The 72,089-nt window shown below is 44.7% G+C and overlaps 1 protein-coding gene across 1 annotated transcript; it reads right to left on the reverse strand.

Annotated features, from left to right (window-relative positions):
* Positions 1–9,034: 9,034 nt before the first annotated feature.
* On the reverse strand, positions 9,035–49,985 carry SETD7 (SET domain containing 7, histone lysine methyltransferase). Its single transcript, XM_079153530.1, has 8 exons — positions 49,636–49,985; positions 40,936–41,065; positions 28,151–28,352; positions 23,732–23,921; positions 19,200–19,281; positions 16,371–16,488; positions 14,483–14,640; positions 9,035–9,731 (listed from the first exon to the last, which is right to left on the reverse strand). Exons 1-8 carry the CDS (start codon positions 49,673–49,675, stop codon positions 9,551–9,553), a joined length of 1,101 nt encoding a protein of 366 aa, XP_079009656.1. The 5' UTR covers positions 49,676–49,985; the 3' UTR covers positions 9,035–9,550.
* Positions 49,986–72,089: the final 22,104 nt, after the last annotated feature.

Genomic DNA, 72,089 nt, shown 5'->3' on the forward strand with positions numbered 1-72,089 from the left:
CATTTACTTTACTGCAGGCTCCAAACATGCTACTTAGCCCTTTTGAATTGGAACTTGTTTAAAAAGTCCTGGAAATGGTATCTTCGGTCAGCTATTCAAAGTTTACCCACCCTGATGGTAGGAAAGAGTATTATCCAAGAATTTTTTTTTTTTTTTTTTTGGGTACTGGGGATTGAACCCAACAGTACTTAAACACTGAGGCTCATCCTCAGCCCTTTTTGTATTTTATTTAGAGACAGGGTCTCACTGAGTTGCTTAGGGCCTCACTAAGTTGCTGAGGCTGGCCTCCAACTTGAGTTCCTCCTGCCTCAGCCTCCCAAGCTGCTGGGATGACAGGTGTGCACCACTGCACCAAGCTAGCCAAGAAATTTTTTGTTTTGGGTTTCTCATTCAGCAGCGCTGGGGACTGAATCTAGGACCTCACGCGTGCTATACCGCCAACCCCCTGGTCAAGTTTTCACATTTGCTTTTAAAGTGTATTAAATCATCCTCTCCCTATAGCTGTTTTCTATCTTCTTGTGAGAAACGGTATGATAAATTCTCACCACAAGAGGGAGCTGGACCATGAAGAAATTCATGGATTGTTTTGAAACAAAAACTGGACAGTGTGGGAGATTTAGGTTAGCAGGGGTGACCGTTATTTTCACTAATTGATCACTCCTTTTTTTAGTTGCTCAGACCTCAAACCATAGATCTTACATTGATTCCTTACTTCCTAGTGTAGGAGGCATGTCTTTTTTCTATGTTGGAGCCGGGGATCAAATCCAGGGCTTTGGGCAAGGCCAGGCAGGTGCTGTTCCACCATGGAGCCGCACCCCCAGCCCTGAGCCTTTCTTTTTTCTTTTTTTTTTTGTGGTACTGAGGATTGAAACAAAGGTTGCCCTACCACTGAGTTTTGTCCCCGTCCTTTTTATTTCGAGACAGAACCTTGCTAAACTAAGTTAGGCTTAGTTGCTGAGGCTGGCCTCAACCTTGAGATCTTCCTGCCTGACTTCCCAGTTGCTGGGATTACAGGAATGCACCACCCTGATCCCGAGCCATGTCTTCCTATCCAGGAAGCTTTGACATCTGGGGACGGGGTGACTTTGGAGGCACTGCCCCTCTCGTGGCTAAGTCCTAGCAACAGTAAACACCAGGCTGGTGTTTTTCATCTGCAAACTGGCCTTTGCAGAGTCCATAGCGGCAGCTGCCTCCTACGGTCCCCTTACACGGCCACCACTGTCACCCTGGAGCCAGGACTAAAACCTCTGAAGACAGCCCCACCACTTGCAGCCCGTGAGAAGGAAGTGCAGAAGCACCAGGCCCGTCGGGAGGCAGAGGAGCAAGAGCCTCGATTGCGGTTTCCGGGAAGAGTCACAAGGCGGGGTTGCAGACTGGGGTTGCAGACTGGGGTTGTCGGCTTGAGTGCTTTCCCCGCCCTGAGGAGCTTACATTTTAGTGGGTGCAACCAATAACAATCAAGTGACGACTGCAGGGTGCAGGATCAGTGGGACGGGATGAATAAAGGGGAATAAGGAGTGTGGGGAGAGAGGCGCTGTTTGAGGGGTCCAGGGCAGACCTCTTCCTGAGGAAGAGAGCAAGTCATGGGGATTCCGGAGGAAGATCCCAGGCTGGGGGCAGGTGGGAGGGGCCAGTAAGTAGACCAGACCTGGGGAGATGTGTGCATGGATGTCCAAGGAACCAGGGGAGGCCAGGGTGGCTGGTGAGAGGAAGTGGTGATGGGGTGAAGTGTCCAAAGGAGGAGAAGGGAGTGAGGTTCCACTGGACCCCAGAACCATTTTATAGAGGCTACCTCAGGGCAAAGGAAGCCACCTGACAAATGTGCAATGAGCCCCTGAGTTGGAGGGATGTGGGCACAAGAGTGACAGGCCTTCCTCACATGCCGAAGGATGCCCCGACAGTGCTGAGTGATGGAGTGGGGCAGAGGACCCAGGTGGAAGCAGGGCTGCAAGATGATGGCTGGCAGGACAAGGGCCATGGTGAGAAGTGGCTGAATTTGGGTGCTTCTTAAAGGCAGAGGCAGTAGAGTTTGCTGAGATGTGGGGTCAGGCTTTCTTAGACGTAGGTCTTATTAAGGTGTGTTGAGACCAAGATCGGGGAAGAGTGCGGACGGAAAGGACAGATAATCACAGCTCCCTTGTGGTGATTACGGAAGCCAACTGAGTTGGATTCTTCCTTTTCCCCCTCCCTCTCTTCCTCCCTCCCTCCCTTCCTCCCTTCCTTCCTTCCTTCTTTCCTTCCTTCCTTCCTTTGTTTTGCTTTTTAAGCAGGGATTGAACTTTAACACTGAGCCACATCCCCAGCTCTTTTTTTATTTTAAATTTTGAGACAGGGTCTTGCTAAGTTACTTTGGGCCTAGTTAAATTGCTGAGGCTGGCCTCAAACTGGCCATCCTCCTGCCTCAGCCTCCCAAGTCACTGGGATTACGGGAGTGTGCCACTGGGCCCAGCTTGGATTTTTATTTCTTGAAGCTGGAAGCATTCTCATACTTGTAGAAAAAAAATATGTAAAAATCTGGTAGCAATTGAGATGGCTCCATTAATTTCTTTTTCTATACTGTACACTATAAGAGGTGAAGGTCTGAATTCAAAAATTGGCTTTTTAAAATTTTTTCACAGCAAACAAAACATTAGGAAAAACACACTTACTGAACATATCAACATGTTTTAGGGGAGTTAGCTTTTTTTATATTAAAGAAAAAAGTTATTTTTCTGTAATATTTTGGGGTCAGAACCTTCTTATTGAGCAACCCAAATCAGTCAGATGCTGAGTTGAAACTAGGTGTTTATGCTATGGTTCAAATGTTGTGTTAGAGCTGGTCATGACAGTGTACAACTCTAATCCTAGTGAGTCAGGAGGCTGAGTAGGAGGTTCACAAGTTTAAGGCTAGCCTCAGCAACTTAGCAAGACTGTCTCAAAATAAGAAGATAAAAAGGGCTGGGATGTAGCTTAGTGAGAGAGAGAGAGAGAGAGAGAGAGAGAGAGAGAGAGAGGGGAAGGCAGGGAGGGGGAGAGGGAGAGAGAGAGACCCTCCACTCTCCAGATACAAAATATACACCCCATAGCCACACCTACCACGCCAGTTAATCCCATCAGGGATTAATTCATGGACTGGGTTAAGACTCTCACCTCCCAATCATTTCTCCTCTGAACCTTCCTGCAGTGTCTCACATGGCAGCTTTGGGGGACACCTCACATCCAAACCATAACACTGCCTGATTCACTTTCAAAAGTTTGGCTTCTTAGAATTACCTAGTTTGTATTAAGTTTTTAATTCTGCACCCCTCCTCCCCACGAGGAAGGCTGTCACCGTTGTGGTCTAAGCCATGAGTGTCGTGGGGACAGCCCTGCCTTAAGATCAAGCCTGGGAGTGTCCCTGTGCAAGCTGAGGAACTGTCCAGTTCAGACTCAGGTCACCCCCGTTTGCTTCCTCTCTTTGGTAGAAGAGTGATAAGATCAAGGACTAGTCAATGGGAGGAGATGGGACAGCAGGTCGTGTCCTGCTTCCTGGCCCAACTCCCTGGAGTTAAGTGCTTTGGGGTCCTGGTGACCCAGTAAGAGCGGAGCACTGTTTTGGCTCCCTGTGTGGCTGGCTTTTGTGTTTTGGGAATGGCGGAGGGGATGGTTTGAGGATGTGGGTTGTGACTGGGCAGGAATAAGTTCCGGGGTTCCTTGGCCCAGATGCCTCCTAAGATTGCCAAACTCCACCGCAGCGTCTAACCCATTTCCTATATTTTCCTTAAACCATAAGCTGAAGTTTTCTGTAGTTTCCTTAACACTTAGGCATTCACTTTTGGTGCTGTGGCTAACGGTTCAGGATTCATGGACGTTTGGCCTCAGCCAGTGCCTTCCTTCCTGGAAAGTGGGAAACACTAAAGAGCATTTTTAAACAATTTATAATGTAAAGGTTTTTTTTTTTTTTAGTAATTTAAATACGCGATAATAACAGTGCTGCTTTTTGCTCCAGAGACCACCAAAGAAAGACAAGGACAGATGATTGTATATTTTGTTTAATACTTGCATTGTTTATATAGCGCAATTATAGCAGTCTTTAAATTTACTTTTCATTACAAATATTTGTCAAGTTTTGTTTCAGAAACATTTTTCCTACTCTCTTGCACATGCACCCAGACACGCTACAAAAAATTCATTCATAACACAGTAAGGGCAAACATTACTCATGTAAACATCTTCCATTAATTTCCCATAATTTAAAAAAATCATAGAATTATAGATATTGAATAAGGCTCATAGATTTAGTTCAAATTCCACGAAAGACCAAAGATGCTCGTTGACTGCGATGGGGTTGACTTTTGGTGGCGGTAAATGCCGGAAGCATACCCCTGGCTGCCACTCCTTAAACATACCTCACGACCTAATGATGCATTTCAGGATAAAAAGAGAACACAGAGAACCCAGGAGGAAAAACTTTTAAAGTAGGGAGCTCAGAATCATGGACAGAACTTTTCTTCTATGGTCAGCAGGCATTTATGGATCCCTGTCACTTCTCCATCCATGAATCAAGATGAAGTAGAGCAACCCCCAAATGTAACCAAGTAGGTCTGTTAGGATACATTGGCAGGTGTGTTCATATTGCTAGTATACACAGTGAAAATCTGTCATCTTTATCATTTCATTCTATCCAGGACCAAAATGAACAGAACAAAACAACCCACTCAAGTCCAGTATCACTATAAAGGATTTTTTTTTTTTCCCCCAGGAACGCAAAGTCAGGGGAGCTGGGAGGTATGCTTAGGGATGTGAGTGACCTTGATATTTGGATGGTTCTAACAACTGTGAGCCAAGTCACAGACAGAGGAAGCAGGATTCCCGGGATCCGAGGCCGTCTCTCTCTCTGGTTGGAAGTTTGGTGCCGGGCTGCATAGTCTTCCAGAGCTGAGACAGAGGGAATGGGCTGTGCTGAGTAAAGGGCCCCAGCCGGCGGCTGCCTTCCCCTCCCTCTCTGGGAGTGGAGGTCGGAAGGCAGCGATCGCTGGCAAAACTGTGAAGTCCCACCCTGGGGTCTGAGCCCCAACTCCACTGAGGGCAGCCTCCCTGACATTGTGACTAGGCAGTAAGGGTGGCGGTTGGTGGCGGCCGAGCTTCACCCGGCCAAGTCTGGCTTCTGATTCTGCCGCCCTGCAAAGAAATTGTGCTCCGGATAACTGCACCGGTGTCTCTAATGCCTCTGCTTCACCCCGGGCCCGCGGCCCACGGAGAAGTCACTAAAAGGCGAACACACCTTCATTAGCACCAAACTAACCACCAGGAAGCGGCGGAGGCACTGGCGAAGCCTACGGCTCTCTCCGGACAGACCGACAGACGCAACGCCGCCAGGGGAGCTGCCTCGGGTCCGAGTCGTGCGTAGGCTTTTGATTTTTAAAAATCAAAATTGATCTGCATTATATCTCAATAGACTCAGATAATTCTCACCAAAAATTTTTGTCATGTGTTTAAATAGCACTGGAATAATTCAACTTCATTTAAATATATTCATTCTACCATGAAAATATTTCATACAAACATCTATTTACATACAAACACATTAAAATTTGTGAAAAGGGTTTCCACCCCTGTGGTTGTATGGCTTGAAATCGTTTCATTGCTTTGAATATGTATGCACACATTTGGCAAAAGAAAAAAAAATTAAATTTAGTATTTATAAAACAAAACAAACAAAACAAAACAAAAAAAACCTGACACCAAAGCTCCAAATTCCTCAAGGAAAAATCCAAGAAAAGAAACAATCTATTGAGGTACCTCAAGTACATGTAAATTTAATAGATTTTGCGAACCTTTGATCTGTGGCAAATTAACATTACAACTATCCATCTTGCAACATAGTTTTGCTTGTTTTTCTACAACAAAAGATGTCTGGATTCTAAATCACTACTCTTAAGACAGAACTTGAGGCAACTGTTCAAAAATAAAACAGAGAACTCTATCTTCTCGGAGGATTCTAAATGCATTTTGCACTGAGTGATTTAAGTTTTTACACATTAGTTGAAAATTACTAAAAGTGCCACATACTGTCTCACTAAGACAATCCTTTACTTCACTGTTCACAATTAATGCAATTTTATTTTTTGGCGGAGCTGGGGGATGAAACTCAGGGCCTCAGATTTGCTAGGCAAATGCTCTAAGACTCGGAGCTTGTCCCCAGCCCAGTGAAATCTTAATAGTTACAATTAAATGTTGCAAATGGTTATATTTGGCCTTCTTGGCTGTTTCAGGTTGTTCATGATTAGGAAATCGTTTTTCAAGTTTGATCAACCTAGAGGGCAAAGAGGTTGAACTCTATTCCCGGACAGGTCCAAAGAGATCTTGAAAAACGAGTTCCCTTCTCAGGTGCTTGGGGTGACCAGGGGTGAAGCTGGTTAAAATAAGAATAGGTACTACAAAACTCAAGTCCTCCTCAGCGGTTGCTTTTTAATTTTATCATTCCTTCGTGTCAGAAATTCAGTCCTTACAGTTGCTCTTGTTAGTCCTCACGGATGCCCATTTGGGGACATGCTCTTGCAGATTAGTTCCTATTCCTAACTCTAACACAAGATAATATTTCATCATAGAAAAGATGCTAAGGAAAGATCTAGTCATGCAGGGGTTGGCCTGAGGGCTCCAAGTGAATTCCCTTGACCCCACGCAGTCACGCACACACAGGCTCTGGCTGTCTTGGGAGAGTGTAACTTCTCATTCTGCACCACGTGTGGGAGAGTCCACGTGGGAGAGACCATGCTGAGGCGACCCGATTCAGCTGCTTCCTGGCTATTTTCTTCTGTAAAGGATGTAAAGTAGAAAAGTCCATTCTGAGGCTTTTCCCCTTTGGTTCAACCAAGGAACAAACCCTATTTCCTCAACTGTTAAATCTTCATGGAAACCCCACCCCACCAACTTCTTCACCTACCTACCAACACAGTGAATCTCCAGCCCCAAGTGCCAACTGTGATCTCAGTTTGGGAGTGTGTGTGTGTGTGTGTGTGTGTGTGTGTGTGTGTATGTGTGTGTGAAAGAGGGGGGGGGGAGAGGTTGGGGGGACTAGCAAAAGAGGAGGAACTCAGCATTCCACATAGATGCCCAGGCCGTTCTCACGCAAGGAGAGAGAATTGGAAGGAGACATGCAGAAGACACACGAGCCAGAAGACAGGGCGAATAGGAAAAGAGGGAGAAAGAGGGGCTCAGCTTAGTGTATTGTTTCCTCTGATTTGTTGCAAGGTCACAGACAACTGCTAGGTTTTGAACCCAGACTATGAGCATTCACTAATGTGAAGAATTGATTAGCTGATTAATCAATTAACTTACAACTCTCCAATCCCATTTATCCAAAAAAAAAAAAAAAAAAAAAAAATCCCATTTGAATGGGATAAGAATAGCCCTTTAGAACAGAAGCAATAGCCCACTGAAGCCACCCACAGGCCACCCATCCTCAGTCCTGAAGTCACTAAGCCAGCTGTGCGGAGGCCTGGCCTGCCTTCTCCCTTCTGGGCCCAGGTTCCACTGCCCAACTGGCAGGGGTGGATGAAAACCATCTTTCTCCCAAAGACAGTCACTCACTTTGGTACACATTTAAATTAAAGCACCAATCAAAATACAAATCCAGAGCCTTCGCCCACCTGTCACAGTTTACAGAATGGTCTCTTTCAACAGAATAGAAGCAATCCTATCTTGGTGCCTTTTCATCTAAAAACACTATTAGGTTCCTTTGGTGGGAGATCTTTCCGGAAGCCTGACAACTTCCTCTCCTGTGGGAACTGGCAGCTTAAGCTCACAAACAGGGATCCAACTGGATTTTCTGGAAACCACTGCCATCTAGCTGCAGAGGAGGCAGCTGGATGTTCCAAGAAGCCTGTCCTTGCAAAGACGGGAGAAGCAGCCAGGTCATTCATTGAACTGAGGGTTGAATCCTGTGCCCAGAGGCGGCCTTAAACCAGTCAGGAGCAGCCCTGAATCGAGCCCTTTTGTCAAAGGCTTGGTGAGAACAACGCGTCACTGACAAGAAACAGCAAACTTCTGCCTGGTTCCTCCCTCTTCTCCCACTCCACAAGCATCTCCCATCAGTCAGAGCTCTCCGCCACAACTAGGGAGGCATTAGCTTTCAAGACCAAACTGTCACAGGCGACAGGTGGACCGTTGACAGCTGCAGACCAGCACAACGGCTGCTCCCAGGACTTCCAGCCACCTCATCTGTCCAGGCGGCTAAAGAAGACAGAGCCATGGTGTGTGGCGAGAGGGCTTATGAAAAAGGACGCCTCTCAGAATTCACTCAGAGCAATCCCAGTTATGTTACAGATCTAATATGCTAAACTAAAAAACAGGGGGTTTCTCCTTATTTCTGTAGTTGTGATTATACATGGCTTGTGAAATAGATGAAATGCTATTGATGTTGCTTTTAAACTATGCAGGTGTGAACTCTTAGCTTACAATGCTTTGAAGCAGGAAAGTGCTTTGAAATTACAAAGAGGAAGAGTTTTAGTATTAAGGTTTCATTTGTACCTAGTGATCAGTATGTTTGCTTTCAGAGTACTGATTTAAAATAAAGTTTTGAATTCTGCATTAGAACTCAAGTTTTCTGTTTGACTTCTGAATTCAGTGCACCGTGCACCACAAGCCAGTCTGTGCTAGGTTATGTACATATAATGTGTACCCAGGGAGAAAAAAAATCACTAGCACTATTAAAGATATTGCAAAATTGCCACAGTTACTGCTTGGAAATAATTTTCCTCTCTTCTTTCTTAAGGTATATATTACAACTCTTCCCTAACTTAATGCAAACAAAGTAAATTCATTTCTTCTCACATCTGAAAGCAAAGATATCTTTGTTTACATGCGAGAATAATAATTCTATAATAATATCCTGGCCTTATGAGCCAGTACTTATATTAGGACATAATAATGAAATAATGATATAGAAAGAACCAGAGAGACGTACACATTGCTACTGATGCAAAATCCATTTGGAAGTTTTTCTTGTGAAGGGCATCTAAGATAGAGAATGAGAGGAGTAACTCAAGTAGGCTTCTGTTCACTAGGAAAAAAAAAAAAAAAAAAGCCATTCTATTGCAAGATACAGATCAAAGGTTAAAAGGCAAATTATACTACATCGAGAGAATAAAGATGTTGTGGTTCTCTACTCCCAATACAGCACAGATGCCAGCGCAATGTCACAATCTGCACTGGCCGTAGGAAAAACATTATGGAAAAACCACCGACGAAAAGAATGACCGGAAAAACCCCTTTCCCTTTTTCAGTCTAATCATTTGGCATCTCTGAACGTGGTACAGATTTAGACTTGAACCACCAAAGTACATGGTGCTGTCTGTGTCAGTGCTCGACAATACCTCTCAGTAAGATGTTGTTGCAAGGCTAGCTAATTTTAAATCTGGTATGAGTAATACAGTCAAACCTAGTTAGTATGCGAGAAAGTCGTTGCTAACGCGGGGTGAGAGGATGTGATGTCACAGCATGAGCAGTCCCTGGTTGTCCCATTGTCGGAAAACGTAGTGCATAGATCCAAGTTTCTATTCCAGGTCTCTGGACTCTGCAGCCAGGCCTTTCACTTTTGCTGGGTGGCCTGGAAGGCCTTCAGCTCCACCTGGTACCACTCGGGGGCTTCGGGCCCACTCTTCCCTGGAGGGGTGTGGTCATAGCCGTAGGCAACCGTGAGCTCCTCATCGGCCTCCACTGCTCGCAGGGTGCGGATGCATTTGATGGGCCCGAAGCGGGGGTGGACAAACCTAGACATCAAGATGCACATGGTCATTCCAGGGCCAGAGCTGGAAGGGAGAGGCAAAGGCCAGCGGGGGGCCAGTGCAGATGAGCCCATGTGCTCTTGCCTGGGCACCACTGGAAGTGCATGCACAGGTCAGCCAGCTTCAGCTGCACCTGGGCACTCATGAGCCTAGAGCACTTCGGCCATGCCTAGACCCAGGTGGGGATCTGCATTTAACAACACCCCAGAGATGCACTGGCATGTTCAAGTTTGAAAAGCATACTGGGCACTCTGATTTTTTTATTTTTATTTTTATTTTTTTTGGTACTAGGGATGGAACCCAGGCAGCTTAATTACTGAGCCACATCCCCCATCCTTTTTATTTTATTTTGAGACAGAGTCTTGCTAAGTTGCTTAGGACATTGCTAAGTTGCGCTGAGGTTGGCCTTGAACTTGTGAGCCACTGCACTGGGCTATGGTGCTCTGTATTTCTAAAGCAACAATCAGGGTCAACAACAAAAACCTGTCCTTAATGAGAAGTTAGATCCTGTGCAGTTTCCCACAGTTCAGCTCACCTGGCTGGTAGCACCAGGCTAGCTGGCTATTTCTCAAGGAGAAACAAGGCTTGACCAGAGTGCTTTTTGGAATTGCAAGGAGAGCTTTGCGGTTTTTCAAAAGCAAAAAAGCCATTTGTATTGCACCCTATCCATAGAGAAGAAGTACTACTTTCTAACATTAGATGAAGATTTCTTTCCCAGAGGGAAGTCTAGACCTTTCAGTCTACCCGCTTCTTCCGCATTTCCCTAGGTGGGAAGCATCCTAGGAAGGGACCAATATCTCCTAGTAAAATCCTCTCAGAACCAGAAGTGGGGTAACACTCTATATTCATTTGCTACAGGCTCCCAACACTGTTCACCTGCCCAGCACCCCAAACAACAAGTGCATAAATAAGTAATGGACTTAGCTTCCCTGACAGTCACTGAAAGGCATCTGAGTCAAACATGGCCAGGAAGCAATCTGCTTTGTTTTTATATGCATTTGGTCAAGTCACTCTCATTCACTTACTGTCACGTGTTAAACAAAGGGCAGTGAGACACCAGAGGGAAGGCTCCAGGCCCTGAGTGGGGGTGCACGTGATAGTTTGGCTGGCTCCCTCTGTTGGCAGTGGAGACAGGAGCATCTGAGGTTTTGGGCTGTCTTCCATGTGGTGTGAAAAGGAGCAACCTCTACCTCACACCAAAGGGGCCCTCAAAGTCCACCTGGGACTAATGCCAGAGTCTTTTGACCCCAAGTTAAGCATCCCTTTCATGAAACAGCATGAAAGTTTCTTTCATAAAAAAATACTCTTTCATGAAAAGGACACCTAATTTGGGGTCAGGAGACACTGGCTTGGTCCTGGGTCCACAAATATCACTGTGTCCTCTTGGAAACTCCACCTTGTATTTCTAAATCCCACTTTCCTAATCTATAAAATCGTGATGATACTAGTAAGACTTACCCTATGGGGTCTTCGTGATGACAAAATGGGGTCACACGTACAAAGCACCTCACACAAATCCTGGTACAACAGAGGACTTGACTAATATTAGTTACTGTGTGTGTGTGTGAGCATGCATGTGCATGGACATGTGTGTGTGCATGTGTAGGCATGTAAGTGCACAGCAGTATCAGATTATGCCCATCACAAAGGAGATGCCTGCATTAGCGATTCAGGAATTCCCTGTTAAAATCACAACTTTATAAATTAAAATGGTTCATCATAATTTCCATCATGTTCTTTTAGTATGAAAAAAAAAAAAAAACCGGACTCCTGAAATGGAGCTCTGATTAACCTTCTGACCCACTGTAACAATCCCATGTTGCATTTCTGGGTCTAGAGGTTTCTTTATGATCCTCTTGTATTCCAATTCTCCTGCTCTTCGTCATTGTTTTTGGAGTAGATAATGGGCAGATTGAAAAGAAAGAACTTAATTTCAGGTGTTGGTCCTTGGAGAGGGCATGCTTAACCCCTGTGCCTTCTTGATCTGTGCTTCCTGGTCTGCAATCTGGGAAGGAATACAAGTGGGCTCTTGAATTCCTGGGTGGATCAAATGAGATAATGCATGAAAAGTACCCAGAGTGAAGGCTGTAGGGTGGCTCAGTGATGCAGCATGTGCTCAGCAAGTGTGGGTCCCTAGGTTTGATCCCCAGCAACACCAAAAAAAAAAAAAAAAGTGCCCAGAGTAGGCTCTGACCATTTTCAGCTGCACGATCACGATCAGCTACCCAGCTGGACCTTTGTGCCAAGCATTTTGGCCCCTGTCCACATGTTACCTACATTTACAGCTAGGAGAGATCTTGTCTGTGTCCATTTGGCATTTTGTGCTTGATTACGGTTAAAACAGCTTAGGGAAGTGTTGTTTTACTTATATTAAAGTGTATGTGACAATACCAGTGTTTTGGGAAATAAATGAATGCCATGAATTACAATCTGAATTTTATATTTGATTATCATTCTAGTAGTCCTCCCATTACCCCAGATAACTACGGTTTGATCACACCGAATTCACAAAACAAAACACCACCAACAACAAAAGCAAAACCTGCAGATTGGGTTGGGGACGTGACTCAGTGGTAGAGAGTTTGCCTATCAGGTACATAAGCCCCTGAGTTCTATCCCCAGTACCACCACCAGGGGGAAAAAAAAGAAAGAAAGAAAGAAAAAGCCCTGCAGAGTAAAGAGACTTGTATTTTTTGCATTTGCACAAATAGAACTTTCTCTTGTCTCCTATACTCTCCCTCTTTTGGTGAGAAAAATCATGTCCTTGCAATAAAATCATAGAGCTCGTTTGTTTTTCAAGGAGGGGTCTCGGTGGCATTTATGAGGGTTAATTACCACTGCTTTAGGGGGTTGTTGTTATGCTGTGTGCAGCTTGGAATGATGCTTTGGCCTAATTCACTGGCCATGAAAACCTTGCTGTTAATAACAGTGTCAGTTTCATTTCACATGACACATGTCCTTTGCCATTTCTGCCGCTCTCTGAACACACATTGTAGCTCCAGTGCTCGTTATTGGTTGCCAAAGAGAGCACATCACTGCCAGAATGATTTTTTTAAGTCATCGTGGGGATGCAAGAGGAGACATTCCTGAGGAATCTTCAAATTCTGGCAATTTTCCTGCACATGAACTACATACAATCTGCTCTTGCTTATGCTAATAACCCGCGTGACCTGAGGGGCTGCAGTTATAACTAAGCAGAAAAGGTCATGCACAGCTCCCTGGCTCCCAGGAAGAGCTGGCAGGCTCAGGCCAAGCTAAGGAGGGCAACAGAGAAGCCCAGCTGTATCCTTTAGAGAACAGTCAGGGATGCTTGGCTTTGGGAAGAGGACATTTGGGGGCTCGTGAAAGCTGTTAAAATATTTGCAGCACAACCCTGTAGAAGAGAGATTGACAGAGTACACAGGAAAGAGATGATTTGGACGGAGGGCTGGGTGTTACAGGAAAACCCATTTAGGCTCAAGAAAAGAAACTTGCTAGTCCTCAGAACCCAAAGGCAAATTTCATGCTGTCTCTTTCAATTGCCTTTGCGGATAACAGTAAGCCTCCCACCAACGGAGGTTTCCAAGAAGAGGTTCAATGAGCAGATGGAAGGGGAAGGCTTGAGCCTCAAGGGGGTAGAACTGTTGGATTTTTTAAAATACAGCTTTGTTAAGCTATAATTCACACACCATAAAACTCGCCCTTTTAAAGCAGACAATTCTGTGGTATTTAAATATTTACAAAGTTGTGAATTGATCATCATCTAAGTTTAGAAATTTAATCGCCCCCAAATGAAACCCAATCCCCATTAGCAGTCACCCCTCAGGTCCCCTCCCAGCCCGAGGTAACCCCCACCTATTCTGTCTCCATGGATTTCCCACTTTGGACATTTCATGTGAACGGAATCACCAGCTAGCGGCCTTTGCGACCTGATTCTCCCCTTTAGCATAATGTAGCTAACTCCCCGACACTGTAGTGGGGGTCAGGCTTCATTCCTTTTTATTATCAGATAATTGGGGCTCTGATTTTATAGGTCTCTTCTAATGCCGAAAATTCATGGCCTTGGCTTACGATTTTATTTTCCTCTTCCTTTCACCCCATAAAAAGGGTCTGCTAACTTTCTCCATTGTGCAGAGTGATTTCAAATAATACCACATTTTTTATTTTATTTTTGTGCATTGCTGGGGATCAAACCCAGGGCCATGTGCATGCTAGGCAGGTGCTCAACCACTCAGTTACGCCCCAGGCCCAATGGGGTATTTAAATGAGAAAACTGAGGGACAAAATGGCAGCCAACAACCACCACTAAGTACACTCTTCCTGTGGCACTTTTCCATCTCCTGGCTGGCCAAGGCCACGGGGTGGGGATGTTCAGGTTGTTTTTCGTTTGTTTGTCCTTTATAGATACACATGGCAGCAGAGTGTATTGGGACATATCGTACATACATGGAGTGTAACTTCCCAGTCTTGTGGTCGTACCTGACGTGGTTACTGGTTGTAAATTCATATATGAACATAGGGAAGTTGTGTCTGGCTCATTCTATTGTCCTTTCCATTCCCATTCCCCTCCCTTCCCTTCATTCCCCTTTGTCTAGTCCAATGGGGATGCTCGGGTTTTGAGTTTCAAGTCATAACCCAGGCCTGCGACAGAGGCCCTTTGGATATTCCGATGGGGCGTCCTTTATCTGAGGTGTAGGGATGCCTCAGTCCCAGGGCCCCAGGCATAGATGCCCCCAGCAGCTCAGGGTCCCACTTACATATCGTAGATGCAGTTTGGAGTGAAGGAATGGTTCGCCTTGTGTCCCAAGGAGGCACAGTACTTGGATACGTGGTTGTAGGGTTCAGGCACATCGATGACTGTGTCCTCATCAAGGGAGAGGGTGTTTCCGTTTAGGGCCCAGTCCCTGCTGTCAACCTGCAGGAAGTAAGACAGCCGGTGTTGGAGGGCACCTTTCTCTCAAAAGCCCATAAGATGTCTCATTTCTCCTTAAACGTCTTAATTTGAGAATTATGGACATGAAAAAACAAACAACATCTCTCCACATATGGACAGGGCAAGCAGACAGCTCAATTTACTACTTATTGATTTTTTTCCCTTATTTATTGATTTTTCCCCTTATTTCATGTAGAAAAATGGATTTCCTTCCCTTGTTAAGACATGCAAAAATGTAAGTAGATAACATGAATTCAAAGCAGATGAAAGGGCTGGGGTTGTGGCTCAGTGGCAGAGTGCTTGCCTAGCATGTGTGAGGCACAGGGTTAGATTCTTAGCACTGCATAAAAATAAAATAAAGATATCGTGTCCATCTATAACTTAAATAAAAATATTAAAAAAAAAAAATAGATGAAAGCCAGGTGAGGTGATTCACGCTTATAATCCCAGCAATTTAGGAGGTGGGGCAGGAGGATCATGAGTTCAAAGCCAGCCTTAGCAACCTAGCCAGGCCTTAAGCAACTCAGTGAGACCCTGTCTCTAAATAAAAAATGAAAAAGAGACTGGGGATGTGACTCAGTGGTTAAGTGACCCTGGGTTCAACCTCCCAGTTTGGGGACAGGGGGCAGAAAGTAGATGAAGATGAGGCAAATAAATAAATGAAGTGGGAACATCAAATGGAACCAGAGATGGAACTGACGCAGGAATGCATGCTGGGGCTGGGGCTGTAGCTCAGGAGCGCTAACTTAGCAGGTGCCAGGTCCTGGGTCTCCTCCCCAAGAGATCTCATCATGTATATGCAAATATTCCAAAATCTGAGGAAATCCCAGATTCCAAACATTTCTGGTCCCGAGCACTGCAGATAAGGAACAACTCAACCTGTAATGTGTCATTCTCCTGAAGCCACCTTCCATATGCTGACCTGCCTGGGCTTTCGGGAGTGCCTCCCAAGGTCTTGGGGACCCTGCTCAGTTGGAGTGCATTGCCAACCTTAGCTGGTGCACCTGCTCTGAATGTGTGATAAATGGAATATCTCATGGTATCTGGTCCCTTATTATTCAGCAGGGATAAATGAAAAAGTGGAGATCAGCCATAGCCTCCGCCCCACACAGTCAAGCAAGTCGGGGATGGAGCTCGCTCACAGGGCTGAAGGCTTCAGATGTTGCCCTTCAGCAAACCCTTAGGGGTTAGCTGTGAAATGAAGGGAAAAAAATCAGAACGTGAACAAAGCTTTGGAAATAAATCAAAATTTGTGTCTTAAAGACTAGAGCAGGGGCTGGGGATATAGCTCGTGGGTACAGTGCCTGCCTTACAAACACAAGGCCCTGGGTTCAATCCCCAGCTCCGAAAAAAAAAAAAAAAAAAACAAACCAACAACAAAAAAAACAAAACAAGAAAAAACAAAACTAGAGGGGATTCAACTCAAACTTTCTGTTGGCACTAGGACTCTTCCCAAGACCCAGGTTATGCACGGCTTGCGTACCAACAGCGGGGCTTTCCTAGACGGCACCCTGCCCAAGGTCATTAGCTAATCACTGACAGAGTCTGACGGATCTCAGTTTTCCAGACATTGGGTGTGTCTTGTACAATGCAGGTAGTGTCTCAGGGATGGCACCGTCCCCCTTTCTATGAATTAGCTGTGGAACTTTAAAGGGACCCTGTTGGAAACAAACCCTTTCCCCAATCGCAGATTGTCACGTCTCCCCACTCACCTCTTGGTGTGTGATGCGGACTCCATTATAAAAAGCCATAACAGTATTAGGTCCCACAGCTACCTTGGAAAATAGTCCTTCTCCTGCACTGGAAATGAGGGACTCGGCAACATACACCCTACAGGGAAAAAAAAGAATGACTTTAAAAATGTGATACGTCACTCCTTACATCAACCACCGAAATATCATTATGGCTACTGGATCCCAAATATCAGTTCCTCATAACCCAACAAAGAAGGAAGGAGGAAAATGTTAAACCACAATATTTTAACATGGGGAATGGAAGAAAGAGCAGTATAAAGCTGCTTGGTACTTGCTATAGCAGTGTTTTCCTTTTGGTAGAAGTCTGTGGATAGTTAGTGATAATTTTCAGTCTTATTATACAAGTCAATCAGTCTCCAAAGTTAATTAAAACTATACCCAAGTTTGTCCATGTCAGATAGGAGGGGAAGACTGTTTTAGTTAAACCCCAAGATGAATCTTTTACATAGAGGAATGATAGTTAATAGGATATCTCCAAAAGTACTTCCCAACAGAGGGGTTTATAGCAGATACTAGCCAACTAAAGCCCAAGGATCAAAAGTGGCTGCTGCTCATTTTTGTAAGTAAAGTTTTATTGGAAAACACAGCCACCCCTATTGGCTCAGCACCTTCTTGACTGTGTAGCTTTTAGCTGAGTACTTGCAACGGAGCTCATACGGCCTACAGAGCCTGAAATATTTACTATATGGCCTTTTATAGAAACAGTTTGCCAAGCATTGGTTTTCAAGAAGCGAAGACAGCATTCTGACAATAGAAATGGATTTGCTTTGTACAAGACACACCCAATGTCTGGAAAACTGAAATCCGTCAGACTCTGTCAATGATTAGCTAATGACCTTGGGCAGGGTGCCGTCTAGGAAAGCCCTCCGTTTCTATTGGTGAGCAAGCCGTGTGTGTGTGTGTGTGTGTGTGTGTGTGTGTGTGTGTGTGTGTGTGCACGCATGCGCGAATGGAACACAGGGGCCCTCTACTACGGAGCTACAACCCTATAGTTTTTTATTGATATTTTGAGATAGAATCTCACTAGGTTGCCAAGGCTGGCCTCAAATTTGTGATCCTCCTGCCTTAGCCTCCTGAGTCCTTGGGATTATAGGTGTGCATTACCACACCTGGTTGGATTTGAATTTTAAAACAGAATATATGTCCCATCAACAACTCTTTCAGTTCTTTGGACACCATGATGGAATGATGCTGCAGGAACTGGTAATTTTTGTTATATGGAATTTGTGCTCATTTCATGGACTGGAAGACTGAGTCACTGATTCCAATTCTGCTCTGTGACAGAAGTATACATCTGGCCACTTCGCCAGGTGACCTCGAGGTGCCTCCCAAGTGGTGGATCACACACTTCTGCCCTGCTGACTCAGCACTTGGCTACATGATCTGCTTTGTGAGCAGAATGCATAGAGGTGATTGCATGCTGGGTGTCGGGTGTAAGAGCCATGGTAGAGGTCTGCCAGCCTCCTCTAGCATTTCCATGAGAAGAATATGCCCCAGGGGCTGTTTCTCCTGTAGCCCAAATCTTGGAATGAAGGCACACGAAACAGACCTGAACCCCACTTGAAGCCTGGAGTCCAGCCTAGTCCAGCTGAACTAGCTGATTCCGGTCCAAAGGGGCTGAACCTCAGCCAGCCTGCAGAACCGTGTCAAATAAAATGTTTGCTCTTGTAAAGTGCTCATTGTTTTGAGAGTGTCATGAAGAATAACCCCGACGATAATGGATAAGACTGATATGAATATACACAGTTTTGGGGCCAACAGAGATACAACCGTCTCCTTTATAACTGGGCCAGAGCCTCTTGTCAAAAAGAGGCCATTCATTCCTTGTGACATCACGGGGTCAGGGGACAGAGACTGAATTGGAGCGAGGCAAAGAGAAAACCAAGCTCAGAGGTGTCCTTGCACAGAAACACCAGCTGCTAGGGAACGAGGATCCCAAGCAGGGTATCAGCCAAAGCCACCCTGAGAACAAAGGGTACAGTGCCGCCATCCTCAGACACAAGAGGTGGGATGGAACAGGACTTGACACTCACTCGGGAGGGAGCTCACAGAGCCAGAGACTTGTCGTTGACAAGCTGGCAGGTTTTTCTGCTCCATATACTCCGCTCCCATCCTCTCCTCGCTGATTGAATAAAGAAATTGCTTTGCGCTCCAGACCTGTCTGCTGGGCTAGAAAGGCAATGTTCTGGGGGTGAAGGCTAGGGCTTTAAAGAATGCAAAGTGTCCCCAGAGGACGGCGTGTGTGTGCAGCACAAATTGTGCCACCAGAGCTTTAAGAAATGGAGCCCTGGGCAGGGGGTCCCCTGGAGCTTCCATGCTAGGAAACACATGAGCCGTCCTCCATGCTTGATCCGTTAGAAACCCTCTTTAGAGGCAGATTCTGTCTGAGAATAAAAACTCTCATCCTCAGAATGTGTAAATATTTATTGGAAAGTTTACAAAGGAAAAGGGACACTTTAATGAGGAGCTTCCATCCAGCAGAAGGAGCCCAGCCTCAGCAGAGTGAGAGGCGAGTGAATTCCCTTCACTAGGTTTTTTTTTTTTTTTTTTTTTTTGGTACCAGGGATTGAACACTGAGGTGCTTAACCACTGAGCCACATCCCCAACCCTTTTTATTATTTTAAATTTAGAGACAGGATCCCACTGAGTTGTTTATGGCCCCTCTAAGTTGCTTTGAACTGGCAATCCTTTGCCTCAGGCTCTGGGGCATTGAGATTACAGGTGCCCTGGCCCAACCCTAGGATTTTTACATTAGCAGTGCAATTTAAACCACATGGAAAAAGTTACCGGTCTGATTCATAAGGATCTGGAAGAAGCGCATTGGTCGAAATGCAAGATGAAGTCGACTTATCAAAATGGTACACGGAGCCTAAAAAGCAAAAACAAACAAACAAACAAACAAACATCAGCGCTGGTGGAGAGTCAGGGAGGAGCATTTGCAGCATTTATTTCTATTTAAGGGATGAGACAGAGTTAAAAACCACAGAGATTACTCTGGTTATACCTACTAGAAGGCAATTTTTCTGTAGGAATAGCTTTATTCTTCAGTTGTATTTTTAAGTCTTAATGAACAGCCATTAGAAGTACATCTTAAAATCCCTATTCTGTTCTTGAATTTTTTTCATTTAAATGATTTAAAAGATACTTGGGTACTTAATATATATATATATATTTAAATCAAGAAAATGCTTTGTCATGGAATTTTCAGATCTCTGGTCAGATCAAATTTGGATAGTGGTTTAAAATTTTCTTGTGGTTTTCTTCATACCAGACAGTCTGTAAAATCTAACAACTGAGCCCTGGCCGTTGGGTTCCTTCACTAAGAATAAACATTCAGTCTCTGCAGAATTCAGGAGAACAGCACTGCTTTTGATAAGGCATTACAAAATCATCTTATTTCTGTTGATGTGGTTCAGAACCCAATCAGTAATTTATTCCAGAAACTAAGGTATACAACCATTTGAGAATTACCATTGACTCTCTGCAAAGGATAAGGCTTAGAGAATTCTCACAAACCATAATGAAAACATAGGATGTTCCGAAGGCTAATAAGTAAAGAAAAAAAATTCAGAACCGGAGGACTTACTCTTGCAAAGTAAATTATTTTAGGCACTGAGACATCACTAATAATCCATTAAGCCATCCTCAGTGGTTACCAATGGTTACCAGGTTCTCTCTTTTTTTTTTTTTTTTTTTTTTCCGTACAACCCAAGCCCAAACTAATGCCTCAAACTAAAAGTTAAGAAACAATCCAAATTAGTCCAGGAGTAACTAGGAAACAGACCATTTAAGTCTTTCAATTTGCCTCGGGTAATTAGGTATATTGGAGACAGGAGAACTGAGAAGACAGAGACGGAGCTGGGCGACCAGAACAGGAAGCTGCCACTCTAAGTCAAGGGGTCTAAGAGGGAGGTGGTGTGCCTGGGGCTCTAGAGTTGGGGTGGCCAGAGCTGTGGTGGACTTTCCTGGTGGGAGATGTCCACATAGACAGATCTTCTCCAAGCCCGCTCCCTGTCTGCCCCCCGCCAGTAGCCTCCTCCAGAAGACAGATGTATAGGAGCCTGGGCAATGTAGACTCCCCTAGCAACAGAGGCAGGTGAGAAAGAATGAGAAATAGATCTAAGGAAAGGACCAGTAAGTAATGGACCAGTAGACAATCCACGAAAGACATTTAGTTCAAAAAAGAAAAAACAAAAACCCACATGATTTGTTCTTAAACTAAGTCTTGTGTGTGTGTGTGTGTGTGTGTGTGTGTGTGTGTGTATGTGGTGCCCAACCCAGAGCCTCACACATGCTAAGCAAGTACTCTACCACTGAGCAGTGTCCCCTAGCCCTAAATCAAACTTTGGTGTGAAAATTCTGTGAACTTCCATCTCCTTCCTTAGACTAAAGCTTTCATGCCCAATGTATACAGAGTGCCAGCTTCATGTTACATGCTACCTTAGGGACGCTGCAGATACAAACTAGAGTTACATCTCTTGTGCATTCCAGGTGGGCAGAACACCTTCCCCCACTCCCTTAGACACGGGGGGCTCCAGGCAAGCAGGACACTCCCTCTTACTGCTGCTTTCCTTCCTAGTTTGCACTATGACCTTTGATTAGAACGTATTCACTTGCTCAATAAGCATTAATTATAACGGTGAGCCAGAGACAGAAGGAACTGGTCAGGGAAAGGAGTCTACCCAGAAGGATTCAGAGGCCAGAAGAAATTCCAGTCAGAGGCAGGATGAGAAAATCAACATAAAGCGAGTGGAGAACGAGAAGCAGTTCAGGGTCACAAAAACACCAAGAGAAAGGGTTGGTGGGAGAGGAAGCCAGTGAGGTGGCAGGTTGGGGGCACTTTAGGAGACATGTTTATGTTATCTCCCCATCCAATGGAGCAGATGGTCACATGACCCTGGACCACCTAATACTCATCAGTCAGCAGTTCGAGAATTCTAACTAACAGGAGGACAGGAGCCGAGAGATGCCAAAGCGTCAGGACGCTAGATCACTAGGTGCCTGGAACAACCAGTGTCATGATTCCTGATGCTTCACAGTTTAGCACTTTCCCAGCTGAGCTATTTCCTGAAACTTTTGAGGACCATTTCCTTAAAATGCCAGAGGACTGCCAGAAACTTGCCATCAAGTTTCTCTTTTACCCTAAATGGATTTGAGAAGGGTGTTTACTATTTGCAACTAGGAATTACAAGAAAAACAATCATCCCCTGGAGAAATACCACTCTCAAAATCTGTTTCTTATTCATACTAAGAAGAATGAAAGTTACAAGAGTAACTGGTGGGAGATGTCCACATAGACAGATCTTCTCCAAGCCCGCTCCCTGTCTGCCCCCCCGCCAGTAGCCTCCTCCAAGTTACAAGAGTGACTTTCATTATAGCATTTTATAGAAGGTACTGACACCCATATTCAAAAATGAGGAGACAGGTTCTGAAAGACAAATAACTTGCTCAGGACCATGGTATGGTGAATGTCAGAATCCAGACTTAAACCAGGTGACTGGCTACCAACAATGCTGCCATTGCTGAAGTTTTAAACTTTGCATCACCAGGCTGGGGCTGTAGCTCAGGGAAAGAGGGCTCGTCTGGCAGGTGCAGGACATTGGGTTTGAACTCCAGCACCCTGATAAACAAAAATTAAAAATTAAAAAATTTGCATCATCAGTTGGGATTCTCCCCTGCCTCAGGTCTCCTGATTCCTCAATATTATAACATTACTTCTTTCCAGAACATATGTCAAGAGCAGAAATACTACAGTTTGTAGCTAAAGATGACTGCTTCCTTTTTTAAAAAGAAACTTTCATCTTGGAATAGTTTTAATTATAGAGAAAAGTTGCAAAGATAGCACAGAGAGCTCTTGCCGCCTCTCCTAATGTTAACTTCTTACATTATATGGTCCATTTGTCAAAATTAGGAAACCAACATAGATATGTTACTAGGAACAAAACTCCAGACTTTATTCAGATTCCACCAGTTTTTCCAGTAATGTCCTTTTTCTGTTCCAGGATCCAATCCAGAACCTCACATTGCATTTGGATTGCTTCAATTTTTAACTTAAAAAATGAAAATGGAGACATTTAAAGCAACCCAAGTTAGACCTAAATGTAAATGTGAGATTTCCTATTTTTGGAGAACCTTCCTTTGCAGATTCTCCTGCAGATCCCAAACAGCTAAGTATTATTTGGGCCTACTAATGCATAGGTTTGTTATCCTTTTAATTTTTTCTTCTTAAAGCCTAACCTGGACCAGAGATACAGGCATATATAGTTTTCAAGGAGTCAGACTAATTCAGACAGCTTTCTTATGCCATGCCACTCAAAACACAAAATTTTGATTTTTTTCTTTGTGTTTTCCCAATTTCCTACAATAAGTAATTTTATACGTAGAAAAAAAATTTTAGTATGGCATTTTGCACATGCAAAGGAAATCAGTTTTTTTCTCATATGGGTCCTCTTGGGTTCACACGTATATTGAGTGTGTACTCCATGCAAGATGCTGGGTTCTGTAGAGGGCAGGGGAATGTCACTATGCATCCATCTTTTCCAGTCAGCTCTCGGGCTGAATCAGACTTCCAGTACGTACAGGTTTGGAGGTCCATTTGATCTGGTTCTTTAATATCATTAAATCATGGTTCTGTGTTTTGGAGCTATAATCATTTGACATCGATTGAATTACGGCTGTCATTTCTTAACTCCTGCACTGTATTATAGAGTCGTCTATCTGTGCCCTTTGTCACATGACTTTGCAGCATCTCCCACTAAAGTACATGATGTAATTTCTGTCTGTTTCCTATTCGGTTTGGCCATGTGACTTGTGCTGGCCAGAGAAAACTGGTCACCGTGTCAGTTCCAAGGTGAGGCTTTAAGGGACATCAGAGGTGTCTGCTCATGTTGTGACACGTGTATGATCCACTGTGAGAAAATCTTGCCCAAAGTCGCCCTTGTCCCTTCAGCCTGGGTCCCATCATTAAGACACACAGAGAAGTGGGGCATGGTGGCACATGTCTGTAATCCCAGTGACTCGGGAGGCAGAGGCAGGAGGATTGCCAAGTTTGAGGTGAGTCTAGACAACTTAGTGAGACCCTGTCTCAAAATAAAAAATAAAAAGGGTTGGGGATGTAGCTCAGTACTGCGAAAGAAAAAAGAAAAAAAAAAAAAAAAAGCACAGCCAGTCAGCAGACCTACTTTAGCTGCTGTAAACCATCAGGTTGGTAGAGCGTCTGTTCTGCTGCAAAACTTGACTAATGCACCATCACAGTGAGCTCCGCAGAGAGAACGAGAGATCTCTCAGCTTGCCACCCATCTGAAGCATGTTCAACTTACTTCCAGGCATCAGTTCAAAGTGAGGCTTCCCTTCTTCAGTGGCCATGAGGGTGGCCAGTTTTCCTTCGATCATCTCTCCATCAATGAATTTCCCATAAAGTGCAGTCCTCTCATCAGGGTACACATAGGCTATCTTCTCTCCAGTCATCTCCCCATCTTCGTTGACATCCCCTACAAGGCTGCCTCCGTCCTGATGGGAGAAACCAAAACCCAGAAAATATTATATATAGTATTTATCTATAGGGCACGAGTTCAAGAAAGTTCCATTCCGATGTGGATGACAGATTAAGAACCTAGAGCTTTTGGCAAGAGTGAGAACATGAAACTACCTCCTCAAGTTCATGTTCCCTGGTGCATGTGACTTTCTAACCCCTTACAAAAACACTGCTGTTACATACACAGGGGCTTGTAAAGAGTGGGAGATGGGGCCAGACTAGCTGCACAGTCTCTATCTTGGTTTGTTATTTAAGAAGCAAACATGTTACATTTGGAACATTAGTTGCAAACATTTAAAGAAAATATAACTGTTACTTCTGGCCAATATCAGGGCAATCCTACCTGCCATTCATATTAGCTCCTTTTTAATGTTAGATTTTGGATTTCTAGTCTGTTAAGAAAATCTTTGACTTAAATGTACCTAAGAATTAAGTATAAGAGCAAAGATAGAGTTGTCTGCATTTTCTAAGAGAGAAACAAAAGGACTTTCAGACCCTGTCTTTCTGAGAATCCTATACCATTATCTTTTTTTTTTTTTTTTGACTGGGGATTGAATGCAATGGCACTTAACCACTGAGCCATATCCTCAGCCCTTTTTATATTTTACTCAGAGACAGCGTCTTGCTAAGTTGTTTAGGACCTTGCTAAATTACTGAGACTGGCTTTGAACTTGCTATCCTGCTTCAACCTCCCAAACCATTACCTTTTTTGGAGCTAGAAGGCAAAGTGAAAAAAGATAGACTCAATTCTCTCTACTCAATTGCTTCACACTCTATTTACTGCTTCCTTCTGCCTCCTGCTGAAAGAGGAGCTGGTTTTGCTTCATTCCTAAGGATTACTGTGAACTTTAGCATGGAGGCTATGATAGAATTCTGTATCCTAGTAGGGCTAAAGTAGGTGACCTGTAAATACTGTTTTAATTGACCTAGGGTTCCAAGAAGCAATGAATAATTTAATCTAGGGTACCAGAAATAGTACCTTCCCTCTCCCCCCTGCCCTGAAGGTCCTTATGGTCTAACTTTGAAATCTAAGATCTTTACGGGCTTGATATAATGTAAATGCCACACATTGCTAAAAGCTTGGTTACTTTCTCTGATTCAAGAATCTAGAAACAGCAACTCAAAGTCAGGGATATGGGTGATTTTTGCTGCTTATCGAAAAACAACAGAAATAAGTAACACTGTGTACTTGATTTCTCTGCGTCACCATAGTGTAATTGTTCTTTGGTGGGAAAAAGTTTATAAATTAAAATGAGTCCTAGTACTCCCATAGGAAGAAAAAGACTTGGAAGTGGTTTTCATAGATAGAAAGTGCACTAGTACTCTGTACTCTGTTTATTGCTTTCTCCTCCCCGAATGAATTCTTACTAACCCGGCGTACTTCGTGCATGGTGCTTTCAGGCTCTCTGTGATGGCTACTGAGCCTGAGTGTGTGAAAATGTCCTAACATAAACCACCAACATTACTAATAATTTAAAACAGAAGTTTTTCTTCCTACATGTTATACCTTTTCCCTTAAATGCTTTAAACTTCTGGTTTTGGAAGAAGTGAATGTTTTTATTTCCAAAAGGAGTTATGCACTTTTATTTTTATTTTTTTGAATACTGGGGATTGAAGTCATGGGCACTCTACTACCCAGTTACCTCCCAGCCTTTTTTGTTTTTAATTTTTATCTTGAGACAGGGTCTTGCTAAATTGCCCAGGCTGGCCTTGAACTTACAATCCTCCTGCCTAAGTCACCTGAGTAGCTGGGATGATAGCCATGTGCACCATGCCTGGAGAGTTATGCATTTTAATTTATTTTTAAATATTTTTTTAAGTTGTTGATGGACCTTTATTTATTTACTTATATGTGGTGCTGAGAATCAAACCCAGTGCCTCACACATGCTAGGCAAGCGCTCCACCACTGAGCAACAACCACAGCCCTGTATTCTTAGTTGAAAACTTTGTTTTACAGTTTGAGGGAATTTCTTGAAAGAAATAAACTCTTCCTAGAGTTTATTCTTAGTTCCTCTAAGCACTGCGGGAAGAATAATTTCTTCCTTTCCTGTTTTGATTCCTTCGCACAGAAACGTCCTTGTCTACTCGCTGGGGAGTGCTGGGTAGGAAGCTGTGGATTCTGGCCTCTACTCGCTGGCTCCCCCTGGTGGAACGAGGTGTCATTCACACCATGGGCCAGATGGCAGGTCCCCTGGGGCCAACTCTTTTCTCTGTTGGGTGAGGATTTTCAAGATACAGGCCTCTCCCATGCATTCTGCCTCATTTTTTTTTTTTTGCTCTCCTGGGCCCTGGAATGCTGCCTGGAATGCTTCCCCTCTCCATGGAAGTTCCCCCAGGTAGGCACAACCTCAAGGAAAACCTGCAGCCTTCCAGCCACTCTGTCTACAGTTGGACCATCTGTTCAGTTCAGAGGGGAAGGAGCAGAAACCCACAGGGGCTCTGGGTGCACAGCACACCTCCAACCCAATCCTGCCACAATACAAACTGACAGTCTGACCTCTGACATCTGCTTCTATTTCTTGACCGTTTCGAACTCCAGACAGCAAAGGGGTGTGAGCAGCCTCTTCAACTGCCCACGGATACCACACTTAAAACAGGCATTATCAGCCAATTTTGTTTTATTTATTTGTTTTTATGTGGTGCTGAGGCTCGAATCCAGTGCCTCACGCATGCTAGGCAAGTGCTCTACCACTGAGCTACAACCCCAGCCCCTATCAACCAATTTTGAAAGCTAAGAACTCTCAATACCTTCCTTCTGAAGGCAGCTTCTCTTGGCATTTAATAAGATAACAATTAAGGCTACATATTAAAATGTAGCTGCATTTGTAGGTTTCGAAGTACAATGACACTGAGAAAGGTGAACCCAAGCAACAATCTTAGTGCGTCTTTGAGCTCATAGGGACTGCAGTTGATTCTAGTCACGAGTAAAATGACAGGTAGGGGGAGAGTCTGGGATCTCTGTTTTGCCTCCCTCTGCCTACAGAGTTCCACTTACTTCGGTGACTTTGAGTTTCACTGTCATATCAGCAACTGCCCAGCAGTGGGCAGCAAGACGCTCACCTGGCGGCCTAGGAAGCCCAGTCTGTCTCCCTAAAGTGGTGCGTGCTTCCCACTTCCTGTCCTGCGTCCTTCTAGGCAGTAACTGAAATGACTTATGATCAATCACGGATACCACCAAGAGGATATGAAAATGCTTTTGTAATTCTTAGTTTTTACACTTTCTTTTCCTAGAGTATATGTTCCTTCCTTCCTTTCAGATGCGGTCTTGCTATGTTGCCCAGGTTGCTCTTGAACTCCTGGGTTCAAGCAGTTGTCTTGCCTCAGCCTCCTGAGTTCTTGGGACTACAGGCATGCACAACTGCACTCAATGTAACTAAATTTTTAAGAACGAGAGTGTGTAAGTAGATTTAATGAAAGCTATTTTTCTTGTTACATATGTAATAATTTGTTTTTATTAATAGTTTTTAATCATAAGAAGATAGGTTTCAGAGTAAGCATCTGGATATGATAAAATATTAAATAAAATATTTCCTAAGTTTTATTTTCTGAAACATTTTCTGGAAAATCACTAAGAACAGATGGGATATTTGAAATGCGAACAAAAATTAGAGCACTAATTCCGAACTAGGGGTTTTGCCATGTCTATTTGCTCTGATAAATTCCAGAAATATCATTATTATCAAATACTCAAAGATGAGTTAGTTTAAATCACCTTAATTTAAGCCACATAAACTATAAAGCACCTTCAAAAGCAGTGAGTGACATTACAAAAGTAAACAATGGTATAGTTACTTAAAAAAAAAAAGGAAAGGAAATATCTGGATTCAGTCTTATATATGAAGAAAGAGAACACAACAGCAACAGTGAAATCCCCCACACCTCTTTCTATAAGCCAAAAGGAATTAAAAGCAATATTTTTTCTTACTTGGTGAGGGATATGATAAAATTGATTTGTCCCAGTTAATCATTCTTGCCCAAAATTACCCTGAAAAATAATGAGCAGTAAATCCAAGGACTGACAGCCCGAGTCAGCAGCAGCTAGCAGTGCTGGGCCTGCTGGATCTTGGCTTCAGCTCCTGGATGCTCAGGTTTCGCAGTCACGAGCCTGAGCAGAGAGCATGCCTTGTACTCTTTCTGATAAGGGGTCCAAGCCTTGTCTTACATCACGACACTTTCCCTCAAAGTGAGCAGCTGTAGGCTTACTGGGTAATAGATCCAGCACACTCCATGCCGAATGTTGTCTTTGTACTGCCCCTTGAAGATCAGTCGTCCATCTGTGTCGTACTCCTGGGCTGGGCCGTTCAGCTCCCCGTCTACGTATGTGCCCTGCAGAACTCCTCCGTCCTCGTAAGTGTAGACACCCTGGCCCTGCAGGGCGTCGTCCACGTAATACCCCTCCAGGGTGCTGTGAGGAGGGAGAACGGAGAGGAACAGTCAGACCAGACTCGACTCTCTTCGAAGAAGGGATCCCGTCCAAGGATCTGCACGTCCAGCTCTGTTGAGCCCCAACCCCAGTTCAGGGTATCTTCCTGAATTCTCAGATTCGTTGCTAGGAAAATACTCCAGAGGTGAGTAAAATGACGAGGGAAGAGATTTAACTCTGAGTCTCCTGATCCCCATTAATCCTTTCTCTCTGCAGGAGGAAAGAGAGAAAGCTACAGGTGGAACTCAGGACAGAACTCACCTACATGTGTTTTTGAGGCTAGAGGCCAGGCTCCATTGGGCCATAGAAATTCTGGCATTACCGTTGCCACTTATAAACCACTCACATTTATCTCCCTCGAGAGGGAGCCGGAATTCACTGGGAGTTCTCAAGTGCTTTCAGATGGCTACAGGGATCTCCAATAAGACACATGCAGTTTAGAATGTGTTTTGTATTTTTTTAAAGAATGAGTGTCTACATATGTGTGTGTCTGTCTACATATGTAAGATTGAAGTCACTGATGTGTAACTCACTGGTGATCGCCTTCCTAGGCATCCAGTCAAGTAATCCCCTTTTATCTCTTGGGAAGGTACTAGAGATTTATTTAAGTGTATGGATATGTGTGTATGTTTATGTGATACACAAATATAAGTCATGCATCACTTGACATGAGAACAGCTCCTAAGGAATACTTTATTAGGCACATGTATTTTTGCTGTTGTGTGAACATCGCAAATGCACCTATACAACCCACACGGTGTAGCCTACAACACACCCAGGTCACAGTAGGACCATATGGGACTCATCATTCTACATTCTGTCATGCCATTCTTAGGTGGTGTGGGGCTGTACACCCACACCATCAGGGCCAGTGGGGGCAAGACTGTGGCTCAGCCCTGCTGATGTCATGTCTCTGATCACATCTGAGCCCTGGTGTAGGCAGGAGAGCATCCAGTAGTGCTCATGGTGACGTCCAGTACCCCTTTATCTCTCCCTCAGAAAACACCCTTGGAAGTTCAGAAACACGGCTGCATATCCTCTCAGAGGCTATTATGCGGTGAAACTAACCCTACCAAACGTGTCCTTTATGTACTAAAATTGGGAATAAAAGCAGCTCAAATTATTTCTAAAATTTAAAATGTAAGAAATTTAGAAACAAAAGCATCTTGATTGTTTTAATATATATATGCAGCTAACATTCATTCATTGATTATTTTAACATATGCAACTACATTCCTTCATTCATTCATTCACTCATTCATTCATTCAACTAGTGAGCATTTAGAGTGTGCCTCCTAAGTAGCAAGCACTGTGTGGGGCTCTAGAGAACATGAAGCACGGAAGCAACAACTGGCCTGGACGACCTGGTGGGCACACACTGTCCTGTGCCAGGCAGGACGAGCCCACACAGGGTGCTGGGGCATATGGATGCAAAGTGGCCACAGGGACTGAGGTGGCTGTCGCTGACTGCCTGCTGAAGACTTGTCACATTTTAATGAATGACTGAGAATGATCTATAATTATTAAATGAAAAGCACAGCCTAACAGGCGATCGCCCCTGATGACATTGTAATTACACTATTTGTAGCCTCCCAAGGAGATAAATAGTTCTCTTTCAGCTTTGTTTGCACTATCAATGACAAACAGGCTTACTAAATTCATGAAGAAAGTTGCACTTAGCAGAGCCCTTGCATAAATCATCAAAATTCCAAATCAGTGAGGCCGAAATTAATGAGATTCAACCAACATTAGACTCCCACAATTAAAAAAAAAAAAAAAAACCTCGGAGAACAATTACTAATCAACTGACATATTGATGCAATATACAGTACAAAAACCTGTCTAATCATCTATCTTCATTTCTTGGATTGTCAGATAAAATATAAATGCCCAGTAAGGTTTGAATTTCAGAAGAACAACAAATAACTCTTTAAGTAAGGACCTTCAATTTTAAATTTAATTAATTAATTACTTTATTTTTAATTAAAACATTTCTTTTAGAGAGTCTCACTATGTTGCCCAGTCTTGTCTGGAACGCCTGGGCTCAAGCAATCTTGTTGCCTTAGCTTCCTGAGTAGCTGGGACTATAAGCATGTGTCACGGTGCCCGGCCCAGATACTAAATAGTACATAATTATACTAAAAAATTTTTTTGTTGTTTATCTGAAATTCCAATTTAACTGTGTCCTGGATTTTTATTTGCTAATCTTGGCAAGCATGTTGACTTTGGATTCGCAGCAACATTAAAAATGTTCCTGTGTATGCTTGGGTACAATTATCCCCTGATGGACTAGTCTGCCAATATTCCTCAGGTTCAGGACTAAATCTACAAGGCACAGGTCTTGCGAATCAGTTAGAGAAATATAGACTTGCACATATTTTCCTGAAACCATGTCCAGCGGCTAGTCCTAGTTCTCACCAATGGTCAGTGCAGAAAATGCTGTTCCCCTCTTAGTCCCCCTGACTTTAGCCCCATGAGTGCGAAGACTTAAGGCACTGAAGAGTAAATCTTACCACATTATTCTTTTAGCATCTGCCTAAGCTTAGCTTTCTTGGCAACTTTTTATGATAACTTGGATGGAATCTGAAGATGAAAGGGGCATGTCACACACTCAAACTGGGTTCTCCAAGGAAATAAATAACTTCAAAATCATCTGTCACTGAGCAAAGGAAAGAAAAGTTCCTTAGACTGGCATTCAAAGCCAGGCTTTCTTTCTAGCTGTTTCTTCCAGAGAAGGCTGGCAAATCATAGCCCATGGCCTGTTTTTGTAAATAAAGTTTTATTTGAACACAGCCATGCACATGCCTCTTGTGGCTGCTTTCAGACTCTGCTGGAAGATTTGACTTGTTGCAACAGAGACTGTTTGCTGTCCAGGAAGCCTATTTCTCTCTCACCCCAAACAAAAAATACTGCTGCCTCCTGTTCTAGAATCTTCTGCTTAACATTAGTTTATTCACTGACTTCTGTGTATATTAGCTTCCATACTGTGTTTTTCCTTTCATCCTCCTTGAAATATAAGTGAGCTAACTTTTTAGCTCCTCATCTCTGAGGACACGTTCAGGAAAAAATTAGGAGTTAAATTTTCTGTCACCTTCTTTCCTTCCTTTTTTCTCCATTCAAAAAAATACCTTGGGATAATAATGAATATTTTTGATCCTCTGGCATTTTCCCATTCAAACAAAGAAAGAAACTGAGAGAAAATGGTGCTATTTTGCAGCTGCTAAAATGTCAATGTGGTTATATCTGAAAAGTAGGTACATAGACGTAGCTTTCTAATCTTTCTTGCAGAAACTGGACTGAGAGTTGTGTTTTAGAGCATCTGCTCATCGCTGTACATAGATTCCTCAGCTTCCTGACGGAGCCCTAATTTCCCTCAAAGTCTGCCCTGGTCAGACCATTACTCATTGCAGCTTAGTCAGGCACTATTCCAGAACATTCCACAGCTTTCCTGAGAATAATTCTATGTCCCTGGCTGGGATGTAGCCCAGTGGCAGAGTGCTTGCTTGGCATGTGCAAGGTCCTGGGTTTGGTTCCCAGTACTACAAAAGTAAATAAATAATAATGTGTCTTATTTCTCTCTAGGTTGTAAGTCCTTTAAGGAACTTACCTGTCTCCCTCCCCTAACATGTAAACATCGCAGATCTTTAAGCAAGAACATTCAAGGCTATGATGGTGAGCTTTCTACCAAGAAACTGGGTTTCTTTCTACCAAGGAGACAGTTATAAAACAATGGGATAGTCAAATTTAAAAAGTGCTTCAATTCTACTTTTTTTTTTTAAAGCAAGAAAGAGTCCTCTCTTTTTGCAATAAATTATGAGTGACTCAATTGTAAGAGGAAAGGGTGGACTAAATGGCTCTTTATGTTAAAAAGGTAACATGTATTCAGTGTCGAAGAAAACACACACAAGCACCCAGGAGCCGTGGAAGGCAGAAACCCTGGACCTGCGCCCACAGCCTCCGAGACTTCATGTCTGTGGCATGGATGCCCCTCACCTTTTGTTTTTGTTGTTTTAACAAAAATGGGATCATAGCACACAATGTTCTTAACTTGCATTTTCTCGAAGTCTTTTTCAACATCTTGGCAAATTCTTCAGTATGTTATGAAATTTCAAAAAAAAAAAAAAAAAAAAAGATCTTTCAATTTTTCTGGCACCAGCTTCTGACTTAAACAACAGGAAAGTTTAGAGGAAATGAAAACATCAATTTTAATTAAATTTCTTTCTCTGCATGCACTTGGACCATGTCTGTTGTATCAAAGCTCTGATACTTCCAGTGAAGTTTTCAGTAATACATTAGGAAATTTAACTTAAGAAAAAAAGAGGTTTTATAATAGTTTATCTAAACTGATTCATTGCATCTTATTCCAACATTACTGCATTTTCATTTAAAAATCACCTTCAGTATCTGAATTCATCAATGTTTTTAGGGACTAAGCAGTGTGGGTTTTTCTACACCGTCTGAGGCTCTAGAAGGTTTGCTGCTTTTACTGCATGCACTTACAATCTAGTGGCTTCTTTGTGTCAGCTACAGCACATAAGAACCAAAAGGGAAATATTAAAATGAATCATAATTCTACTTTAAATTCCCATCCCTAACCAAATTAAATTGTGACTCTTGATATTAAAACATGTTTTAGGAAGTATTTTACATGACATGCATTATCTCAAAATACTGCAAAGTAATGAGGAACAATAAAACCCAACTCTGCCCAAGCAATATACAACCAACAACTTCACGCTTCACAAGTATGATAAGCAAGCTGAATGGAGCACCGTAGGGCTTCCAGATATGTGCTATCTTATGTTTGGGGGTTTTTGTCTTTAATCCTATAAAAACATATTGAAGATCTCTGAGTCTATAAGATCCGATTATCATAAGAGCTCAAAAGAGCAATACAATATTTGAAGAGCATTTAGGAAATTTAGCTTTACTTTACAAAACAAAAACAAAAACAAACAACAACAAAATCAAACAAATAAAAAACCAGAAAACAAAACAAAAACCTAAGAAAAGTTCTGACTCTCCAATATTTGTGTGTTGAAATCCTAACCCCCAGGAAGATGGGCTCAGGAGGTGGGGCTTTGGGAGACAATTAGGTCACGAGGGCAGAGCCTTCCAGAATGGGTTTAATGCCCTTATAAAAAACCATTAGAGAGCCCACTGCCTCTCTCCCTCCTCTGCACCATGAGGAGAAAGCACAAAGAGAAGATGGCCATCTAAACCAGGAAGCTGCCAACACCAGACATGTACTTCCCAGCACCCTGATCTTGGACTTCCAGCCTCCAGAACTGTGAGGAGTGAATGTTGTTTGTTTGTTTATTTAATTATTTATTGGTACTGGGGATTGAACTCAGGGTGCTTAACCACTGAGCCACATCCCCAGCCCTTTTTTGTATTTTATTTAGAGACAGGGTCTCACTGACTTGCTGAGGGCCTCACTTTTGCTGAGGCTGGCTTTGAACTCTTGATCCTCCTGCCTCAGCCTCCTGAACCGCTGGGATGACACATGCACACCACTGCACCCGGCTGGTGAATATTGTTTAAAACACTCGGACTGCATTTGTGACAGCAGTCCCAAACTGATTAAGACACTGAGATATGATGATATATTTACAGTTTGGTTTTCAGCCACGGTTCCTGATCCATAACTCGCTCTTCCAGGCGGGGCATAGAAACTAGAATTTCTCTTCTCCAAGGCAGGTCACAGAAGCTCTAACTTTCCCCTGCCTTTCTGGGCGGGGGCTGGCTATAGAGAAAATCTCTGACCTGCCATTGTCTGAGAGTAGGTCCCAAGACCCGCTCATTGCAGAGGGGTCCTGTTCATACCCTGGGGGAGGAGGGCTGCACAGGGACCCAAGAAGCATCTGAAGAGACAGGTTTGCTGGCTCCTACTGTCCATTAGCAATCATGCCACCGCAATGAAGTCTCCAGGCAGACCCCAAAGGGCAGGGTTCCAAGAGCTTCCAGATGTGGAGCAGGGAGGGTGGCTTGGCGGTTCCGCGCGGGCCCCTTCTCCCAGGCCTCGCCTTGTGTTTCTGCACGGGTGCCCTTTGAAGGATCTTTCATAACAAACCAGGGAGCACGAGCGTTTCCTGGAGTTCTGTGAGCCGCGCACGCTGACTCACAGAACATGAGAACAGGCTCGTGGGAGCCACGATTTTCAGCTGGTCAGTCAGAAGCAGCTCCTGGAGCTGGGTGGTGGGGGCAGTCTTGGGGACTGAGCCCTCTGCCTGTGGAGTCTGACGCTGTCTTGGGTGGACAGTGTCAGGACAGAACTGGATTAGAGGACACTGGCCACAGAATTGTTTGCTTGCTGGTGGGGAGAAATCTCCACACCTCTTGAGGTCACAGAAGTCTGCTTGTCTGTCGAGTGACACTGTGATGAGGAGACACCAGGTCCCCTGGGCTTTTCCTAACACATTCTCCCAGTCACCCTGTCAACTAACAGTAACGACAATGACAGAAGATCATCATCGTCTCCATCCATCCTTTCCTCTGAGCTCCCATGGGCGCCCTACGTTCTATAGGGTCTCTCCAGGTTTCCTATTTGATCACCACAACACTGAGGAGCACGTCTGTACCCCCATTTTACAAATGAGAAAGCTGAAGTCTGGGGAGGCCAACCAGCTAGAACCTTCCATCAATCTGCCAAGTTCCCACAGGAAAGGAGCTGGGTTCCCCCAGGCCTCCTTTGACCTTTTCACAATCATAGCTAATGAGTGACCTCGAGCACCATGACATCGTTGGGGGCAGGCGTGGGGACCAACTATTTCCCTGCTTGCAGTAGGAGGAGGCGGCAGCTGCAGTGAACAGAGGGCCTCAACTTGGCTTGAATCTCAGCGCCGGCTCCCACTGACGAGGTGGCCATGGGCGAGTTACTGAGCCATAGTTTCTTCATAAGTAAAATGAGATCAGGAAACCAAGGTGGCAGAGTGTTGTGAAGGCAGAGAGCCCAGTGCTAACAGATAGGTAGATATTCAGCTTTCTCCATTTCTTTTCCACTCCCTTTCTTGCTGTGTGTTATAAGCTCTCTTGCCTCAATTTGAATTGTTCTTTTTTAAAACTTTTAAGTGGCTGATGGACTTTATTTTATACATTTACTTATATGCAGTGCTGACAACTGAACCCAGCGCCTCACACATGCCAGGCGAGTGCTCTACCACTGAGCCACGACCCCAGTCCTGAACTGTTCTTTAGAATACAGATGAGTACATCTGCCAGACCTGGTCCCGCAAGAGCTGGGTGGCGCTCAGGAACGCCAAGGACTTTATGGGCGGCTGGGAGACACGACTTCAGGGGTCCACTCCAAACCCTCTCTGAAAACCCAGCGCGAGAAATCCGCATAGACGTGTCACCTCCAGGGCTCACCAGATGTCCTGTTGAGGTTACTGGGCCAGAGATAAACTACAAGGAGCTGTCTTGGCTGGACACAGTGTAGCTGAGCAACATCAGAAAATGCCCCGGGAACAAGAATGAAGTCATGGGATAATAAATACTTTGAAATCTAACTGGCATGTCAAGGAGAAGCATCCTGTATACAGAGCAAACAACATATAATGTATTACAGATGTGTTACTATTTTACATATTACTTCTATATCTGCATATGCATGTGAGCATATACAGGCATAAACAAATGAATTAACTCATCTTTTCCTCAGGCCAAGAAGTGCATAATTCCTTAATATTCCACAGCCCAAAGGAAAGTCAATCTAAACTGAAACCTCCATCTTCTTACCAATCTAGAACGGTGACAAATTCTGCTTTTAGGTCCACAAATCTTGGTTGAAGTGAGAAAAATTAAAGAAAAATACATGAAAATAAACAGCCAGAATTAGGGGATTACCATAAAAATTAGAGATGTATATATCAAAGTATTAGACATTTTCATAATATCCCTTAGCACTCCTGCAAATCCTCTCATGCCAGTTTCCAGATCCACATGCACAATGCCTCAAGATTCCATTCTCCATCCCATACCTACCTCTACCTAGAACCAGAGTAGATATAAGAAGTTCCAATTACTTAATCTTAGGAAAAATTGCTTCCTTCCTTCCTTCCTTCCCTCCTTCCTTCCTTCCTTCCTTCCTTCCTTCCTTCCTTCCTTCCTTCCTTCCTTCCTTCCTTCCTTCCTTCCTTCCTTCCTTCCCTCCCTCCCTCCCTCCCTCCCTCCCTCCTTCCTTCCTTCCTTCTTTCCTTCCTTCCTTCCTTCCTTCCTCCCTCCCTCCCTCCCTCCCTCCTTCCTTCCTTCCTTCCTTCCTTCCTTCTTTCCTTCCTTCCTTCCTTCCTTCCTCCCTCCCTCCCTCCCTCCTTCCCTTCCTCCCTTCCTCCCTTCCTTCTTTTTTTTTGTGTGTGTGTGGTTCTGGGGATTGAACCCAGGGGTGCTTTACCACTGAGCTACTTCCCTAACCCTCTTTATTTTTTATTTTAAGACAGGGTCTCCCTAAATCGCTGAGGCTGGCCTCAAACTTGTGATCCTCCTGCCTCAGACTCCTGAGTTGCTGGGATTACAGGTGTGTGCCACTGTACCAGGCTTCTTCTTTCCTTTAAAAAGAGAGTAAAATAGAAAACAATAGCTGCTTGAAAAGCTGATTTAAAAAATCAAGTTCATCTTCCCCTTCTGTCCTCATTTTGGGGATAAACTGTCAGGTGAAGAATGAGTAGTCTGACTTAGGTTTCCAATGTAGTAAGCCAGCTGCAGTAACTTAGGCTTCCTGTTGCACATTTGGTCACACATAAAGGGATGACCAAGTCTTGGTTATGATCTACAAACCTGCAGGCTTTCTGCAGCTGAGACAGTGGGGCACAGGTAAACAACGACCATTCCAGCTCTTTCCGCTGATTTAGCGGTAACTGGCTTTCTGTGTTTACCTTGAGTACACTTAAGACGCTCACCTTTTCTGTCAACAGTGGTCACCTCTGTTACATGAAGCGGGTATTTAAAAAAAAAAAAAAAAAGGAACACTCTTTCACATTTCTGTGTTTCTTGAAGAGTTTTGATCCACCAAGCATTTGCTACATTTTTAAATTTTAAAATAAAATATCTGCTTCTCTCTAGAAACTTGGTTAAAAATTTCTCCTGTAAATCCGGATGCTTAAGATTCTTAATCAGGATAATTATATTCTTTATCAAGGGCAAAGTTGAGTCTAGAATTTTCTTGATGAAATCACATTTGTTTGAACCGTTCTCATGATCACACACCGGGGTTCAGGTTTCATATAAGACTAAAATGCACCTTCTGTGACTACATTTTGTGATTTTCCTTCTCTCTTTCCAAACACAGGTTCCCACAATTGCAAAGAAACCCTTCAGTGGGGCCATAGATCAGCACTAGAGGTTTAAGCAAGTTTCTTTGACATAAGTGTTTGTTTCCCAACTTTTATTTCAAAACCCTGATTTCAGCCTTTTGGAGGGAATTTTCAAGACCAAAGGTCTTGACTGGCAGTAAAGGCATATAGTTCCCACTTAATTTTAGCCAAGGCATAGACCCTAACAATCAGGAGGGGTAAGAGGGAGGAAATATCAATAGACAAATGTGAACAGAGACGCTGTCCCTGTGAAACAAGTGGCTCCTCCGTGTGACATGCCCCACCAAAGTGACAACCCTTTAAAAGACACAATGGATTCCACAGCCTTTGTTTCAGTCATAAGATGCTCACTAATTTTGGCAGCAAATTCTCTCAGCAGACCTCCCACATTAAGGTCTGTATTGGGATCATGAAGGATGACAATGACCTTCTGAGGTCCTGTCTCTGCACTGCTTCTCATATGCAATGACCACCTTCTTACCTGAGGTATCAGTCCTGGCTTCTCTGAAGTCCAACCAGGGCCACCCCTTGAGGTCCCCACCACCAACAATATCCTTTGGTTCTCCTATCCTTTTTTATAGGTACTGGGGATTGAACCCAGGGGCCCTTAACCACGGAGTCACACCTCCCAGCCCTTCGAAAATTTTTTTCATTTAGAGATAGGGTCTTGCTGAGTTGCTTAGGGCCTCGCTAAGTTGCTGAGGCTGACTTTGAACTTGGTATCCTCCTGCTTTAGCCTCCTGAGTCGCTGGGATTGCAGGTGTGCACCACCCTGACCAGCTGGTTCATCTTTGACCTATGTTCCTACAGATTTTGAGTCGTGAGTGTGAAAATTAGTGAATGGGTTCCTTGAAAAGAAAAAAAGAGTCAATGAATGTATTTCTAGCTGGGGGATGGCTATGGGGCCTGTGCTTCCATCTGACCCAATGCTTTGAAGTTTTCATGTCATGATGCTCACACAAATTTCTGCATGTGTGTGGCACACGGGGCCAGTGGCTGAAGCTCATGGGGCCTGGCCCTCAGGACGGCTCAGGTCTTGCTCGGCTGCTTGTCGGCTACCTCATGCTTGCTCTTGGCATTCTGGATCTGAAACAGGGTCTGGACCATCAGTCCTTTTGTTTATCAGGTCTGTGAAGCAAGAAGGTAACCCACACCAAATTTAACCAAATCTGCTGACTGTTTTCCATCAGTTATTGGTCAGAATCATCAAACTACCAGGTTTGAAGTCTGTGTGTGTGTGTGTGTGTGTGTGCGCGTGTGTGCGCGCGCGCGTGCTTGTGGTGGTGGTGGTGTGTGTGTGTGCTTGTGGTGGTGTGTGTGCGTGTGTGTGCTTGTGGTGGTGTGTGTGCGCGTGTGTGCGTGTGGCGGTGTGTGTGTCTGCATGTGCGTGTGTGTGTGATGGTGCGTGCGTGTGGTGTGTGTGTGCGTGCGTGCGTGTGTGCGTGCGTGTGTGTGGTGTTTTGTGTGAATTTTGTGCTCTTCTTTCAGCTCCCACACCTACTCATAATCTATTAAGATTATGATTTTAGTTTCAAATCAAGGGAAAGTGCTTTGAAGCATAAGAGATGTCATAGACACAGAATCTGCCCCAAGGACACCTCTGTCCTTGGATGTGGAGCAGTGGAAGTGCGACACTCACGTGTGTGCTGTTGTACGCGTAGGGAGGAGGACGGCTGCAGTGTAGGGTGAAAAGTGACTCTCGCCAGAAAAGGAGCTTCACCCAGCTGCGGGGGAAACGGTGGGGAAAGCTGCCCTTGGACAGGTTGCGGGGCGTGGGAGGCCTGTACCTGGACCAGCGGGAAAGGAGAGAGGAGAAATCCTGGCCAGGTTACACTGACAGCGTGTAAGCAGAGTTCGGCTAAACCTCACGTGGGTGGGGGGCTGGGGACCACAGGAAAGGAAAGGTTGGCATTAGTCATTAAAATAAAACTTTTTTTTTTTTCCGGTGCTAAGGATGGAACCCAGGGCCCTGCACTTGCTAGTCACTGAGCTAAATCCCCTAAAATAAAACTTCACACAAATCCTGTGGTGAGTCTTTATTGCTTCCCTCACTTCCTTATATCAGAGAACCGAGGAACTCTTGTCATCTTTGAAATCAACCCACTGCATCTCGGAAAAAGGTTTGTGGGTGGCACGCCAGTCTCTGGAATCACCCTTCAGCTGCCAGCCTAGACAGCCTTCCCAAGTTCAGGAAGTGCTGGCGCATTACCAGTGCCAGGGGTGTATGAAGGGCGCCGTCTCCCCCGTGCGCCTACAACCCTAGCTAAGTCCTTCCTGTATTTCCCACTGGTCGGGTCTGATGACAGCCAGCCCTTCTATGGCGCCAGATTCCTTTAACTGCTTGAAAAATGCACAGGTCACTCTGCTTCTGAAGCTGACGGGGATTAAGACATTGCTCAAAAGTGAGCTCCATGTAACCTTCTCTCTCCTTGAAAGAGGAAAGCCCTCCAGTCATTCCTGCCCACTGTAGGAGGGCAAGGAGCCTCTGCCACGTGGTGTCCTCGTCCAGGGGGTGCAAGCGAAAATGTGTAACGACAGGTTAACTACCCAGGAAGTACTAGTGCAGACGCCAGTGTAACGGAATCACACAAAAGGGCCGATTCTCCCAAAGGCAGGCCCCTCACTTACCACCCAGTCTAGAGCCCTGCACTCCTCCGTCTACCTGACCGAGTCTTACTCCTTGGACTGCGATGATGTGGTGTGGGTGGGCTTTGCCAGATATCTTCTTCAGCAGTCTCATAAAGAGAGGGGACGAGAAGAAGGGACCAAGTTGGGGAAGCACCCAGGAGCCGAATGGAGAAACCACGACTACCGGCAGAGTAGGCTGAACGCAGGAGTGTGCATTACGATGGGAAAAAACTGAATCAGTCACTGCTGGAACTGCCCAAACTGGCCACCAACAGAAATGACCCACAGGTGTGTGACCTCACTGAGAGGTATCACGGTACTTGAATGGTCAGGTGAGATCATCAAAGAATTGGGTGACCGTGTAATGAATGAACTTGTGCAAGATGGGGGCCCCAGAATCTGACATGGCAGAGTATCACCGTGGGCTTCGCACACCTCAGGCTGGCTTCTCCACTGCCACCGGGTCACGTCCCAGTCACCAAGCAGTACGTACATGCTGGAGTTGCATTTTTTTACCTTTTGTATAAGTCGTACAAAAATTTCCACTGGAATTCTTTCCTTTGTACCATTCCTTCACATAAAGTAGTTCGGTACCCACCAAAACAACAGAACACAGCAGTCAGTGCTACCTGCCGTCAAAGAAGAAGAACTTCCCACGTCCGTTCTTTTCTCCATGAACAAAGTTGCCCTCAAATCTGTCGGTGGAGGAGTAGGTGACGGTGCAGAACCCATGTGGCAGTCCATCATCATCCAGGTGTCCTGGGGAACAGAACCACAAGGCAAAGCTTAACATGGTCTGGGCTCCCCACCCACCGTCAGCCCAGAGGCTGCCAGGCAAGTTCCGCAGCTGCCAGAGGACCCCTTCTTTGGCACCAGGTGGTCAAACATGCAAAGCTTTCTCATCTCGCCCACACTGGCAGTACCCCTGGATCATGGACACTTTGTGAACTGACAGGTTTACAGAGGGACTTGGACTCGTTTCAGAATATGAAATTTAAACAGGCCTGCATCTTATGTGGGACTGACGGTTTTTATCAATAAGATCTGCAGTGCTGGTTACAGTTTACCATCTACTTCCCCAACTAGTACTTCTCACGTTTGAAAAGGATCTCTTTGCTTAACTGAAATGTGATTCAAATTCATTGTTAGAGTCTATTGCTGGATACACTGTCTTTGCAATAAATTATCTAATTCTAATTCTTGAGTTTTGCAAGAATTCAAAGATTTTATATATCATTCTGTTGTATGATGGGTGTGATGATGACTACAGCCATTCTGAGACCTCCAAGTTTATATGGTGCATTCAGATAACAAGGGATAGAGCCATGTCTCTAAAATTGCCCTAATATTTATGTATCTCATTGGCTGAGAGTCTTTTGTATTTTATTTTATTTTTTGGTACTGAGGATTGAACCCAGAGGTGTCTACCATTGATCCACATCCCCAGCACTTTTTATTTTTAATTTTGAGATAGAGTCTTGCTAAGTTGCCGAGGATCTTGCTAAGGCTGGCCTTGAACTTGCAATCCTCCTGCCTTAGCCTCCTCAGTCGCTGGGATTACAGGCATGTGCTACTGCACGTGACTGGCTAATGTCTTTCTAAACTCAAACTTGAGCATAACCTTACTGTTTTATTTTGCAAAATCATTCAATTTTGAATGGTTAGCAATAACCTTGCCGTGTGCCCCCCACTACTGTGTGTCAGAGGGTTTGTATTCTAAATGGAGGCAGAAGTGTCCACAAAGCCTATTCAGTAGTGATCTTGAACCTCAGCAGTAGTCATTACCCAGATCTTTCAATTGCTGGCTCTTCCTGGATCACAGGCGGTCTATTCTAATGCTCTCAGTCATGTTTCAGTTCTTTATTACTATCTACATATTTCACAAATCCCAGGGATCACCTCACCGGGGTCTCCTCATTCGGGCAAATTGATTTTGTAGAGGTGGGTGGCTCTACTCTACTGGCTTTTTCCTGGGTTAACAATCTGGGTCACAATGAAAAAAGAAGGGAAACATTATACATTGTGCGCAATGCAGGACATTAAATACTAAAATGTGGCTTCCAGATGGCCACAAGAGAAAACACACCAAACCACCACTAGGAATGTTTTCATCTCCTAAAATAATTTCTTCTAGCATGATAAAAGAATATTACCAGGCTGGGGTGTAGCTCGGTGGTAGAGCGCTGGTCTAGCATGCGTGAGGCCCTGGACTTGATTCCCAGTACCCCAAAAGAAAAAAAAAATCCAAGAATATTATCCCTTGGAGGAGATGGTAAGTATTCTTAGGAAGAATTAAAATGCTCTTTAGTTGTATTACTGATTATAGAAAGATAAAATAACAGCAAACAGATCAATATGTATTGGTACATCTGACTCCACAGAGAATGGGTTTCCTTGAACATGTACAGTAAGACATGGCTACTTAAATACATGACAATCAGGATAGTCCCTTTCTGCTTAACACACTGTTCCCACCAAGGCCAGGAAATTAATTGTCAGGAGGGAACTAGGTCAATATTGCTTTCTTTTCATATAAAAACCAATGGTACCTGACCCTTGAGTCATATGAAATATGTGGACAGGTGTTTTCTAAATATCTACTGATGACATTTTTCTCACTGAAACAGATTTACTTTTTTTTTTTTTCTTTTCATTAAAAAAAAAAAAACACTCAGTGTAGAACAGCTAAAAGCTTTCTTTTATGAAAATGTTGTTGGGATCAAATTAAATTTAGCCACTTAATGTTCCTATAAATTTAACGTCCTACTTTGATTTGGGCATAAATATCAGAATAATGAGGTTAGCCTCATATGAGAGTATTTACTAATTTGTTGAAAATGCTTTCTTCATAGAAAACGGTTCACACATTTCACACTTTAAACAGTCAATGATGATAAATTTGTTATTCCACTTTAGATCAAGGGAAATATTATGATAAACATGAACACTAATTCCAACATAAATTCATCCCACTTTCCCTCCATTCTGTCCTATTTCTGAGTAAAGTGCTCAGCAATGGAATGGAGATATTGGAGAAAATGGAAGTGTCACATAACACACCGAGAGCTTGCAGAGGTCAGTGCTCACCCCAGCTGAGACGACAAGAAGCTCAACCCTTCTGCCTGAGGGATGCCTGTTTCAGTGCCGTTCAACAGGCAGCAGAGAGGAGCCCCCTTTCAAGCTCTCAGGGGAGAGAGAGAGAGAGACCTACTGAATGATGGCCATTTCTCAGGTGACCTTGTGCTTCTAGAAGAAGGTGCATGGATGTCTGACCCTACCCTGTCATTCTCAAGGTTTTTATATGGCTTGTGAGGGAATTCTGAAATCTCTCAGAGCAGAGTGGGGCCCCTTTCTCCTCCTTCCTCCACCCCTTCCTTCCTTCCTCTTCCTCCTCCTCCTCCTTTTTTTTGGCAGTTCGAGGGATGGAACCAGTGTATAGCTAGATATACCGCTAGGTATTTAGGTGAGGTGCTAGGCAAGAGCTCTACCACTGAGCTACATCCCCAGCCCTTTTTGAGACAGGGTCTCCCTAAGGTGCTGAGGCTGGCTTGGAACTTGGAATCCTTCTGCCTGGGCCTCTGGAGTAGCCCGGATGACAGGTGTGCACCACATACCCTGCTCAGGGAAGCCCCTCTTGATGCGCTAGGGTTTTATTTCATAGCCTCAGGATGTGATCAGTTACTAGCACTAGGAATTAGAGGTTATGATCATTCAAGACTTCCACCCTGAATATTTAATAGCCCAGATGAGTTTTCTGAGCAGTAGAAGGTTATATCTAGAAAAACAGCCGCAACCAAAACAAAGATTTTCCAAACAAATAAACAGAGAACAGAAGAAATTGGCTGGTTATGCTCCTCCATTTCCTTTCAGCATTAGTTCTATGAGAGATTCTGGTATAGTTTCATGTTCAAATGCCCTTTAGACAACAGGATCTTATGATATCATATTTGGCCATGTCAGTGATAGTCTTTACTTATTTATTTAGTTAACTTTGGCAATGTGGGGGATGGAACCCAGGGCCTGTGCTTACCACACCTCTAGCCCTGCTAAGAGTCAATTTAGTGAAGAGGGATGTTGATATGCAGGAGAACCCACTGGGTCAAGTGCTTTCCTGTTATCACTTTAAACCTCAAAACAATCTCCCAGGTTGTCACCGATTACCGATTACCACCGCTGAGGATACCAATGACACATGACTTGCCCAATTAACTGCAGGGAAGGAGCTGATGAATGCTGCAAGGCCCTGTCCCAAGGCCATCAATTCCCCTTCTCTGGGGAGGAGCACTGAGCACTCTTTCTTCTTTGATGCTGTAGAACAAGGGGCCACTAAGAAAGACAAAAGTGCCCAAGGACCTGGCAGAGAAGAGGGAGAAGACTGTGGCTAAGGTAATCTTCCTAGAACTGCTGAGACTTTCAACAGCATGTCCAGGTTGTCGATTCCTATCCCTTCCCCGTGTTACCTAAACTCAAAGAGAAGCCCTGTCCCCCAGCCCTGATTGAGGTCAGTCTGCAGAATGTGCCAGGTCAGCCAACAGCCTTCCAGGCCAGTTCCCACTACACAGAGGGTGAGCACCAGGCCCAAAGGACAGGGAAACTAACTTGAATGACTGCTGTGTTTTTAATGTTGTCCCAGCTAATCCACTGTATATCCATGTGCAGCAGAATTTTAAATATTTATAGGCATTAGAGAAAGGGAAAGAAAAAGCAACAATTTCAGAAGTCTATTTTTTCATTTTGTTCTAAAGATCATTATCTACTGAATGGATAGAAAATTAAATATTTCCCCTTGAGTTACTTTTGAGTGAGGTTTTTCCTGAACCTGATAGGAGCCAGGCCTGTATTCTGCCAGCAATGTTTGCCTCAGCAAAGGAAATTCCCTCCAGATCAGACAGCACCGCTGACTGCCTCAGGCTCACAAGGGATCTGGCAGTGCTGTGTGTGTTTCCTCAAAACAAGAGACCCTTACACACACTGTTGGTTTTGCATACCAGAACACATCCCCCCAAAGTAATAATAATAAAGGCCAAACTTATTCTGATGAATGCAAAACAAAACAACAACAACAACAACAAATGCCTTCCTGATGATACACTCACACAGGCTGTTAAAAACATAATTTGATTTTCAAGGGCAATTCACTGCAAGAGCTCAACGGTTTGTTGCGAGGGTCATAATTTCAGCACGTGGCCCACACTGAGAGGGCGCTCCCAGTACACTGCGCATGCGTTCGTCCTAGGAACACAGTGTGGGCAGTCTAATTACAGAAGCCAGGACAGGACATTGGGTGGCCTGTTGATAGAAATATTACTACTTTGAGGGAGCTGGGTAGGGGAACGCTGAGCGGCTTGTTTTCATGCCGGCCTCGTTCTGGGGAGTCTGCTGTGGCCCCCTTTTGAGCAACTTTCCTCGGCCCCCTAGGCGCTTCCAGGCCTTCCTGTTTTTTTCCTGCCTTCATAACTGCACATCTGGAGCATTGCAAAGGGCCTATGAGGTGACGCCTCAGCTGCCAGTTCAGCCCCTCCCACTGCCCCTGCTCACCACTGCCAGGAGCAGAGCTCCAAAGGGTGCCCACGGCTCCTGTGGCCTCCCGCTGTCCTCTGGTCCTGGGAGCCAGCCTCCCTTCTCTCTGGCACCCTCCGCTTCTCTGCCTTCTAAGCCCCGCGTTACAGCAAAACTGACAGATTATCCTCCCAATGCGCGCCAGTACTTCCACGCTGGATGTCTTCGCTCTCAAAATTTCTCTCTCAGCTCAACTCTGGGCCACCTCCTTGGGGAAATCTTGCCCCCTCCACCATCGATGGAGACATGCTACATTTGTTTGAACTGCTAATAGGGACTGCACTGTATTTCTTTTCTTATCTATGGGTGGACAAAGAAATAGATAGAAGTAATAAATATGTTTCCAAAGCCCCCAGTGAATCACGGGAAAACTAAACATCACTCCACTGAACCAATGAGCCTCAAAGTGCTTTTAAAAGCCACAGTGAGAACAAAGAGCAGCGACACACACCTCCTCTCCGCTAATCTGGAGGCTGCAGCAAGTGAATCACTTGAGCCCCAGAGATGGATGCCAGCCTGAGCGACATAAAGACCCCTGTCTCAAAAGTCAAAATAATAAAAATTTTAAGATGAAAATAAAAAGCCACAGAGAGAGCTCAGGTGCAGCCCTCGCATCCTCTGAGGCCCAGAGCTTGTTGGTTACTAAAAGGAGAAGGGCAGACCCAGGTGCAAAGAACTCTCCCTCCTGACACATCCTCTGCCACCCCCACTTTCCCTCTGGGAGTTCATTCACCCTGAGTTTAGAACTTCACCAGGTTACAATGCTGCCTCGATAGAGATCCAGAATGTAGATGATGCACAAGACATTTAAACTCAAGTCCTCAAGAGATCAATTTCTCCCTCAGTGTAAATTTCTAATGCTGGAGGGGAGAGGAAAAAGGATACCTGTGGCAGAGGCCGAAATTAATTTCTCTTCCCCAAATATATTTTTCGGAGACACTGAACTCAGTCAGAAAAACCTCTGAAGAGTTACTCTAATAAAGAATGATGTTGACACAATTTTTAGCTATGTTTCATAACTCAGTCATGCAAGTATTTCATATACTTGGCTGACTGATCAAAAATTTTAAAAAAGGTAGGCAGACAGTTTGGTATGGTGGAGTGGAAGTCCAATCTGTCTCCCCTCCTTGCTAAGTGTCCTTGAATTAGTTCTCTATGTCTCAGTTCCCTCCTCAGTAAAATTAGAATATTTGTACCTGTCTCATGTGACTAAATAGATAATATGTGCAAAACACTAAGCACAGAACCTGCACATCATAAGAACTAAACAATTTATAAGTAATGATAATAACAGCTATGACAATGAACTTCTGAGCAGAGAGGCTGTGTTTACGGAGAGAGGTAGATTAGTCGGCACTTAAAACACTAAGATATTGAAACTAGTTTCTCTTTGGGAAAAGGTCATAAACAGTTTATACCTGTGTTAGATATTAAGCAGAGACCACTGCACAAACACTACAAAGGCCAACAATTGCTGAGAAAGGCCCAAAGCTGCAATTTACTAGGAGCACACAGACAGCTTTAGACATCGAGCAAATTTGAGCCTAAGGACTTATTAAATAATATTTACTTATTTATTTTATTTTCCTGAGACAGGGATTCGCCATGTTGCTCAGGCTGTCCTAGAACTGTCAAGTGATCCTGCCTCAGTTCCCAGAGTAGCTGGGACTTCAGGCATACATCACTGTACCTGGTTTTTCTAAGGACTTTTAAAGATTAAGTTACTCTAGGTCTGGGAGTGTAGCTCAGTGACAGAGCACTTACATAGCAGGTGTTGGGTTTGATCCTTAGCACTAAGAAAAAATAAATTAATTTAAAGTTAAAAAATTAAAAGTAACTCAAATTGTTTAGTGCTAGGTGCCACTGAGTGAGTATGTGTCCCAGATTGCCAAGACATTCAAGGTTTAAGCCAGTTGTGCCAGCATAATTGTTAATAGTGCCCCCTCTTGCTCTCAGGAGTCTTATGATTTAGGACAGTAATGTATCTGCTCAACCTGTGTAGCTACCTTCCTTGTTGATAAAAGGAAACTTCCCAGCTTCTAATCTGGGGAATTATCACAAAAACAACATAAATACATTTTGAAAGCCTCCTTCACATTTTGTAAAGGGGCCTCCAGACCACAGGGGAAGGAGGCTTAATCTGTGATCACTACTTGTAATCAAGTAAAAAAGTAAACTTTGAGGAATAAGAGCAAACCCTAATGAGCCCTAATTTGAGAAGAGCATTTTTTTTTTCACAACACAGAGGCAGAAGAAGTTCATAACTTCATTCAAAGATGTCTTGTGGGCCAACTCAATCAATGCTTTTGGGTCCCACTAAGTTCTAACATTAGGTTTACTTAAAGGGTACAAGCCACTCTGAGTTCACAACATTGTGAAAATTTTATTTCTAAAGTTAAAAGCATACTAATTGGCTTTGAATCTAGGTGAAAAAACAAGAAGCTTTAATATTTACATTAGATTAAATGCCTTTTGGAAAATTCATAAATACCACTCTTAATTAATCTCCTTCAAGAGCACTGCAAAAGGAATTATGTTTATGAAATCATAACATTTGATTTTTTCTAATGTAGCACTAACCATGCACCCTTATGCATTTGTAAAGCGTTGTCCCTTTATTTATTTATTTATTTATTTATTATACAAATTAGATAGAAACCAGCTTCAACCAACAGCTAAAAATTATTTGCTGGGATGCTGTTTAAAATATTCTGGAATAATACCACACACAACATTGCAAAACATCACGACGCACTGTCTAGGGTAGAGTCAAATAAATACGCTAAAGAATATTTTCCAGTATTCAGTGTTACAAAATCATAACATCTGATGACACAAACAACGAGATTGTATAACGTCCCCACAGCGTTTTTCAGAACTAGCAAAAAAGAGGTGGAGAAACTCAGCAAAACAAAGTGGCAAGGAAAGTCGGGGGAGGGGCACCAGGAGAGAAGGGGCGGAGAAACACGACACCGCGGTGGTGATATCACCCGCAGCCAACTGCAAGGAATTCAGAAAGTTAAGTGTCACCCAGCAATTTCGGTCGGGGTTTGCGGCGCGCCCGCACAGCGTGGCGGCGGCGGCGACAGCCCGACTCGGAAGCAGGAAGGGGGAGGGGGGCTTGACAGAGTTCGCTCGCGGGAGCAGAAGGGAGGGCCACCGCTCCCAGACCTCGCGCTTCCGAGCCCGGTCGGCAGCGCCGTCCAGTGCCCTGCAATGATTTCATCCTTTCGGAGGAGCCGCCGCGGCCGCCACGTGCCTGGTTCGGCCCCGTGCGCCGCGCTGGGGCACCCACCCGGCGGCGGCCGCGGTGGCCTCGGGTCGCAGCGGCGAGCGGAAGGAAAGGGCCGGCGGCCGGAGAAGGAACCAAGGTTGCTCAAACTGAGCTGGGGGGTTGCTCCGCGGGGGCAGCCAGGGCGCCGACCCCCAGGGCACCCCACCTTCCATCCCCGAAGGGGCAAGGCCAGAGTGCAGGGCAGGTTAGCAACTCCGAGGGAGGATGGAGGCTGGCCGGGCGCTGGAGCCGCCGCGCATTCCCAGGGCCCCCGGCCCAGTGAGCCCCATTCCCGGCCTGAGCCCCGCCGCACACCGCGCGCTCCCGGCAGCGTGGCCGTAGCTGTCCGGCCCCCGCCCGATTAGGGCAGTCGGCCACCCGCGTAGGGGGACAGCGGCCGCCGCGGGGCCCGGCACCGCGCCGGTGGCAGCCCGCTACTCCTGCGGCACTCCGGGCCCTAGGCGCATCCTCCCCGGTCCCGGAGAAATGCTTGTACCTTCCACTGCCTCCTCCACCATCTCGTCGTCGCTATCCATGGCGGCCGGGGACCCTGCCCGGCTCGGGGCCGCGCGGCTGCCTCCCGTCCCTCCGGGTGCTCCCGGCGGCTGAGCGAGCGCTGGGGCTGAGCCCTGCGAGTTTGGAGGAGGAGGAGGAAGAGGAGGAGCAGCCGGGGCTGGCTCGCACTGCCTCCCCCTACAGCTCTTTCAATTCCTCGGCCTTCAGCTGCTGCCGCAGCAGCCGTCCCCCCTCCCTTCGCCCACTTGCCCCTGGCCTCCGAGGCTCTGGGGTGCCGCGGTGGCTGCCGCCGCTGCAACTTTCTCCTGTGATACCCCCTCTTTGTTATCGAGCAGCTGATCCGCTGACATCACCCAGCGCCGGTGCGCTCCCTCCCTCGCTGATTGACAGTTCCCTGTCCCTTCCCAGAAGTAAGGCTCCTTAAAACGAAAGGCGCTCCGGGGGCCGCGCTAACTCTGTGCCCCAGCCAACCAGTCCCTGGGCCCATCGGCGTTGATCTTTTGCTTCTGCGCGACTTTGAGCGCTCCGAGCTTGCCACCCGGTCCTGGCAGCCCTGGGCTTCTTACGGGCACTTGGGACCACAGGGTGCCCGCCCTCTGGGGGTCTCCCGGAACTTGGAACTCCGCGGTACAGTGTCCCCTCCCTCCCCGCACTTCGCGACCACCTCCAAAGCTCAAGGGAAGCCAAGCAAACCTTTCTGCCGCCCGGACGCCTCGACTTCCTCTCGCCCTCGCCCCCGCTTCACCCGGTGTGCCACCCGGAGCTGCACAGTGCGGCACGCACAGGAGCGCAGGTGCCCGCACGGCCCCGCGTTACACCCATAAGCCGGTTTCCAAGACTCGAGGGGGTGTCACCCCGCCCGGATTCCGCCGGACTGCGGGTCCCACCCCAGGCCCCCCAGGATCCACCTTCCTTCGGAGCGCCAAGCCCTCGGGTGATTCAGAAACTCATCAAATACAAAGGGCAGCAGGCTCTTTATCAGGCAGGAAACTAGCCGCACCGAGGACTTGGCAGATTGCTGCTCGCGGTTGTAGTCATGGAAAAGGAGCCACCGAGTGGAGCTAACGAGGAAGGACCCTCCGTCTGGCGCGCCTCCTCGCGCCTCCCGTCCTGTACGTGTGCTGTCCCCAGCTGTCCCTGTTTCTCCAAGTGCCAACTATTTCACAGATTCAGGCGCCTTCGAGAGGAGAAAAACCACTGGGCACCCACTTCCCGGCCCATCCACTTATCGACAGTGTCATTATGTTGCTGCCTCTTACAGGTGGCGGTAAAGGGCGGCAGTAAATAGCGGGTTAAATGGATGCAAATGTACACAATGTACCGTGGAATTACCGGGTGCCGCTTTGGGCATCTGCCAAGAACAGCTACTGCACGGAGAGGAGGGGGGTGAGGCGGGGAGCGAGGAAACTTGTTCCATTTTGTTTTCTGAACAATGAGCGAGGCTTTGGAGATTTCAAAGTATTTCCATCACCCAGGAGACCACTCCTTTTTTTTTTTTTCCCCCTCTGTGTTTGAAATGCCAGGTTTTTGTTTTTGTTTTTAAATGAGTATTGCTGGCTTAAAAAAAAACCAAAAAAACAAAAAAACAATCTTGCCCCAGTGAAAAAGAGAACAATGCTAGGGACATTAACCCCATAAACCGCCGGGAATTTTAGGGCCTCCCAATCCCACCTCTTGGCTTTTTTCTGGGTAGTGGAGGCCCAAACCAGGACCGCAGGTGTGTCAGGTGCTCTACCACTGAGCTATGCCCCCAGCCCTTAAAAATGTATTTGTTTGCTTTTGCTTGTTTTTTAAATTTTGACACAGGGCTCCACTAAGTTTCCCAGACTGGCCTCAAACTTACGAACCTCCTGCTTCAGGCTCCATAGAAACTGGGATTCTAGGCCTGTGTCACTGCCCCAGGCTTCTCCGTCCTCTTTGACTATTTAGAAAGACAAGGGTGGACGCTGATGCAGGAGTTAGGAGACGCGGGGGCCCTAGTACCACTCACACGCAAAGCCAGCCTGCCACCCCTGCCAACCTGAATTCCTCCTCCTGACACTAGAGGCTCAGACTGTACTGTTTAAAGCGTCCTGGGATGTAGGCTTGTTTACTCTGAAGACCTTTATCTTCGGCTGGACAACTTCGCGGTCCTGTGGCTCAGGCTGCACCATTCTGAGGTTTTCCAGCTTAGTTAGACCTCCCTGAAATCTTTCTGCTTAGGGTTGACCTCTATAACTGTCCTCCAGTGGGGATACCTGGCCCCCATACCTCCACAGAGAGGTTGTTCCTGCAGAGGAAGATGAAAAGTCCACCGCAGGTCACGTCATGTCATGTACAAATGTGAACCACAAGAACAGGCTTTTTTTCCAATTTTTAATTTTTTTTAAGTTGTAGATGGATGCAATAACTTTATTTTATTGATTTATTTTTGTGTGTTGCTGGGGAGTGAACCCAGTGCCTCACATGTGCTAGGCAAGTGCTCTACCATTGAGCCACAACCCCAGCTCACTTTTTTTTTTTTTTTTTTTTTTTTTTAAGTTGGCATTTACTGAGTTTGGTCACTCCCTGGTTTTGAGTTACCTTTTTTTCTCATTTTTCCTTTTTAACATATCACTGCTTTTCTTATTGTACTGATGCACAAAAACACACCAGAGTCTCATCTTCCCCAGTTCCCCGTTTATTTTCAGGGGGCAAAAATGATACTGAAAGCTAAATGAAGATGCAAAAATAATTCATCCCCTTATGAAAAAGGGCACAAGGTGGGGGAGGGTAGATGGGAGGAAATCTCCCAGAAATACCGGTTCATAGTGGGAGGGTATCTGTGTGGTGCGGAATCTGTCTAGAGTCCTGCTTCTGTCTTTAGGTTCATAGGAGAATGTACGACCGTTGTCTCCTTGGTGTGGTTCTGTCAAGTGCCTTTCCATCTGGTGCTTTGAGAATACCTGGAACCCAGCATAGAGCCCTGACAGGGAAGCAGGCCTCCTCTACGCCTGCAAGCGGCTGGGCTGGGAAGGAGCGAGGGCCTTCCAGGCAGAGTGGGCAGCGAAGGGAGAAAAGCCACCTGAGGACCTTCACCAGATCTGCTGCTGAGGCAGGCGGCAGCCAGACAGTCCTATCTCTCATCCCTCACCAGTCATATCTGTTGGCTCTGGGCCCAAAGTTTAGGTAAAATGTTTTATGACTTCCTTAAAGAATACTAGCATCGTTACAAGTCATTTTTCGTATGTTCTGAGTCTCCTCTAGGCGGACTGATTCTTATTTATAGCCCCAGAACCCAACACAGTGACTGTTAGGGAATGTGGGTTAAGCATTGTCAGCGATGATTTTGCAGATAGGAATATCCTGTTTTATATAAACAGCACTGAGTCTCTCTCACAGACTAGCTCCTCTGCCTGTGTTTTGGCAAAGTGCTTTGTTTCGGCTCAAGACTGGGGAGCGATTTCGAGTTGTTCTACTCTTTCACCTTTACTGCCCCAGATCTGCTTCTATCACATCCTTCCCCACAATTTTCTTCATTGAGGGTTCATTTCATGAACCTTCTTTCTACTTGGCTTCCCACCAGTTTCTCCTGTTGTCCTCTGGCCTCACCAACGTGGTCATGGGCTAGAAAATCAATAAAGCTCTTAATCACAAACAATGTGCAGCCTCGGTAGAGACTGCAGCTGGCAGCAGTGTGACTGAGCTCCTAACTCACAGATCCCAGCATGCCAGGGCAAGCCCAGCCAGGGACAAAAAGCACTGCACAAGACTCCAGCATCTGGGCCCTGCCCAGGGTGGGGGGGGGGGGGGGGACCTGCTTGCAGACTCACACTCAGGAGTAACTTTCCTGAGCTGCCCTGGCTTAGCTTCCACAATATCCGATGATCATTATATCCAATCATATGTCCCCTCCCTTCATATTCAGTTTGGGAAATGGAAGTTTCTCTGCTACTGCAGCAAGCAATCAGGATACTGAGTTAATTTGATTCATTTTACCACCCATGTCTTTCCATAGAGAACTTACACGATTCATTTACTTAAGAGACTGGTGTAACTTGCAATAAATATATTTTTATGAGATTTTTGTACCTTATGCACCTTTCTACATGTAGGGGAAGTAAGTCTGTCAATTTACTGCTGTGCAGCTGAGCACATTGGAAAACTTGGTAAAGGTGGATTCATTGGAATTGGCTCTTGTGACTGCTAATCCTGCCCTGTGGGTAAATCCTGGAGGACCCCAAGCATGGAGTCTCCCATGTCTCCATGTTCCTGGCAGGCAGGGCCCTCCAAGACTCGGCTTGAGGGAGACTCATCAGGGCCTTTCCAGGTGCCCTGGTAAATTTATGGTTGGTACTCTGGCTCCGGTTTGCACCATTTGCCCATATTACCAATAAGGAGACAAGGACAGCGAAGGAACTCTCAAGCAAGTCGCCAAGGCCCATTTTGGCACTGTTCACTCCTTAACAAAAATTTATTTCCCACCAATTGCTAGTTCGATCGAATTTGCACCTTATGTATTTTGGTTCTGCCAAGAGCTCACTGAGCAACTGGGCCATTAAGCTCCCTAAGCCTTAGTCTTTCCATCTGCAAATGAGGATGTTGGGCTACATAAATTCTAAGCTCAAATGTTTTCTGCTGCTTTCCTCAGGGAAAGCTAAGTAGAGCATGGAAGTCCAGGGAGGGGACAGAAAAAGGAAAGGGGAAGGAGCCAGGGCAACTCTGACAGCGTTCAAGTTTCCAGTCATTTCTTATGGCACTGAGATGGGGTCCTGGATCTTTACCATGACCCAAGGGAGGCGTGGGGGTTTCAGGACAACCAAGGTTCTTGGACTCTGAATCACTGAGTCACTTATCAAGTGGCTAACAGACTTAGTGACAGCTGCAGAAGCTGGGGGGAGGGGCAGGGAGAGGAGCAGCAAGGGGAGAAGGGTGTGGGGGAGGAGGCTGGATGAAAGGGAGGCCCGGCAGCAGCTGAGAGCGCAGTAAAAGCAGGGACATCAAGGGCGCCACAGAAAGGTCCGGGAGCAAAGGAAGAGAGGGGGAAATTCGTTCTGGAAATAGACGACTGCAGTCGGGAGAGGGCTCACGATTCCAGGGTGACCTGATTTGATTATGGCAACAGGAAGTGCAGGAGAGAGAGGGCAGAATAACCTGACCCAAGGAAGTGAATTAAATAAGACAGAAGGCACCACAGTTACCATGGCATTAAAATGCCTCGTGCCACGTTAGGCTTCTTTTTTCTCTTTTGCTTGATTCCTCTTCTTGCAGCACATTCCTGTCATTGCAGTATATGCAGTAAACTAAAATTAGACCCTCTGGGGCCTGGGGGAAGGGACGATGTGGCCCAGATCTCTCTGTTTGGGTCAGCTCTGGGCCAACATTCTCCCCCTACAGTGTTTTGGGTCTTCGGCTCTTCGTCACATAAGATGTGAAAACCCCTGTCAGAATCGGGTCTTGTGAAATTGCCAAGTGACCTAACTTGGGGGAAAAAAAGAAAAAAGAAAAAGAAAAGAAAAATCAGAAATAGTTTGCAGAGGCAACTGCTTTAGATATTACTTCAGAAAAAATCAATAGGATGCAGAAACTTGAACAATAAATACCATCAGCATTGAAACTAAATGTGTTTTCTAAAGTATTATTTTGCTTTATTGCTTTTTCAAAATTACTTTGCAGGTCTGTCATTAGGATGATTGGGTCCTGGGCAAACAGAGCCATCTGGGTAGGAGGTGGGTACTGCGTATATTCTTTTGACACTAGCCTACATGGGATGAATAGAAGGCTATTTCTGCCTGATTTATTTACCACAAATGTCAAAACATTCATCAAGTGGACTCATATTAATACCAGACCCCAGAGACTGATATTCATACCTGAATAATGACTGACAGACTAGAATGCTCCTGTTGTCATGGTGAGCTCAACCTCTCTCTGTAGATAAATGCACTTGAGGAGAAAAATTCCATCTGGAAGTTTGCTTAGCTAGCTTAGAGTTAGAATAAATGAGATTAGTGTGATCCACAGAGAAATACTCGTGACACAATGTCTTGAAAGAATGAGACTGTCCACCCATCCTTCCTGTCCTGCATGGGTGACCTGCCAGCTTCTGAGATGCTGAGCTTCTTTCCAGGATCCAGTCTCTTCAAAATGATTTTTTTCTACGAAGCATCATGAAGCTAATTTGACAGATTTTCACTTTTTTATTTTAAATTTTTTTTTGGTGGTTCTAGGTTTCAAACCCAGGGCCCATGCTAAATATTTATTCTATTGAGTTATAATCCCAGCTCAGAGTTTAACTTTTCAAGTCATAATCACTCTGTTGGTTAGCTTTTCATTGCTGTGACAAATACCTGATGCAAACGACTTAGAGGAGGAAAGATTTCTTTTGACTCACAGTTGCACGGTTTCAGAGGTTCAGTCCATGGTTAGCTGGGTCCATTGCTCTGGGCACGGGGTGAGGCAGATCGTGGTGGAGGGGTGTGGTGTGGTAGAGGAACATGCTCAGCTCATGCCAGCCAGGGAGGAAGAGGGAGAGAGAGAGAGAGAAAGGGAGGAAGGGAGGCCAGGGACCAGATATAGTCCCCGAGGGCACACTCCCAAGTGACCTACTTCCTCCAGCTAGGCTCCACCTCCTAAAATATCTACCACTTCCACAATGCCATCAAATTATTAATCTACCATGGAATAATGAGGTCAGGGCCCTCATGGTCTAAGTCCCATCTTTGATCGTGACTGCAGTGGGGAACAAGCCTTCATCCGTGACAATCACATTCTTTCTATCTTCCTGACATTATAATCATGTCACTTTAATGGGAATTGGAGGTTCCCCTAAATTCTTCAGTCACAAATTCAGTCGCTGTCTTGGTTTGTTCCCACTGGTTTCTGGTCATCTCCATTTTATGTGCAGATTCTGTTAGTCTAATTTCCTGAGGGCAATCGGTCTCAAGGTCATCGGCAAGCATCTCCCTTTTGCTTCAAGAGACGACAATAATGGACTAATCTTCCTTAGGCCACCATAGTTTTTAGATCCATAGACCAGATGTTAGACCCGCGTGACCTGTCCTGTTCCTGCTCAAGGCTATTTGTCCTCTTCTGTGTGAGAGCAGAGGTTGGCCCTTCGTTGTGATGATGTAGGGATATGTCACCTACGTATGCAGATGCCAGCTACCATGACACAGATGGAGGGCATGGTGTCTTCTTCATGTCCAAAAGGGATTCTGAAACCCAGAAATGAAAATATCCACATGATCCCATTAGTTAAGTCATAAATAAGTACAGGTTGATGAAGTGTTTCTGGGGCCTCTGACATGGAAATAATAACCTTGATCTGTGGCAGTGTGCTAGTCAGCTTTGCACTGACACAACAAAATACCTGACAAGAACAACTTAGGGGAAGGAAAGTTTATTTTGGCTCATGGTTTCAGAGGTTTAGTGTGTGGTCAGCTGAGTCTATTGTTCTGGGCCCAAGGTGAACTACAGTGTCATGGCGGAAGGGTGTGGCAGAGGAGCACTGCTCATTTCATGATGGACAGAAAGCAGAGGTGGGTGGCCCCAGGGAAGGTGAACCCTTGGGGCACATCCCCAGTGATCTAGCCCTTCCAGCTATGCCCCACCTGCCTACAGTTACCACCCAGTTGGTCTATTCAAACTAGGATGCACTGATTAGGTTATGGCTCTCACAATCCGATCATCTCACCTCTGAATATTCCTGCATTAACACAGGAGCTTTTGGGGACACTTCATACCCAAGCAATAAAGGGCAGCACACACCCAGAGGGCCTGGATGCTAGGCTGTCCCTCCCTGAGATGTACTTTGCTAGGGACCTGCCTTTCAGTCTCTTGCATCTAGAGTGTCCTTTCAAGTCATTTAAGGTCCTATTGAACTTCCTTGCTGAGTCCGTAAATCAATTCCCAGGAAAAGAGGCTGTGGCCAACCTTTTGGAATGTCTTTCAGACAGATTTAAAGAGCTCAGCTCAAATGCTCCTGTGCTCAAGATAGAGGGACACGAAGAAAGCTGCCCTGCACCAGGCTTCACGTTGCCTCCTTGGAGAGGTGTGGGTTGGGCAGGTCTGCTGTGGGAGGAGGTCTGCCAGTCACAAACATCTCCTCCAAACTGGCATCTGAGGAATGCCTCGGCCTGAGACCAACATGAGCTCTCCAGCAGAGAGGGGCGCCTGGTCACTGCTGGGCTGTGAAGTCTCCTCCTCCACCCTCCCAAGCTCCCCCTTGCTAGCTCTCCACCCTCCTCCACCTTTCCTGTCTTCAAAGGTGTGCCAAATGGTTGGGCTTTGCATGGGCTAGGTACATTCACAGCTGTGGATGAGATAAGAGAGAGGGACAGCCAGTGAGCTTCCCCTCCCACCAATCCTCTGGGTTCGAGTATCTGCAACTAAATTTCCTTTATATTTCAAACTAGTCCCTCTGAAAAACGTGTCTTGAGAATTTGGGGGCCACACAGTGGACTCATCTTATCTATAGGCTCATTTTTATCCATTTTTATCTGCTGTTGCCATGCCCTTTTCAAGTATGTGGAGAGATTTATCTTGAATAGAAAGTAATTTGTCATCTCTGATTTAATTCGTGCCTCATAATAATCTCCAAGATGAGGGGTTTAAGGACTTGCCCAGGATTTCACAACTAAAACGTGGCCAAGTGAGGTTTAAATGGATCTCGTTCAGTCTTCAGTCACGCCTGGCCCCTGGCGCAGAGCACTGAGAACATTTGGACGTGGCTAGGAGAGCAGGAGAGAAGTAAGGAGAGAGACGTTTAGAGGCAGCCTATTGTGTCGAAGGAGTTTGATTCATGAGATTTTATTTAATCCTGTGGATGACCTTATGGAGCATTAGCTTTGTTTATAGTTGAGGAAATCTGAGACTCTGTTTAAGTGACTTGTCTGGGGTCACACAACTAGTAGGAGTGGGCTTGGAGCCATAGCTGTCCAAACTATGGACAGGCGCATACAGAGGAGAGGGAAGTAAGAGCCCAGAGGATGGTTGCGTAAAGGGAAGGTTCTAGAAGTTCCACATCAATTTTCAGGGTGCCATAGAAGATGGACTTAGGGGGAAGGCAAATTCACATAATCATACATACGGTTGGCCTCAGATGACAGAGGAGAGATTTGGATTTGTTTGTGGGGTGTGCCTTCATGGAGGCGTCCCCGTGACCCTCTGTCATTTGAGATGACCCTTGCTTGTTGGAGATCACACACTTCTTGTTGCTCAGTTTGTTTTTCTGATCATGATGGCAGAAATTCTGTCTGCTGCAGGTGTGTTACTGTTCACAGTGCCTATCATAATGCTGGGCGTGTGGATGTCCAGGAGATTTGGGCAAGAGTATTGCCAGGAGGAACCGTTCTTCCAATGAGAGGCCAGTTCACAAGCCCACCAGAAGCAGACTGGAGCCATGGCTAAGCATGGGCATCTTAGGAGCCACTTAGGCTGACAGATAACTTGACTGTGGAAGTAGAATTGCTTTTTGGAGAACTTCATTAATTTTTTAAAAATCCAGTATTAATATACAATTTTATTGTTATTAGTTGTTGATTTATTTGTATGCGGTGCTGAGGATCGAATCCAGTGCCTCACATGTGCTAGGCAAGGGCTCTGCCACTGAGCCACAATCCTAGCCCCTAATATACAATTTTAAACCACAGTTTGTTTTATTACTTTTAGAAGAACATGCCCATTGAAGAGATTTTAGAAAGATGGACTATGTAGCTCAGTAGTGGCGTACGCCTGTAATCCCAGCGCCTAGGAGGCTGAGGTAGGAGGATCGCAAGTTCAAAACCAGCCTCAGAAACTTAGCAAGCCCTGAGCAACTTAGTCAGACCTTGTCTCCAAATAAAAAATAAAAAGGGCTGGAAATGTGGTTCAGTGGTTGAGTGCCCCTGGGTTCAATCCTACAGTACAAAAACCAGCAAACAAAAAACCACAAAAACTATTAAAAAGAAGAAAGTAAAATATTGTCCCAAAATCTAACCACAATGAGCAGCAATGTGGTATGTCTTCTCAGACACTCCCTGAAGTCATATAGACATAGGTAAACATAATATTCTATATTATTATGTGCTCATAGAACACATAATACAGATACACATACATAATACACAATACACAGTAAAAATACAGATATTTTTAAAATGAACTCCATCCCTAAATAATATTTTATATTAATTAACTTTCTAATAATACACTTAGTTCTACGTATTACAACCCAGCATTTTTTTCCCATAGCATCATTTAAGATGGGTTTGTGAGCAATATTCATAAAATACAAAAATATCTATAGTATAGGAATTAATCTAGGATTGAACCAATCATATGCTTTTGAAAATTGTAGCTACTGTATTTATATGGCGCATCTGGAAAAATATATATATATATTTATATATATATATATTAATGAGGGTTATGTCTGGGTGATATGATGTCAGATGGTTTAACTAATTGATTTGTTCATGGTTTAACTAATTGATTTGTTCATTCTGCTTATTTAAAATTCTTCTTATAGTGGCCCTTAGTGACTTACTATTAAAGGGCGTTACTGTTTTCAAAACCATCCCAGATGAAGGCGAGTTCCTTTACTTTTCTGAGCTTTCTTTTCGTTATGTGTCAGATGGAAATTTCAGCCATTCCTCCTCCATAGAGAGGTCCTGAGGGTAAATCTGCACAACGAAGGTGGAACTCCTCACAGTTCCAGGAACCTGGCACAGGACCCAGTGGCCGCCACCACCCTGACTCGTCATATTTTTTGTACTTCTGCTTCTTCCCCTGCCACTCTTCATGGAGTAGGAAGGTAGCCTTTGAAGTCAGCTCACACAAGTCGAGACTCCCAATGTCCGGCATGCAGGACCAGGTTCCAGCAGCCTATGCGGGCATGTCCTGTCATTCGCCTCCTGCCCAGGGTGCACCCCGGGCCATTCCCTCTCTTCCTGGATTCAGGTCAAGCTCCAGCAGGGACTGTGGACTCACTCTTTCCTCTACTGCGATTCTCTTCCCACGTAGCATTAAAGTCACCTCTTCAGAGGGGTCTCCCTCACCACCCAGACAAGAGCAGTCCACCGGTCAGCACGTCCCGCGTTGAATTTTCAGCCCAGGGTTGGCCATTACCTTGCGTATTCTTATTGACTTGTTCTATTCTGTCCCCAGTGTCAGTGTCCCTACAGACCTTGCTGCATCAGAGCTGTCCCTGGGACAACTGGGATGGTATCCAGCATATCCAGGGGCTGGGTATACGATGGCTAAATGCTCTAATTAATAAAGTAGGTGATCTTTGTCAAAAGATTGAACAGTTTAATCACCTCTTGCCACCTTCTCCGGGGCTCCTGCTTTCCTAAGGAGGAACAGGGTCATTAGATCATTTTCTTCTCAACACCCCTGTTCCCATTCCCAGACCCAGTTAGAAAGAGGAGGACAGAGTGAAATTCAAACCACGCTTTTCTCAGGACCTCCCAGACGAGACTGCATTCCTAGCTTTCCATCTCAGATTTATTATCATTATTATTTATCAAGGTTGTTCAGATTTGAAAAGAACCTCCTTTGTGGGCTTTAGCTCTGATACATGAGGCTGGGCAGGCAGTTGCTGCTCTACAAAGAGGTCATGTTCCCGGAGTTTCTTTGTGTATGTTATTTGTTTCCAACACAGAATGCACTTTTCACTGAAAACAATGTTCCCAGACAAGCCCACAAAAGCCTACTTAATCCACAAAGCTAAAAAGAAAAAAAAAAGAAAAAAAAAAGATGGTGAAATTCTAGGAAACACAACAGGGGAAATGAATAAGAAATAGAATTTAAACGTTCATCTTGAAGGCTGGTGCTCAAGGAAAAGCAGCTTCTAGCAAAGCAGAAAGACAGCAGCGAGTTTGGGGGCCTAGAGGATTTGGAGGGCAATGGACCCCCAGCTGTCGTGACCGAACTTCCATCCTGCATTTGACGGGGCGGAGACGGTGGACAAAACATGGCATGGGCAGGTCTGAGCCTGCTTGAGGGAGCATTTCTGCAAATCCACAGGCCACAGAGGCTAGCGGGAGCTGGCCGATGCTTCAACCCATTGAATTCTGGAGGCTGGAATCAACACAGGAGAATTCTTCCAGAAAACTGAGATTTGAGTATGTGCTCTGGGTGGCTCTTGAGTTTTCTCAGGGAGTTTCTGCCTGAGTTATCTAAGTACAGGCCTGGTAATGTATTCCAAAAAATAATAGGTTCCATTTTGGTTTCATCATTGTTTACCACAGGGTAATTTCAGGCTTTCTTTTCTTTCTAGAGCTGAGTTTTGTGCTGCTACTTTGAGACAAGAGGTTTTGTCTCCTAAAAGCTAGTCCTCAGAAAGAGGGGCAGTGTCCTGATATGGAAGGTTTTATAAAAATTGTCGTGTCATTTTGAAAAAGAAATTGTTCCATTTTGCAAAGACCCATGAATCTGAAACAATTCCAGCCCACCCTTTTGGATACTTGTCGAAAGGGACCTTTTGGTATAATTGGTCAAAAAGGCAAAGACACTTAACACAGTTAGTAATTATTCTTAAAAAGTAGACCTCACATTTAAATTTTATAGACAAACTTTAGGATATTGATAAATAATTGTACTTGTAACAATGATAGATGTAAATTCAGAGGACAGGGCTGGGGACGTAGCTCAGTGGCAGAAGATCTGCTTATCATGTATGAGGCACTGGGTTCCATCCCCAGTGCTGCTAAATAAATAAATAAATGAATGAATAAATAAATAAATGAATAAATAAGTTTAAAGGACAAATACAAAAATAAGGTAACAGTTTCAATGATAGTATCTTATCTGGAATTTTAAATGCTTAGTCAGGAGAGATAATATGCTCCTGAAAGCTGCGTTAGATGATTCTAAAAATGGCTGTAATCATGATGAAGATGCTCATATCACAGATGTATGTGAAGAATTTGAATAAAATCGTTTCATGAAACGTAGGATTGAAAGTGGCAGTATTTCTTAAGGCATTATTTTATATAATGTGTAATTTAAATATGCATGCACCTACATTAATATATTAAATATCACTGACATTTGACTCTTTTATCTACATCTCGAATAGTTAATATATCTATCTGGGCTAATGAAGGGGCATGAACTCTTGGAAAATCAGAATTATCTTATATGTCACCTCTTTGCTTTTGGGCACACATGCCACGTGTCGATACAGTTTGTTTCTGAAGAAGGAAGGACATACTGGACTAAGAGAAAGGAGATCAAAGATTCAGGGTTTAGTTCTGAACTTATTACCATAACTGTGCCCTCTGGAAAGTCACCTGTATGTTTCTCAGCTTTATCAACTGGAAAAAATATAGAAACAGTCACACATCACTTATAAAATCATCTTGATTACAAATATACCATCTCAATTATTAATTTATATTAATAATGGGAAGCGGGTCTGGATAATCCCAGGTGGCTATTAATTTAAAACAACTTTACATTTTACTTCTGTGTTTTGGTATTTACATTTTGTATCTACCTGTAGTTATACTTTAAACACAGTAGTAAGACCAGGCTGTGCATACTGTCAGTGTCGACTGAGTGGCTGCTCTTTTCTTCCATGGAACCTTCTCTACAGTGTCAGCAGCTTTGGGGCCAGGTGGCCTGGGATCAAATCCAAGTCCCATCCCTTTTTAGCTGTCTGATCTTAAGCAAATTTGTTCATCTTAGCCATGCCTGCCTTGTTCTAAAATAGGGATGATAATAAGACCCACTTCATTGGGAAATGGAGAAGATTAAATGAGATTCAGCCAGCAAACCCAGCAATAAACGACGGCCATCATTATTGTTACTATTATTTAAAAGTTCAGATTGGGAATTGTATCAGTTTCCTAGGGCTGCTGTAACAAAGACCACAAACCAAGTAGCTTAAAAAAACAGGCGTTTATTATCTCACAGTTTTAGACCGGAAGTCTGAAATCAAGGTGTCAGCAGCACCTGGCTTCCTCAGTGAAGGAAGTGTTGCTTGCCTCTGCCTCGCTTCTGCTGTTTGCCAGAAGGCTTTGGAGTCCTTTGGCTGTGGACGCATCGCTCAAGCCACATGGTCATCTTCTTCCTGTGTGTCTTCATGTCATCTTCTCCTGGGCGTGTCTGCATCTCAATTTCCCCAATACGGGCTCAGTCATATTGGATCAGGGCCCACCCTAATCACCTGATTTCAACTGATCACCCCTGCAATGACCCTGTTGCTAAGTGAGGTCTTATTCTGAGATGCTGGCGTTTAGGGCTTGATCATATCTTTTTGGGTAGATACAATTCAATTTATAACATTATTTTTTTTTACCCCCCAAAATTCTCCAAAGTAAAAATAGTAAGAATGTTCTACATTATGCTGTCTAAAGCCTCTTCCCTGGGAAAAGATTATCATCACAAGATTGCTTGCTTGTCAAGGGCATTCAGAGCTGGGCACGGGGTGCACACTTGTAATCCCAGCCCCTTGGGAGGCTGAGGCAGGAGGATCACAAATTAGAGGTCAGCCTTATAAACTTAGACAGATCCTGTCTTGAAATAAAAAATAAACTGGGCTGGGGGTATAGCTCAGCTGTGTGTGTCTAAACATCATCTTGTGAATATCTGACTTTGTCTAAATTTCCCTAATATGGCCACAGTAGAGCACCCCAAGTTCAATCCCCAGTAACACACACACACACACACACACACACACATACACACACACACACATACACACACACACACACGCTTCAGATACAAAAACATAAATTGGTTAGTTCCGTCTGCCAATAAACTTGAAAGCAAAGAATTTGATTCATTTAAAAGAGGGATATACATGCCGCGTGAGCATCGACGAAACCCCCATTCTCTCTTGTGGGACAGCCAAGCCCCTCACTGGACATATATTTGAAATGGTCATTAAAATTCACCCCAAAGATGTCTATTCTGCAGTAGATAGCAATGTCCCTTGTTTTAACTGAAGTCAGCCGACCTGATTTCCAATTCAGGCTGTGCACCAATAAACCAGTTACTGACATCTCTGAACTTCCCTCTTCCCACCTGTGACACGAGAGTAATGATTCCTGGTGGGCTAGTGGCGAGATCTGGAGCACCAATTGCCTTGTAGGCAGTCTCCAAGTAGAGCTATTAGCAAGCTATTAACTATTATATATGGGGGACTTGAGGGACCCTCTCTGTCACTTACTTGAGATTTGCACTTATCTCTCCAAGGGCAGAACAATGCACTGGCATTTCATGTTAGCAGAGTAAGAGCTGTGATTTCAAAGTGGCCCCAAAGCTCTAGTACCAGAGATATCACTTTCAAAGGAAAGAGGTTTCACTGTCATCTAGCCCCCTCTCTATCTACCACTGATGGGTCTGAAATAGCATCACTTTACTTTGAACAAAAGAAGTCAGCGTAAGGGAAGAAAGTTTCAGTTGGGAGGGATGGTGAGGAAGAGGGTCTGGGTTGCAAAGCTGGGGTGAGTCTGGAGGGGACCTTGGTGCCAGTCCAGAGAGGGTGAGCCCCAGACACTGGGATGGATGTGGGAGAGCCTCTGCAAAGGAAGCAGGGAAGGAGGAACAGAGGAAAAGAGGGGACAGCCACCTGACTCAAATTTCTGCCCAGGCCTGGCCTGCCACGTAGGTGTAATTTTAAACACACACACACACAGACACACATTTTAATTGTTACTTAACATTGTATGTATTTATGGGGTGCCCTGTGATGTCTCACTACAATGTTAAGCTTTGAGTGTGTTTCCTGACTATGACTGTCTGCTTGGGCTGGGTGCTCTCTGATGCCAGCTCCATCATTTCTAAGATGGGCAAAACCCAAGGCCTCGCTCATAAATTGATTGGAACAAGTGAGCAATAGATCAAGAGTAGCTATAAAAGTCTTGACTGGGTTCCTTGAGAGACACATGAAGAGACCCTGGAGGCCCCATCTTCCCTCCCCTTTGGAAGGGGCTGTCGGTAATCCTGGAGAGAACTCAGAAAGGTCCGTGGGAGCCGATTGCTCGAGGCCTGCTTCAGAAAGCTCTCTCTCGGCTCTTTGGGATTGCAGCTGAGTGAGCTGAGTGGAGGGGTCGGGGAGGATTGCCTGTGAGTACCTCCTGAAGACAATGCCCGGATGTATTTATATCCCAAATCCACTATTTGCTTCCAAAGGTTTCTAGCTTCTTTGAAAGAGCAGTTGTCACTCAATCACTTAATATATTAGCAACGAATTTTCTAGACCAAGTATAGATCTAGGTCATTTCTGCTCTCGGAGCCTTGGGGTACTATGTCAAAGAAAGTTGGAAGAGCAGGATGGGCTCCTGATGGGATCAAATCCTCTGTTCCCAGAAGCCATGCCCTCAGGGCCTGGTGGCAATCAATGCAGGGCAGCTTCAGTGAGCGGCAACCAGCAGGCAGAAGCAGGCTAAAACTGCCTCAAGCTCTCCCCCAAAGAGGAGGAATTAATCCATTCACCCTCTTATTTTTCATTCAACAAACGGAGCACTCAGATGCAGGAAAGAATAGGGAAGGAAAGAGAGGGTTCTCAAGGAGCTCCCAAAGCCAGGAGGAAGGGGCAGACCAGAAGACCCCCTGGACGGGCTAGAGCCGGGAGTGACATTGCCCAGGAGGTGACAGGATTGCAATCTGTGCCCTCACATTTTAAAAAGTCTTGCCTGGTTTCCCCTAGGTACCCTTCACTTGTTAGGCTATGTACTCCCATTTGGGATTCCAAAACCTTGACCTTGACTGGGGACCACCTCCCTCAGCATCCCCAGAGTGACAAGTCAAACACCAACTTGGCCCAGTTTGCCTGGATGCTGGCGATGTCGGTGCTGTGTTGACAGCTGTGTTGTACATACGTATGAGCCAGGGGGTCTTTAAAATCCTAGCCCACTCCAGTCTTTCTGAGTTTGGGAGCAGGTGGGTAGAGATCAGACCAAGGTACTTAGTGCCAGCTGTCTGCCGCTCTTTCTTTATAACCTGTCTTCTAGATCACCTCATGACTCCACCTGGCAGTCTCTGCAACAGGAGGAGGGGTTGCTTTCTCTCACAATGCACACACAGGAATTTTAGACACGTGAAAGCTTTAGTAATGTTCCCAAGGTCACAGGTGAACTAGTGACAGAGACAGGGATAGGATTCAGGTTTCTGGTCCTTCCAGTTCTGTTCTCTCACTCAGAGCTTGCTGCCTCTTTAAATCTCAAATCTAGTTAGAATTGGGTGGGGGGGGGGGTGCCAGGCTATGAAGGGTTCCCTCTTAACTTTGCTCTTAAAAAAAAAAAAAAAAAAAAAGAGGTGGGCGACCCTTGCTTTCCTAATATATTACTGCCAAACTACTTCATACTTTCCCTGAGCAAGGTCTAAAAGATGGTCGGATTTCCCTCTGGGCACAAAGACAGCACCTTGGTGTTTCAGCTCTTGGTATTCTGCAGTGGCTCTGTCATGGAGCCGGGGTGGGTTGGAACTCCAGCTGCCAGTGAGCACGTGTTCGCTATTTATAGCGGGAGGGGGGCTGCAAGGAATGGAATTTTTTTCCTCTGAGTAGTGTTGATGCAGCCAACAGGAAGTGGGCTCTGATGGGTACTAAATGTGATCACAGGAATGGAGTCTCTTGTGTACCTTGAGCATGCTCAGAACCACTCACAGGGGCTTTTAAAATCACAGGTTCCTGGGCCCCAACCCCAGAGTGTCTGACTCAGTGGGTGTCTGAGTCAGTTTGGGCTGCTGTATCAAAGTACCAGAGGTTGGACGGCTTAAACAACAAATGGGACCTTCCTGCAGTTCTGGAGTCTGGGAGTCCAAGATCAAGATCTGGTTTACAAACTGCTTTCTTCTGCCTATGTCCTCACATAGTGAAAGCCCTGAGGTCTGTCTAGAAAGGCACTGATTCCACTTATGAGGGCCTCACCTTCAGGGCCTTGTTGCCTCCTGAAGGTCCTGGTACCTAGGACCTTGGGAATAGGATTTCAACATACCAATTTGTGTGTGGGGGGGGAAGCAAACATTCAGTTCATAACAGTGGAAATTAGCATTTTTAACTATTTCACAGATAATGCTTCTGCTGCTGGCTCGGAGACCACACTTTGGGAACCATTGCTGTATTTTAATGGGTGGGGTGGACAGGGAGGGGTCACCATATATGACAGCAGATTGAACCACAGAAATGCACTGACCAGCACCAAAAGACTCCTAGAGCCTTTCTTGTCCTTGTCAAATTAAGGAAAAAAAGTTATTTCTTAGCCAACACTTCCAGGGCAAAGGTGTCATTTTATTTGGAAAAAAAAGACACTTCATAAATTGCAAAGACTAGGACTCATAAGAAATATGGATAGGCACCATTGAGCAAGAAATTTTCTTTGTCTCTTTCTCTCTCTTTTTTTCTTCAGGGGAAAAATGCTAATTGTATTTTTGGTAATTTGATCATAGAAGAGTGTTTGGAATGAAGGTTGCCAGATTTGACCACCACTTTCAACTCCAGCAGAGCCAAATACGTACTGTGGTGGTGGATGAACTCGTGTCCATCTTTGATTGAGAGCCAGGACAAGCCATAGGGCAGGCCCAGGAAGAATGTGCTTGATTACGGAGTAGACCACATCTTGGGCTTTGGCCTTTCATTTCTTGCATGAGATGAACCTGTTCATTATTTCTTCTGCTTTTTGACATTGTACATTTTCCTTGAAAATCGTTCATTTCACTCAGATTTTCAAAATATTAGCATATATTTGCACAAATGAGTCTTTTAGAAGGATTATAGTTTCCTATATATGCATAGGCCCTAATTCATTTTTCACTAAATTATTATTTTTTCTTTTTTTTTTTTTGATTAGGCTAGATACTGGATTATTTATTGTTATTGCTCTTTTTTGTTTTGGTTTTTCAGTGAACTAGCTCTTGGACTTCTTTATTGATATGAACAACTGCAAATGGCATGAAATTTTTTCCTACTTGCAAACAAACAAGTTAATCTGCAGGCAGAACTCATGAGACTCCTAGGTCAGAGATTATACTATAGTATCAGCATTTATACTAGGTTTTAAAACCCAGTTTTCACAGGTTGTCACCACAAAGGCCACATGTGTGCCTATATGCATAGTGGGGTAAAGGCAGGGAATCCAAGTCCTGAGCTTAGGGAACCTGACTCTTTTATAATGGACAGTAAGGAGGCTGGCTCTTGGCTCTGGATAGAGGCACATTCTTTGTCTTCCAAAACTGTCTGATACACAAACCTCCTTGAAAAGATCATCCGGGACCAGGATAGCTGATGCCTCTGTTCCTGTTTTCAAATTCATTATACAGTCGTCTCAGTGTCCTCAGGAGGACTGGTTCCAGGATCTTCCTCTAAACCCCAGATACCAAAATCTGCAGATGCTTAAGGCCCTTATATAAAATGGTATACTATTTACATATAACCTATGCACATTCTCTTGTATACTTTAAGTCATTTCTTAGTTATTGTGATACCCAATGCAACGTCAATACCATATAAATTGTTTTTATACTGTATTGTTTAGGGAATAATGATCCCCTACAAAAGACAGAGAGAGAGAGAGAGAGACAGAGACAGAGAATGTTCAATACAAATACATTTCTCTTGATCTCTCTCTCTTTGGTACCAGACATTGAACCCAGGGCTGCTTAACCATGAGCCACACCCCCAGCCATTTTTTATATTTTATTAGAGACAAGATGTGGCTGAGTTGCTCAGGGTCTCACTACGTTGCCGAGGCTGGATTTGAACTTGAGATCTTCCTATCTCAGCTTCCTGGGTTGCTGGGATTACAGGCATATGCCACTGTGTCTGGCTTAAGTACATTTCTTTTCTATTGAATCTTTTTGAGGGGTTGGGTGCAGTGGTGCACATCTGTAATCCCAGCTGCTCAGGGGCTGAGGCAAGAGGATCACAGATTTAAAGCCAGCCTCAATCTGGGGTTGTGGCTCAGTGGTAGAGCACTTGCCTAGCATGTGTGAGGCACTGGGTTCGATCCTCAGCACCACATGTAAATAAATAAAATAAAGGTTCATTGACTAAATAAATATTAAAAAAAAAAAAGGTAAAGCCAGCCTCAGCAACTTAGCTGGGCTCTAAGCAACTTAGCTAGATGCTATCTCAAAATAAAAAATAAAAAGGGCTGGGGATATGAGTCAGTGGTTAAGCATCCCTGTGTTCAATCCCCAGTACCAAAAACAAAAAAGAAAATCTTTTCAATTGGTGGTTGAATCTCCAGATGTGGAACCCATGAATATAGAAGACCAACTGTATTTTTTTTTTCATTTTTAATTCTTTCTTTCTATTTAAAAAAAGTCCTTTTTAAAAAATCTCTTTGAGGTGATTAATTTTTTCCTTCACTTTTTTGAATGATTTTAAAATTACTAAAATTTTCCTTTGAACAAATATTTGACTATATCTCATAAGTCTTAAACAGTGTTTTTCTTATCACTATTTAAGTTATCTAGCTTTTTCTCTTATTTATGGAAGCCAGATGCTTTTAATAAAAGTAATCAATATCTTTAGGTTTACTTGTTTTCTTGGTTTGCTCTGGAAGCGATTTCCCTTTTTCCCTCAGACCCCAGTAGATCAAAGCTATAAAACCCTTTTAACAGGATCCCTGTGATTTGTGTGCTAAATAAGGTTAAATTGCACTTCACTGCAATTTAGGAGGAAATGGAATTTGGAAGACGGAGGTTCAATTCCTGACTCTGCCACTTTTTATCTGTAACCAAATAAATAACCCACTTTAAGTCTCACTTTTTACAAGCGCAGGATCCCATTGCATTATCTGCAAGGTTCTTTGCAACTTAGGACTCAAAGGGATTTGAAATTAGTTTCAATTAAACTGCTTTAATGATTTCTGGGGTGACTTGTTAGTCGAAGCAGCTTGGCCATGGAGACTAGAGAAGCTGAGTACAGTCCTTGTTATGGGCAAGCAAATACCTCAGTTTCCTTACACATCTTGTGCGACACAGAGACCATCCGCGTGGCCCCGGGAGCTCATCTGCTGGGAGCTCTGAGCTTGAAGGGATGACCGGCCGATGCCAGAGGGGGCGCTCTGGAGCTTCCCTTTCTCACTGGGCTGTTTTCTGTCAGGAAGGCCACACAGCAGAGGTACCCGGATGTCCCCGTGCCTCTTTCTCCATATGTATGTACTGCACTATGGGGCCAGGGCCCACTCCTGGGATCTTTCCCGGTTGTGCTTGTCTGTCATCCTATGCTGGGGGACCTTTTTGGGGAATAATGAGACCTCAGAGTCTAAAGAATACTGCTACTTCTCTGCAAATCGTTTTCCTCAATAAATCCTGTTTTAAATTTTCACCAGGAGGACCATTATGGTACCTTCCTGTCCTTTGTGCACAAGGCACATAATGCTTTACATACATGATCTCATTTCATCCCTGTGGCAAGGCTGATCGTTATATAAACTGTTGTCTCTTTACAAATGGGAGAAACCTGGTGTTCAGAAAACTTAGGCAAAGTGCCCAAAGGTCATACTGCTGGCAGAGGCAGAGCTGGAGGCTGAATTCAGATTGCTTGGTTTCTGGGCCTTTGATTTGATTTCTGTGTGGGCATCGTTCCCGTGTCAGATGTCATAGAAAATTTTCCTGTCGATGATGCTAAGGGGTCTGATTCAAACGGAATCCGTATACTGGGATGGTTTCTGTTTTTCAGTAGAAGGTAAGGTATAAAGAACACTGCTTCTAATTTGTCCAAAAGTACTCATATGTACCTGCGGCGAACCTTATGCAATGACTGTGTCACAGGAGGCAATTAATACATGTGACAAAACATATTTTTTAAAGATGTTTAATCCAAGACTCATCCAGTACCCATGAGGAGGCAAAGACCAGTCTCAGAGGAGAGGACAGAAGAGGTGGCAGTTCCTGGAGGCCCCTACGTGACCTCGGAGGTCTTCCTGTGGAGCATTCTGGGTAACCTGAGCCATCTGTCCCTATTGCTCTGTTGACACTGATTTCCCTGGTCTCAAAGGGCAATTATCGGGAAGCAAGGGGTGTGGAGGAGTTTCCCAGCACTGTTGCTTGAAGGAAGTGCTGATATGGACACTCCTGAGTAGCAACATCTGCTTTTTAAAGACAGATGAGGGAAATCTTCATTTTTAAGACATTGACTTTACTGTTTCATGAGCTAAAAATGACCCTTGGGATTCACAGTGCATCAGACCCAGATGGGGCTGTGGAGATCCCCTACCTTTCTGGCAGTTTTTTGTTACAAAATATCCTTTAACTCTTTTTCCATAAGGCTCATATGTCCTACTTCCATATGCTATTTTCAGTTTTTGTGAGCAAAATACTCTTCTGAGATCTGCCAGCACTCATATTAACTCATTCCCTTCTTTTCTCCATAACCCAGCTGATGATGTATTCTCTGGGGTTCAGGTCGGGCCTGGCCTTCTAGATTCTTCCTTGACTCAGCTTTCAGTCAGCTTACACAGATGATCACTTCAGGCAGCCCTTTATCCCCAGAAAACCTGTGGTGGCGAAGACACGTATAAACACGTCCAGCACCCC

Source organism: Sciurus vulgaris (assembly GCF_902686455.1).
Source record: "Sciurus vulgaris genome assembly, chromosome: 9".
Taxonomy (NCBI): domain Eukaryota; kingdom Metazoa; phylum Chordata; class Mammalia; order Rodentia; family Sciuridae; genus Sciurus; species Sciurus vulgaris.

Bases quoted from the DNA above. Each gene is read 5' to 3' on its own strand.
- SETD7 (XM_079153530.1), bottom strand. From the start codon at position 49,675: ATGGATAGCGACGACGAGATGGTGGAGGAGGCAGTGGAAG. The intron at 23,922-28,150 runs GTAAGCCTACAG...TTCTCCCATCAG, and splicing joins TGTGCTGGATCTATTACCCA to GACGGAGGCAGCCTTGTAGG. The intron at 9,732-14,482 runs GTAAGTGGGACC...CTTGATGTCTAG, and splicing joins CCAAACTGCATCTACGATAT to GTTTGTCCACCCCCGCTTCG.